Consider the following 68223-nt stretch of genomic DNA (forward strand, 5'->3'; position numbering starts at 1 on the left):
AAGAAGGAAACCAGGGCCAGCTGCTTTTTAGTGGCAGGATTGAAGTCATGACGACAGTTCCCCTATCGATTTCCTTGAGGTGGTGACGAGGGTGTGGAAGCAGAGGAGTGGGTGTGACCCCACAGTCACAAGGGCCAGGGCTCTCAGCCCCCATTAGAGATGCTGGAGGTCTATTTCCAGTACCCCCATTCTTCTCAGTTGATCAGGCCCCTCCACGACTCCCCCTGTGCACTGGAAAAGCCCCTGACTCTCACTTGGCACTTAAGGCCTTCATGACCAGGCACTGTCCACCACACCAGCCTGCGTGGAGTATCAAATACAGCACAGAGCCTTTGCTCAGACTGAGGCCTCCACCCAGAGTACCCGTCCCCACACCTCATTCCTCCTCAGGACTCAGCCAGGTTGTCACCTCCTCTGAGCAGCCCTCCCTGGACCACCCAAGTCGGCCCCAATGACCAAGTCTTCTCTTACCACGCCAGGGGGCCCCAGGTACTGGTCAGGCCAGAGGAACAGTTGTACTTATGGGTGGAATACTTAGGGAAGAGGAGTCAGTAGGTGGGGGTGATGGAGCAGTGTAAGCCCGCCTGGGCCCCACCTGCTCATCCATCCTGGGCACTGAGGCCTCAACAAGTCTGCTGGATCTAAGAATGGAAAGGGGACACAGCGTCCAAACAGGCCTGGAGAGAACAGACACACAAGCTCAAGCCCTGGCCTGGGGCCTCAGGCCGTCCCCAGCCCAGCTGGCCATCAGACAAATAGAGGCACTTGTTGAGTCACCCACTCTGGGCATAGGTCTCCTTTATTTGAATCTGATGCTGGGCGGCTAGACGCTGCAGGTGGCTCTCGATATGGGCCAGGAGGGCATCCAGCATGTGCAGGACCCCAAGGAGCAGGGTGCGGTCTGAGATTGGGGCCCGCTGTTTCCAGGGTCGACAGGGGTCAGTGGTCACCTTCAGATGCTGAGAATAGAACCAAGAGGCAGGAATGAGAGTAGAGGGTCAGGATGGAGGTGTGGCAAGGGGAGAAGGATGGGAGGTGTGGGGCAGTGCCCAGTGGAGATGGGAAGAGACTTAGGGTGATGGAGGGCTGCTGAGGGTCTGTTGTGGGCCAAGGTGGTCAAGGGGCCCATGGGAGCTGGATGAGGAATAGGAGTAGTAAGGGAGACACATGGGGGTAGGGACTGGCCATGGGGAATGGTCAGGGACTGATGGTTTGTAGACATGGGTTCCATGGAGATGTGTAAACAGATGCAGGGACAATGGGGTGTGAGCGGGTCGGGGGGAGGCCCACAGGGCCACAAGGTGGGCCGGTGGGCCGGTGGGGGAGGGTGGGGTAGAGGACATGGGCACACAGGATATCAGTAGAGGCAGGAGCTGTGGGGACAGAGGAGTGCTGTGCTCACCTCACCCTTGGTGGCTTGTGAACGCCACCGCTGCAGCACTGCATGGCTGATCATCAGCATCATGGTGGTGGTGATCGTGACCCCTGCCACGGGGTAGATGTGGTTCGTTCCCAGGCCCATCCAATGGCCAGCACAACTCAGGCCACCTCCACAACCCTCTAGGCCATTTGGCTGGCACCCCCAGGGCTGCAAGTCTAGCCCCACCTGGTACCAGAGGGGCCGTGACCAGGCATGGGCGGGGGTAGGCATTGTCAACAAGAGCAGTGGCGACAGGAAGGACAGTGTGTGCAGCATGGCTGCACAAGTGCCAGGGTCCGGAACCTGGGTGCCTGGCAACCGGCACAAGCCCCTCCCCCTAGAGCAGGACCAGCTCTGAGGCAGCAGGTTCCACCTGGGTCCACGGCCTTTCACAAGGCAGGCTGGCCAGAAAATGAGTGGGGTGGGGTGGGGGCTGGGATCCAGAGTGGGGAAAGAATGGCTGGCCGGGGCCTGTGCACCATTCTCCAGCTGGTCTGGCCAGCTCAGAACTGAAGAGGTGCCTCCTTTTCCCCCCATATTCCCCTCACCGACCATCCAATCCCAAAATCCAAAAGCTTGATGGCCCCTAAAGTCCACTGCCCTCCACCAAGGGTAGCACTACCACAGACCAATCAAGCAGAGGGCAAGGAGCTACGCACTGGCCCCCACATCCAGCCTCTGCCCTGCCGACCGCATTGCAGCAGAGCAAGTGCTCGAAATGTCCTGGCTGTCAGAACCAAGCCTGACTTGCGAGGGCCTCCTTGGACACACCTGCTGTTCCCTACACCACAGCACTGCTTCCAGTGCCTAGAAAGTCACCTTCTCAAGGCTGGAGTTTCAGTTAAGTGTCACATGCTCCATTAGCCTCCCTCCATGGCCACCTTGGGTGACACAGTTCCTTCTCTGTCGTGTGACCCTGCTTTATTTTCTTCACAGCATTTCTAACTACTTGCAATCTCTTGTTTGAGGTCTCCCACTTAAGCATATAAGCTTCATTCAACCAATATTTCGACTGTTTTGGTGGCTGGCCAGTACAGGGATCTAACTCTGGACCTTGGTGTTATGAACACCACGCTCTAGTCAACTGCATTCAACCAATATTTACCGAGTAGCTGCCAGGCACTGATCCTGGTGCCAGCACACGACGTGACAGAGCAGACAAAAAGCTCTGACCTCCCAGGCTGAGGTTCTGGGGGCTGGGGGAAGGACAGATGATTCGTAAATACAGTGCCAGGCACTGACACAGGCCACTATCATGAGACCTGGGCAAGGCGCCTCAAGGATGTGGAGCGCAGGGCCACCTCTGTCCACGAGCAGGACTGTGCACGGAGCTTGCCACCCGGTCAGCACCCAATGAACAGCAAAGCTCACGTGCTTTGAGAAGGTGATCAGAGCCCAGCACTGTTGCCAGCATTTTCTGGTGTTTACTCATTTAACATGCACTGAGTAACTCACGAGGCGAGTGCTGTTCCCATTCCTGCCCTGCTGGTGAGGAGCACGCTGAGGCCCAGAAAGATTCTAGCTCCCCCACCCCATCTCTCAGCGTGTCAGTTGAGGCCCCACCGCCCACCACCACATGCCCTGTGCTGGTGTTTTATGGCAGAAATAAGCACATGCTTCTTGGCTGATGGTGCTCTGCCAAGCCCAGGTGATCTGATTATACGAATAGGCATTCTTCCCCCATAAATTGATCATGCTTATTCTTATTTTTAAATACAGACCACCAGCACTGGTGAAAAACTGCTTTTCCCCAGCTGGTTGTTCAGGTGTGGACTCTGCACCCTCCAAGGACTGCATGGTGGCACCTGCCCCACCCTGCACCTTATCGGGTATCCCTGAGAACAGATTATTCCTAAGCAGCAGCTCTGATGCCAACAATTTTACAGGTGAGGACATGGGTGGAGGGCTATGCATGGCTGGGGAGAGACTTGAACTTGGGACACCCCTACAACTCTCCTGCTCTGTACCCTCCCTGCCTGAGCCTGCCGTCCCTGAATCTTCCACCCAACTTCTGACCCGGACTCTACTTTGGGGCATAAGAAGGGTCAGGAACCAGAACTGTGGGGCACCCACCACCCCCACCAAGCCACAGCAGAGCCTGGAGTTGGGCAGACAAATCTTTATTCCTGAGGCTGAAAATACACCTCGGTTCCCTCTCAACACCTGCCAGTGCCAGCCTGACTGCAGTACTCGAACCAGGCCTGCAGCTCTGAACTTGGAGTCCCAGGACCTCCATCCCTGAGTTGTGTGTGTGTGTGTGTGTGTGTACACGGAGGGGACTCCTGGGTGGCACCTGGAGGTGGTCCAGTGGTGGGAGGCTTCTCAAGGGTGCCCCATCACAACCTCCAGAGGTGGGAGGTCTCAGGCAGGGTGGCAGCACAGTCAGAGTTTGGTGACCTGAGCAGGCAGAAGAGGGGAGGCTCAAGTCAGTTTCCAAAGGACACATACCAACTTCCCTTCCTCAGGACACCAACCCCTATCCCTAGAAGCAGCTTTATCCAAAGGCAAGAAGGGAAGGTAGTGGGTCCTCTGGGGGCAGAACCGTAGTCACCAGGATGGACTTCCTGGAGTTGAGATCAGGGTGGAGACAAGCAATAGATTAACAAAAAAGAGCTCAGTGGGCCAGGGATCAACTCACCAAAACGGGGTTGATGGGGCTAGACCTCGGATGCTGGACAGCGAAGGTGACAGCATCATGGACAGAGGCAAAGAGATGCTGCTTAGTGATGGATGCATCAAAGAAGTGCCCAGCCTCCAGTTGGGTGACCACAGGGCCTATAGGCAAGGAGTAAGCCTCCTCTGACTCTCAGAACCACCAGAACCCCAAGCACCAGCAGAATGCGCTGACTTGTCACCCCTAACCTCCACCCGAGGCTACAGCTAAACCCCCAATCACTCCTGATCCTTGACTCCTGCCTCCCAGGACACCTCTGACCTCCAGGTTCTGAGAAAGACTTTTTCCTTCTGTTGCCTGGCAAAACTCTTGGCCAAAAGGATCCCACCCTTTTCCCAGATTCTTCCTACTGTCCCCGCTCCACGCACTGTGGCAGGCCGCCATGTACACCTCCACCTCGATCTCCCGGAAGTCATGGAAAATCTGCAGCAGAAAAGGGGGCTAGACTCAGGGAGGCTCAGGGACTCAGGGGGAACTGGGGCAGGCTTGGGGAGGGAGTTGACAGGGCAAGCTTGAAGGATTTGGGGAGTCCGAAGGCACAGAGGGCTCTCAGAGCAAGTTATGGAGGCAGTGTGAAGGCTGAGTGGCCTTGGCCTTGGCCTGCCCCTTACATTCTTCAGGCTCTTGAGGCACACAGTGTCCACGAAAGAAAGGGCGCTCAGGTCCAAGATGAGGCTGTGGAAATCTGGTTGGGGCAGACCCAGGGCCTTCAGTGTGAACACATCTGGGGCCTTGGCATCTTCCTGATCACTAACCACTGTGTCCTTCAGCCCATCCTCTGTGTTCACCTGCTGGGGAACCAAATATACTGCAAGGGTCGCCCATGAGGAGATGAAGGCAGGGAACACGCATGGACATGCAGGGACACACAGAGTCAGACATAGAAGCATGCATGTAAACACCCACACATGTGGGGACATGCAGGAGACACATGAGGACACAGACATGGGGGAGCGACATAAATATGCAAAGACAGGAGGCACAGGCACATGGGGACGTGCAGGAGAACACACCCAGACTTGGAGCACACACAGACATGCACACACTGCTCTGTTACCTCCTGGGCCCTGGCTTAATAGGAACACAAAAAGGGAGGGAGCTGGGAGACCATGTCCCATCCTCAGTCAGCCAGGGTGGAGTGGATAGGGGGACCAGGGAAAGGAATAGACACATGCATTCACATGCACACTCACACACAGACACCTCAGCACCCTGCCCTGTCTGAGTCTCTAATTAAACCTGGCACCCCCTTTGACCTCTAGGTTTTTTCCCATACACCCAATCCCTTCCCTCTACCCATGACCACAGACTGTGGGTTCTTATGGCATCTATAACTTCAAGGTTGTCTTCTAGGCCTGAGATTATAAAAGAGAGGGCCACAAGCAGAATTCTATGGCATATCACTAGAGATTTCCCCACAGAGTACCTGTTCCATCACCCCACACCTCCTGCCATCAGCACAGCACCTTCAAACCCACAGCTGGTAGGCCTGTGGCTTTCCTCATAGAACACATGTGGGCACCAATGTCTTTGCAGCTCATGGCTGGCCCTCCTCCCCCACCTCCAGCCTCACCTTGGCCTTGGGTTCCTCCACGTTGTTGCTCTTGATGTCTCCCTGGCTGGTGTTGACACTGATGGAAACTGAAGTGCGCTTGGAGGAAGCAGCCTAGGCCAGGGAGGAGGGGGGAAAGGAAAGAGCTATCCCAGCTGCCATATAACAGCCGTGCCCGACAGGTCTGGTGTCACCTCTGGCTTTGGGCGGGAAGGCAGGCCAGGACCCGAAGCTGTGGAACACGGGGTGGCCAGGCTGAAGGCTGCAGGGTTCTAGAAACAGCCATAAAATGGAAGAGGACTATGATGGTTTACACTGTCAATGGTTCAGGAGATGGGAGAAAAGCCCTGCCTTGCTGGGGGAGTCAAGTGGGGTCCCAGGGGGCATGAGGGAGAAAGGGGAGGGATGAAGAGTGAGGACAAGAAGTTGGGAGTCTGGGGGGCTGGGAGACAGGCAGGGTGGGGAGGAGGGCGGCAGGCGGAGACCAGGAGTCACCAGCTAAGGGCCTGCCTGTTCCTGGAGCTGCTTCTCTTTCCCCAGGCGCTTCAGCTTTAGCTGCTGCTTCCTGAGCAGCTTCTTCTTCTGGGAGATGAGGTGGTCGACATCCACACCGCACTAGAGGCAGACATCAGAGAAGGGATGTGGGCACTCCGGGAAGGTGAGGGGCCCTCTGACCCCCACCCTGGGACCCTGTACCTCACCCTCTGCTTCAGTGCGTCACTGTAGAGCTCAGCATTGGCAAAGTACACGGTGGCTGAGGAGCGGAAGACCTTCACGCCTGGGACCTCCCTGGCCTGGGGATGGGATGGCATGGGGGGTGGGGTGGCATGGGGGGTGGGGTGGCATGGGGGGTGGGGCGGCATTGGGGGTGGCCAAGCCCTCCTCTCCCTCCACTGCATCTTGTTCTCCTGCCTTTCCTCCCCAGGTACCCATCACACTCTACTCCTTTGCTCCCTGGCCTGTGGCCCATGCCCTCCCAGAGCTGGGGCCACCAGCCTGGTGGTGTCATCCTGACTCCCCATCCTGCACCCTCAGCCAGACCTGGTAGGGCTTCCTCCAGGGCACTTCCGGCACCTCTCCCTCTCCACCTCTCCTACCCTCCTGCCACTACCCTGGCCAGGTTTCAGTGGCTCTTAACCCTCCTCCTTTCTCCAACCCTTGTCCTGTGGTCTTTTTTTGCAGGCAGACAGGGAGACCCTCCTAAGCTGTTATCCCAACCAGAGCTTCCCCAGCTCCCATTCCATTCAGGAATGCTAGGCATTCGGGCCTCCATGATGTGGCACCACCCTCGCCCATCCAGCTAAGCTGCTCCCCTCAGGTCCTCCCACCCCTCGAATCCCTCGGTTCCTCCCTTCACTCTCCCTCATGACACTGTGCTCAGCCTTAAGCCTCCACATCAGGAGGAATAGGCGTGTTTTATTCCAGAGACCCCAGGTATGTTCCCAGCATCTGGCACAAGACTTCTTAGGAGGTAAATGAATGATGGGGGGGCTTAGTAGCCCCACTGATCAGATCAGGAAATAAAACATCCTGATACCCCTACATCCTGGTGCCCCACAACCCTTACCCTCCAGCACTGTGTCCTTGCCAAAGGTGGAAGGGACTAACAAAGGTCCATTCTGCCTGTGTCCCACCCCACCCATGCCGTCCTCCTGCTCAGCCCCTGCCACTCACCTCTGAGTACTCTGCCACATCTATGTAAATATCTGTGTCTGGCACCTGCCCCAGGACAGAGTAGTAGGGTCTGCAGAGGTGAGAGTGAGTACAAGAAGCGGGAGGCAGTTAGCTCAAGTGGGAGAGCATGCTGCTGGTAACACGAAGATCACAGGTTCAGATCCCTGTACCAGCCATCCATGAAAAAAAAAAAGGGGGGGGGCAAAAAAAGAGGGCAACGAGAGGGTAATAAGGAGCCTGGGGTCCCCACATCTTTTGGGGGAGCCAGTGTGGAACTTACTCCCTCACTACCTGGAATGAGGGGGACTGACATGGCTGACTCACAGCTGCGTTCGGACCACCACGAGCAGCAGGGAGAAGATGACCGCAACCGCCAGGCCAAGATCCAGGTCCAACAGGATGGTGGCCACAAAGGTCACCAGCCAGATAAGCTGAGAACAGAAGGGCAGTGATCGAAGGGTCTAGAGGAGCCACTAGGGCTGAAGGCCCCCCCAACCCAGCCCTGGGATCCCAGGCCTCTCACCAGATCCATTCGATTTGTCTTCCAGAGAGAGCATATGTCAGAGAACTGCTTCAGCATGCCCTTTAGGTTCACGATAATGACGGCTGCCAGGACTGCCTGGGGTGGAGGGGAGCATCACCAGGGGCTGCTGAGAGGTGCTCAGATGCTGGCAACCCTGACCACCTGGGCATGGCCCAGACAGATCTCAAGCATCTGGGCAGTACCACAACTAACTCTAACTACCACCCACCCTCTGATCCTAACAACTTGGATTTGACTCTGAAAGGTCCTAACGCCTGATGTTTGACTCCAAATCTCACCCCAAAGATCTCAGCATTAAAAAACAGTGTGACCTTATATCCCTGCCCCTCACCTGGGACTAGACTGACTGATCTGAGCCCCTGGCCTGGCTGAGGTTCTGAAGCCTGGTGTGGAGTGGGGTGGGGCTCACCCTGGGCAGGTCTTGAAAGAGTTCCCCAAGCTTCACAATGACGAGGAGGATGAAAAGGGAAGAGACAGCTCCAGCAACCTGTGTGGGGGTTATCAAGGGGTTGGGTCAAGCAGGGGTGGGACCACCAAGGCAAGGCAGTGTGTGTGCACAGATACACACACACACACACCCCCAAAGCCCACCTGCGTGTTGCCCCCGGTGCACTCCTGTACCAGGCTCCGAGACATAGAGCAACTCACGGGGAAGCACTGGAAGAAGCCCCCAGTGAGGTTACTGAGGCCAAGGGCCACCAGCTCCTAGGGAAGGGGAATGTGGGTGTGAGACTTCCTAGAAATGCCCAGTCACTGTCCCATCATGTCTAGGCCTATGCATCCCCAACTTCCATCCCCATTCAGTGGCCACCGAAGACTTGGCTCTGTCCCACATGTCCTGTTCTCCCACCCTCAGTCCCCCACATGGCACCAGCACATCTGCCATTTTCCTGTGTCCCACCAAATCCTCTCTCCCCCCAACCCCTGGGGCCTCTGTACACCTGGATGTCCCCTACATGTCCTGCATCACCCAGACCTGGTTGCTGTCCACACGGTAGCCATGCCTCAGGGCGAAGATCTTCCCCAGCGAGATGGCAATGGCAAACCCAACCACAGCAATGGCGAAGGCATTTCCCACAAGCTTCGCAAACAGCTGGGTGTTGGGGGCCACTGGGGGGACCAGCCTATGGGAGGCATCAGTGAGGCCAAAGGAAGGTCCTGGCCCTGGCTGCCCAACCCTACGATCTGACAGGGGCCAGAGCTCACCCAGCAGGGATGTTGCCCACAACATCCACCTTAAATCTGTCCTTCAGGCCCACGCCATAGGAGATGCCTGTGGCCCCAATGAGCTGTGGGGAGAGGACGAAGTCAGAGGAGGGAGGTGCTGGCATCATTGTCAGGGGGGATGGATAAATCACTTTGAGGGTGTGAAAAACTGGGGCAAAACCTTCAGAGGGGTGAGGAGAAGTGGTCAACAGGGGGAGAGACAGACATCATTTTGGGAAGGAGGAAATGCTGCCAGGGGTGGAAAGAAACCAACACGGGGGCTTTCCACTGTGGTCCCCCCAATGCCCAGGAACCCTCACCAGTGCCCAATTCAGCTGATCCCTTAATACCTGGAGGCTGCCCCCATGGGAGATCTATCCTCACTGGCCTGTCTCCCCTGACCCCACTCCCTGTCCCCCCGAACCGTAAGCAGTTCCCCGGGTATTGGCAGAGGCAGATGTCGCTGCAGCTTGTCATTCAAGAGCTTCAATAGCACGAGCACCACCCCTGCCACAACTGCAGTGACCACGGTGCCCACCACACTGTGGGGCAGCTCCCAGCAGACCTCCAGCACTGTCTGAGGAGAGATGGAGTCACAGCCAGTACTCAAGACTGTGGGGCATCAGTCTGTCCCTCCTCCTGCCCTCACTCACATAGATGAGGGACAGTGGCCCAGAGCGGCTGCTCAGATGGAGGCCAAACACATACTTGAGCTGCGAGACAAAGACCTGCACAGACGCAGCTGTGGTATAGCTGCGGACCAGAGGCTCTGACAGGTAGGTGACCACGAAGCCGAAGTGGACCAAGCCCAGCGCTACCTGTGGGGTGGCCAGGGGCAGTCAGAGGAGGTAGGGGTCCAAGGAGTGCCTGAAGAGGAGCCCAGGGCAAGTGGGATCAGAGGCGGGTGAGTAAACAGCAAGAGGAGGAGGACAGTGATGGTCAGACACCCAGGGGAGCTGCAGCCGGTGGGGGAGGGGGATAGCGGAAGGGGGTGCACATGCTCCTGACTGAGCCGCACCTGGCAGAGTCCAACCAGGACACTGAGCGTGGAGGCCAGCTGCACCCGGGTGGCGTCTCTGGCCTCCTCATTAACCGTGGAGTTCACGTCCTGCACGAAGTCTTCGTCTGGGGCCAGGGATTCTGTCACACTGCCCACCATTACAGACATGACAGCAAAAGTCCCTGCAGGGACAGGGCAGGGCAGGTCTGAAAGGGAGAGGACACTGCCCTCCCCTGGAGCCCTGGTCTTAAGAGAGAAGCCAGGAGACATCAGTTCTGGACAAATATCCTCAGACCACAGCTATACAAATAGAGGAAGTGCTGGCAGTGAGGTATGGCCAGGGTCAGGAGTGAACCCTGAGCCCACAGTCTCTTAAGAGTGGCTAGAAATGCTGGACCCGAATCATTTAACCTGCCTCACCTGTGTCCATTGGCCCAGGGACACAGAGATTCTCTGTGGAGTGGGGAAGGGGTCACGGCCTGCCTCAGGCTTCTGTCAAACTCCAGGTCCCCTAAGCTGTCTCACATGCTCACATTCTCCTGGAGCTAGGACTTAGAGGTGCCCTGAATCTATGATCCCACAGCTGGCCTCGTCCTGCCTGGGGATGACTCTTGAACTAGCCTCCCAGTGACCCAACAGTGACGCTGCCCTCTTCCCTAAGTTCCTCTGCCCTGCTCAGCCCTTCCTCATGTTGTCCTCCACAGGGGATATGGGCACCCTTCTGGAAGGCTAGGCCTGACTCCACTTACCCACAGAGATGTGCCGGGAAGTACCAAACAGGAAGTAGATGAAGACAGGGTAGAACGAGCTGTAGAGGCCAAACACAGGGGGCAAGCCAGCCAGGAGGGCGTAGGCCAAGCCTGGGGGTGGAATAGTAGCAATGCAGGCTTGGAGGCCAGGGTCTCAAAAGGCTGGGGGAATCCCAGCCCTGGGTCAGGTACCATAGTTCCAGGGTTAGAGGTCATGGCTCCAGGTTTAGAGGGGCACAGACTACAGGGCTTCCAGGCCAGGGCTTTGAAGGTGGCTCACCCTGTGGAAGCTGCATGATGGCAACACTCAGGCCAGATAACAAGTCACCCAGGAGCCAGTCACGCACAGGATACCTGGGTAACCAGGCCAAAACCGGGAGGTATTGGAGCAGAAGGGCACGGGCTCGAGCTCGGGAGCACCTGGGGACATGAGGGGTAGGTGTCAGGCACAGGGGCTACCTGGGCCCTGTCAGCACCCTCAGACTCCACTCTTGGCCTTACTGAAACCAGACTCGCCACTGTTGGGTCCCAGGCTTTGAGCTCCAGTGCCCCAGCTCCTCCAGCTGCTCCTGGTTCAGCAACGGCCGTTCCACGTGGTAGTCACACTTCCGCAGCTCCATTGCCTGAGTTGCAGACAGCAGTGCCTGTGTGTCCCTTGGCCTGCGGTGGCAAGAACACAGAGATAAAGTGAGGGCACCCCGGCCCAACCTCCCCCACACCTTCACCTGGGACCAGAGAGTCATCCATCTGATTTTTCCAGCCCTAAGATCAAGGTACAGTAGGTCCAGTCCCCAGCTGACCCCTGAGGGCCCTATGTTCACACCCAGGCAGGGGCAGTACCTGAACTTTGGCTGGTGAAAACCTCTTTCTGGGCCAAAGTCCCCCATGAAGCATGAAGGGACAGAAGCACAAAAGGACACCTTCAACCCAGGTGTGGTTGCCCAACACTGGGTGTTCTACCAGTCCAGGTCCCAGGCTGACTGCCCCTCCTAGCCCCCTCCTCCCAGCCCCTTGCCTTCCCTAGCCAATCCCTGTCCAGTCCCTGAGTCTGTATCTAGCTGCCCCATTAGCCCAGCGCTGGCCCTCTGACAGCACACTTAGGGGAGGGATCCAGTAAACCTGGTGTCCAGTTCCTCAAGCAACTCTCTCTCCAAGACTCTGGCTCCAGATGGAACCCTCTAAGGGAAGAAAAGTGTTGGGGCCAAGATTGCCCCTGGACTTCCAGCCCCAGGGTCCAGGTTGCAGACAAGCTCAGGCCTACTCTAGAAAAGCCAAGGGATGGCTCTCACCTGGGGGAATCTCTGCAGAGAAGGGAGGGGGAGGGTCTTTCTTGGAGAGAAAAGCTCTCACCTAGAGGGAGAAGCTCCCACCTGGAAATGGAAGCTCCCACCTGTAGTGGGGGAAAGATCTCATCTGGGAATAAGAAATCTAGGGGGAGAGGATTCTTATCTGGGGAGTCTTATCACCTAGGGGAAGCTCTGACCGGTGGGGGAGGCTCTCTCATGGGATAGGAAAAAGTTCTCATCTGGGAATGGAACTCAGAGGAGGGATCTTGGGGAGAGGGGGCGGGGAGAGCTCTAGCCCATTGGGAAAGCTTTAATCTGTCAGGAAAGTTGTGATCTGGGAGAAGCTCTCCGGAGAGGATCCCACCTGAGGGGCAGGAACTCACCTGGAAAGGGCCTCTAACCTGGGTGTCTCGGTTGGAGGAGGAAGTGGAGTGGAGTGGGTGCAAGGAATATCCTCAGAGATTCTTGGCACCGCTGTCTCACGGAGATCTTAGCGCACTCTCTCCCCTCCTCCGTGAGTCACTCAAGTCTTAAAGGGCTTCCCCCCTCCCCCCGCCCCCGGGATCCGCGCCTGGAGGGCGGAGGCTTGGTCGTTAGCCCCTCCCTCTGGGAGGGCGCAGGAGCCAGAAGGGCCAGAGCGCTCCCTCCCCGATCAGTTGTAGAGCTGGGTGGACGCGGGCCCCAACTAAAAGCAGTTAATCCACAGGCCCCTTGCCAGGGACTCTGTCGCAGCGACCTCCCGGCCCCAACGCACCCCAGCCGGCACACCTCCTGGGCCGGGCTCCTCCGCACGCAGCCGCCTCCATGCGGCCCCCGGTTAGCCCTCGGGCAGCATTCCAACGGCTTTCCGCACTGCCCCCAGGGGCTGGGGGCGCACCGGCTCCCGCCCCCATCCCTCGCTGCAGATGGGCAGCCGCCTGCAGAGAGTCGGCAAAGCGGTAAGCCGAGGCACTGCAGGCGGGAAATGCCTGCTCCGGACTTGGCGATCCCCTTTCAGAGCCGACCCAGGCGGGCGGACACGCAGAACCGGGGCCGCGCCCTGCACTCACCTCGATTCATCCGACAGCCCCATGGCCGCACGCTGCGAGGCGGCTGCTGCTCTCAGCCCCAGGGAGCGACAGCTACAGGCCGGAAAGCGGGCCGGGGCTAGGGCGGGGCCAGCGGCGCGCTCCCGGGTGTTAATCCCGGGGCAGGAAGAGGAAGGTTTGGACCAATCAGCGTGCTGGGGAGGGGCCTAAGTGTCGTTCTCTGGGCGGGGCAAGCCCCGAGAAGGAAAGTTTAACCCCTTCCTTCCCGGAAGCCTGGCGCATGCCCCCCCCTCCCTCGCGGCGGCTCGCCCAGCCCTCTGTCCCAAGCCCTGTGGGACTGCAGAACTGGAACCAAGGGTAACGCGCTGGGCTGGCCGTAGCCACGTCTTGGGGCCCCTGAGTGGGATGGACCTGATCCGAGGTCCTGGCTTTGCGGAGGCTCCCCATAGAGTAGGGAGGGGAAACCTCCAAGTGATCAGGAGGCCTGGGGATGTGGCCGGTGACCCCAGCCTTAACTCTCGGTGGGGGAATCCAGGTTTGTGGAGCCTCTCATGCTTCCATTTGAGGGTGCCACCCTCAGGCATGTCTCTGAGACCCGGTCCCCAAGGCTTCCCCTTCAATTCTGGCCACCCAGACCAGAAACGAGGCTGCGAGGATTCCCCACCCCCACTTCCACACCCTGGCACAAAGCACAGCCCAGGCATTGTGCCTGGAGGTTCCTGCCTGAACCGCGGAGGAACGCAACGTCCCGCCTGCTCCAAGTCAGAGAGACTGGTGGGGGTCATTGCTGTCAGTGGGCAGGACAGGAACTGCAGGAGCAGTTCCTAGGGTTGGTTTGACCCCTGGCCATGGCAAAAAAACGCCAGGCCAGGGGTGCAGGCCCTGAAGACTTAGGAAGTCCTCGTGCCTTGACCAGGGAGGAGGGTTTTTTTGGCAGCCTACTCCCAGCACCTGTGCTCCAACTTCAGGCCCCAATCACAAGGTGAAGAGCCAGATTTCAGGGTGAGAGAAATAGAAACCTGGTCCAAATCTACAAAGTGGGCTAAAAATAGCTGGATATTCTTGGGGGGAAAGGGGGCCACAGATTCCTCTCAAAGCTCAGTCTGGCCTGAATCATTCACAAACACCCTCTTGCATTCCTCCCCTCCTCTCCCCCAACAGAAAGAGGCAAAAAAGTATTTTCTATAGAAGTTTATTCCCAAAACAGAGTGCAGCTTCACGGAACAATTTACACAGACAGGAAAGGAGGCCGCTGGGTTGGGGGGGGACCCCCAGAGAGGGGCATCTACAGAACCTAGGACATAGCAAGGGCATTCTCCCACCCACAGCAGGCCACTCAGCCCTTCAAAGGGCTGGAGTCATCCTGGGAAAGGAGAGTTGGGGTCCTGGCTGGTGGGACTTGGCACCAGTCAGTGAAGTAGAATTTTTAATCTCCTTGAAAACTGCCTCCCAAGAGTATGCATGGAGTGGGGTGTGGGGAGGTGTCTGCACAGCCCTCCTGCCCCCCACACACCTCCACACCCCTACCACAACCACTGTTACCAGCAGTAAGAGGATATCTACACTTGAGGCCTTCTGGATCTGCTGTTAAACAGGGGACTCAGGGCTGACCTTTGGCCTGGGAGAGCTGGGGGCTAGGAACCCCCTCAGATGGTGGGATCCAGGGTCCTCACAGGTGGGTCCTCCAAGCCCCTCTCCCGCTTTCCCTACCTTTCACTTGTAAACAAAGGGGGAAAAAATTCTCAACTGTAAACAAAGTGTAAAAGCTCAAAGTTTTAAGTTGTAAACAAAGTGAAAAAATTCTTTAAACCTCAAACTGTAAACCAAGGGAAACCATGTCACCAGTTCTGGACAGCAGACAAAGTAACAAAAATGAGAGATTTGTGAACAGGGTCCTAACAGTCATTTTTCCCTTTTTAAGGGAATAAAGGAGGAGTGGAACTGAGTCACTTCCTGCAGCCTGGGTGCCCAGGGCCAGGGAGGATCCTGTAAACATGGGAGGCAGTGGCACCTACATTCTGGGTCTTGAATTCCCGTGTTACTGCTCCCTTTGCCCACCCTCCCACCACACTCCTCAGAATAAAGTCTAGCAGGGGGCAGTGTCAGGGAATCAAATGGCACCCAAACAACTTTTGCTCACAGCAGGAGCAGGGGCAGGCAAATGACCCCTCTACCCACCCTCTGCAGGAATGTCTGAATAGAGGCCTGAGCCCCTCCCCATGGGAGAAAGGGAAGCCTTGCTCTGTAAACATGACATCTGCTGCTCCACCAGCACCCACAGCATCAGTTCTAGGTCATAAGGCAGTAAATGGCAGGGACTCCATGTAATAAACACACACATCCACAGGGAGGTGTGGTGTGAGTGAGCCCCCATGAGGAGCTCAGAGGACCCCTGTTTCCAAGACCAATCCTCAGCCCCAGAAGTTTGGCCTTTGGGGAATTCAAGAAAAAGCAAAGATCATTGATTAGAGCTCGGTGTTGTAACACCAAGGTCAAGGGTTCAGATCCCCATACCGGACAGCTGGCAATAAAAGAAAGAAAAGCAAAGATCAATTCTGCACTTTGGGTCCTGACAATATTCAGATCAACCTGGGAGGTGGAATTGGGGGAGGAGGGCATCTGTCCCACCTCTCTGACTCTACCCAGTAAAGATGAGAGAAAAGAGCATATGGTTTGCTAGGGACCCAAATGGGGCCAAACTCCACATCTCTGTCTCCCTCCCACTCCCCCTCCCAGCCCAGCCTCAGACCCCTGGGAGACAGAAAGCTGAAAAATAACATATCTCTCTGGTTACAAAGGTATAAAAAGTATAAAAGTCCTCCCTTCAGATCCCCCTCCCCTGCACCTGTCACACATATGCTCACAGATGCGCATGGAACCCCAGCAACCGAGGCAACACGGAAAGCTGGGGGGCTGGGTGGGGGAGTGGGGAGGAAGCTGCCTTGGGATCAGCCCCCAACTCCTGGAGTCTCTTCTGTTAGCCCAAATCCTCCATTGCCCTCGGCTGTTCCTTGTCCTCGTCCATAATGTTGCCCTCAGGAGAGACCTTCACTTCTGGGAACTCTGTAGAGTTGAATGTGGGAATCAAAGGACATTGCTGAGAGGACTCTGGGTTTCCCCATGGACCTAGCCTGGTGCACCTCCTTTCACCTCCCCAAGTACCCTTGCCTCTGGGGTTCTCAGAGCCCTCAGCAAGGCTCCTTGGCCACCTAGGTCTTCTCTCTAAGTGCTTAGCAAGCACCTACTATGTACAGATGCTATGTTAAGCACTTGACAGATATTGTCTCATAAATCTCCACATCTCAAAGAGTTTATTACTACAGACCCCTTATACAGATGAGGAAACTGAGACTCAGAGAGGCTTGTAACCCGACCAAGGTCACATGTGAGAGACAGTGAGGTGAGAGACAGAATTCAAACTTAGACCTGTGTGACTCCAGAGCCTGAACCCCTGTCAGTCCCCCAGCCCAACTCCCACATAGCCAGGCCCCAAAGCTAGACCACAGGGGGACCCAGGTGGTGGGTGGGCTCCCTCTCATCCTCACCTCCCAGCATCTCTCCCAGCACTAGGCCCTGAAACTCCTTGCTCCCCCTCCTTCCTTTGTCCTCTCCCTACACGGTCCTGCTCAGTTCTGTTGGTCCTCTGTGCCACCCCCACAGGCCCCTTCCCCTCAAAGCCATCTCTCACAAACTCCCACAGAGCCTGACCCAGTTGCTCCAGGTTCCTCTGCGCTCCCGCACTCCTCTGAGTCCCATGTATCCAGCTACTTCCCGGGTATGTCTGCCATCCCCCACTCCACCGATGCCCACAGGCTCTTGAGATGTACCAGGTCCCAACTCAACTCCTGTGAACCCCACTCCACAGTGCCCACAGGCAGGAGGAGCTTAGTATTAACTGAATAAATCATTCTGATGAATGAACAATTTACCCTTAAAGTCATCTCTTCAGCCTGGCTTATCATGACACCACTTGCAGTCCCTCCTTATCCCATATGACCCCCTAAGCAAAGCCTCCCACGCAAAGCCTCCTCTCCTCCCTGTCCCTCCCTGTAACGTACCAGGTTACCTCCCACTTTTAGGCCTTGACTCCTGCTCTCCCCCCTCCTCTAGTTCAAGACCTTTGGAAGGCACCTACGTCTCCTCTTTAGCCAGGGAGATACAGGGAACTGGCCCCAATCATACAGCGGGCAAGTTCCTGCTAGTCACACCCTCATTCCCTGCCGCATTTCTGTCCCCAGCCTGTGGTGCCTGGCTGTGCTGAGCCAGACGTAGCCCACACCTGTTTGCCAACACCATTGTGTGGTGGAACACAAGGCAGGGGACACAGGAGGTTGCCCTAAGCTGATACGGCTAGAGCACATGACTGGACCGTGCTTACTCTGAGTCTGGCGACAGTTCCGAAATGCTGTGGGATGTGGCAGAGTGTGGCGTGGAAGGCCCAAGCGCAGAGGCTGTGGCGGAAGGTGTGGCAGTGGTATGAGGGCCCGAGGGTGTGCTTGAGGACTGCACAGAGGAGAGGGCTGCAGAGTTGAAGGAGGCGAGGATAGAGGAGAGAATGTCCAGCTGCTCTGTGGAGGGGCCATGGCTGAGGCCACTGGCTGGGTCCTCCCTAGCTCTGAGTAGCTGTGAGGGTGGCCCGAGGGCTTCTCGTGAGGGGTGTCGGCTTGGCACCTGGTCCAGCTGCTCCCGAGAGTTTGAGCTCCTAGACAGAGAGTCCAGGGGTCGGGCTGGCAAAAGGGGGTCCCTTGAGAGTTGCTGCTGGGAAGAGACGGGCGGAGGTGGGGGCTGTGGGTCAAGGTCCCGGGTGCGGTGGGGCGGGGGCAGTGTGCTCAGCCACTCTTGGGGTGCCCCTAAATCCAGCACATCCCGTGACCCAAAGCGGCCAGCCATGGTGCCAGGGTAGTCCCGGGGTGGTTGTCTCCTTGGCAGAGTGCTGCCCCGAACTCTGGGCTCCAGGCGGACTGGCACAGCATCCAGATGTTCCTGGGAACCTGGCCGGCTCAGGGGACGCAGAATAGAGGCAGGGGCCTCCTCTAGTCGCTCCCGGCTAAGTTGCCGCCGGAGGAGCAGGTCTAGCTGTTCTCGGGAAGAGTAGCGACTGGCTGGCTGTGAAAGGCTGCCTGTGCCCCTGCCAACATAGATGCGACCATAAGAGGCAGCTGGCACAGCACGGTGGCCCAAGGTGGCTGCACGGCACCAGGACAGCTCAGGGCCACCTCGGGTCTGTGGCACCAGTGGGTACTGCAACCGGTTCTTCAGGATGCCTGGGGGAGGAAAAAAGGGGGGAACAGTGTGGGGAGGCAGGCAGGAATTCCCTGGGTCTTCGGATGTGGCAGCCCCTGGGGGTACAAGAGAGGTGGCAGGACAGGGGTCAGAGAGATGAGGCAGTAATCCTCTGGATCAGGTCAGAGGCAGTTCCCATGGTGCAGAGGAAGGGACAAACCTCCCTCTGAGAGCAGAAGAGGGGCAGCCCCCAGGTCTTGGTAATGCAGGCCTGAGTCAAAGGGAAGGAATCCCCTGGGTTGGGGCAGGAGCAATCCCCAGAGTCCCTGTGATACAAGGGTGAGGGCAGAAACCTCTTGAGTTGGGGCATGGACAATCTCTGGCTGTCCCTGTAAAGCAAGGTAGGGGAGTAGACACCTTCCAGATCAGAGCAGGGGCTCTAGGATCTTGCGGGCAGCAGCTCCTAGGGTCTCTGCAAAGCAGACTGGGGTTGGGGGAGAGGGAGGAATCCCTTCGATTGGAGCAAAAGTGGCTCTGGGGTTCCCTGTGGTACAGGCCAGGGTATGGGGGGGGGTAGGGCGAGCAGGAACTCCCTGGGTCAGAATGGGGGCAGTTCCTAGGGACCATGAAGCAGGGTAGAGGAGCAAAAATCCCCCAGATCAGAGTAAGAGGAGTTCTCAGTTTGGTATCAGGTAGCTGAAATTCCCTGGGTCAGGGCAGGGGCAGCCCCCAGGGCTCCTGAAATATAGGCTAAGAGTCGGAGATCATACCTTTTCTCTGGTGCTGGGCCCGGCCCAGGGAAGTTTCGTCCCCACTGGTCAGGGCTAAGTCTGGCTGGTTGTTGTTGGCTGTGTCCTTGCTAGTGTCCAGCCCCAAACGCCTTTCAGAGCCCCATGTTTGCAGACCACAGGGGGCTGCCTCACACTCCCCTAGGGCTGGCCAGTAGGACAGGAGGTCATTGCCATCCACATCTGTGGAGCCAGGGCAGGTTACAGTAGCCTCTAGGTTGACCCCAGTAACTCATGACCCCTGTGATCCAGACTCAGGGACCCTGACCCTAATGACCCTGGGAACCCTGGATGTTCTCACTGAGCAGAGATCAATGGAGCCATCCAGAGAGGGAGTTACTGATAAGTCCCCCACTCTTCACTGGAGGTGGATAGAGACTGGAGGTGGGGGAGCCTGAGGGGTCAGGAAGACCAGGCTGAACCCTAACCCACAGGGAAGACTAGGAGCTGCAGGGATAATGTGTCACTCTGTAACATCCCTGACCTCATTACTCTGTTACCCAGGCTGTTCCCAGGTCTCCCAAGCACTGCTGGGAGGCTGGATGGGGAGAAGTGCAGAGGGGTCCCAACAGTGACCCCAGAGGTTCCCAATGGGTCAGTCCCAGACATCCTCAGGAGATAGCAGGATCCCTGCATCAGATGTAAGTGGAAAATGGGGTGTCCCTTGGTCATCCATGGGGTCAGAAGGCTCCCATCACCTTTGGGGTGGGTGAGGAGCCTCTCACTCTGGGCTGCCCGGCAGAGTGGATGCTGGAATCGCCCCCGCGTCCGGCCATTGTCCTCACTTTCTGACGAAGGGATGGACAGACTCCTCTCCTCCTCCAAAGACAGGTCACTGTCAGAGTCGGAGTCTGCACCTGGAGTTGGGAAGGTTAGAAGGAGGAGGGTATAACAGCAGTTTGGGAAGGCGAAGGTCTTGGGGGATAAGGAAAGAGCCTGCAGTTGGGGGTCTTGAGGGTGGATACAGCAAAAGGTTGGGGCAGGGGACCCGGGCAGAGATTGCAGTGACTTAGGAACAGAAGTGCTGGGATTTATCAGGGTAGTGGGCCAGGTCAGGGGTGGACTGGGAGAACCAGGGCTGGGTGAGTAGGTGCCTTCTGAGGCAGTGACCAGGGGGAGGTGGCCCACCCCAGTTTGGGGCAGAAGAAAGGGGGATTAGGGAGAGAACCTCTGCCTCCCTCCTCCCTGACCCAGGCCCCCAACCCCACCAGCATCTCGATGGAACATGGCCACGTCCAGGTCAGTGGGGCCAGCGTGAGCCTGGAGGCTGTGATCAGTATGGTCAGCAGCTGAGCCATGTCGAACCAGGACATTGTCCCTGGAAATGCAGGAGCCCCCATTAAAGAGGGATGGGATGGCATGCTTTGGATGCTTGAGTGTCTTTGAGTGCATAGCCAGCTGCATGTGGAATGGCTCTGAGGGCATCCCTGGGTGCGTCTAGAGCAGAGGCAGAGCAGGGCTCCATATGGCTGAGATGGGTGGAGCCACTTGCCCTAGGACCTGGTAATGCCAACCCCTGGTGAAGTGGGGCCGGACTAAGTGAGCGTGACCCTCACTCACCTGAGGTAGCCATGGCCCCGCTGGCTGTCCTTGTCCTGGGTCCGGCCAGAGCGGGCACTACTCACAGAGGAGACAGTGGAGGCACCAAGAGTGATGCGGATGAGGCCACTCTCCTCGAAGAGAGCCGTGTTGTTGTAGGCCCCGGGCCCCTGGGGAGGCGGATGGGGACAGGAATATGAGCCAGCGCTGAGGAAGCCCCAAACTTTGGCCTGCCGGGCCCCCACCCTACTCTCCAGCCTGGTAGCCCCTCACCATGGCAGGTGCTGGCCTTGCCTCCTCAGGCGCCGCCTTCCTGCTCAGACAGGCTGGTGTCCAGGCAGCCCGGGTATCTGCATTCAGGACACAGAAGAGCAGCAGCACCACCAGGCCCTGCGGTTCAGCAAGGGTCAGTGAGAGATCAGGAAGTCAGAGAAGGTCAGAGTAGGGTCACCAAGGGGTCAGTCAGGGGCCAGTACAAATCACTTTTGGTCAGCAAGGGGGGGTCAGTCATTGCAGGTTAGCATGAGTCAGTGAGGAGCCCAAGGCTGCTCAGTACAGGAGCCAGGAAAAGTCAGCATGGGCAGTGAGAGGTCAGAGTGGCATGAGGAACTGGAGTCAGTGAAGTCAGTGTGGATAAGCAAGGGGCCAGGAGCCTCAGTGCCAGTGAAGGTCAATCCAGGATCAGTACCCAGCCCGGGGTCAGGGTTTAGGGCCAGTGTCTGGTCTTGGGTCAGCACCCAGCCTGGCAATAGTCAGAGTTGGCTCCAGGCCTAGGGTCAATGCCCTGCCTAGGATTGGACGCAACCTGCTGAAGGCCCAGCTGGGTCTGGGGTGGGGAGGGGTACCAGAGTTACCTGGAGCCCACAGAGTCCCGCGTAGAGGTAGTGGAAGGCCAGGATGCTATGGTTGACTGCCAAGAGACCAAAGAGCCAGGAGGCACTGACCAGCAGAAGGAGCAGAAAGGAGCTGCGAAGGGTCCTGCTGCAGGGACATGGGAGGACACAGGAGGACATGCAAGGGTCACGCAGGACTCATGAGGCACACAGGACACACAGGAACACAGAGGTCTCAGGAGGACAGTGGGGGAGATGGAAGGTGACACAAAGGACCAGGAGAGCACTTACAGAACTATGAGGGGACATGGAGAAAACACAAAGGGTTGTGGGGGCCATGAGAGAAAACATGGAAGGTAGGTGGGAACACACAAGGCAGGGGGAAAAGTGAGCCACCCAAGCCATGGGAGACTCTGGGGAGACCCAGGGGACAAGGAAAGACAGCAGAGTAGAAGCATGTATGGGGCCGGAGTATGACAAGAGCACCACAGAGGGACAGGGCTGGGGTGACTTCATCCTTCCACCCAGAATTTGGAGCCAACCTGCACCAGGGATGCTCTGGGGGCCCCAGACCCCACCCAGGAGGGACCTGCCATCCTAAGAATCCCTCCTTCCCCAGCCAGCCAACTCACAGCACAGAGGTCTTCTTGGCCTCCCTCTGCCCTGTGGAGCAGGACGTGCGGGCAGCGAGGAGAAACATGGTCCCATTCATCTGGAACCATGGCCAGACATGTGGGGCCGGGCAGGGCAGAGAGAGAGACAATGAGAGACAGGCAGACAGAGACCAAGACTCACAGAGAGAGAGGCAGAACCAGTGAGAAATTGTCATACATGCACACAAAGATACAGAGATCAGAAGCAAAGAGACAGGAGCTTAGAATCACAGAAAAAGTCACAGATAGAGAACCAGGGAGAGCATGAGAGATGGAGATGGAGAGAGAAAGATGCAGAGACAGAGGCAGGGAAAGGCAGATGAGCCTCTGACCCCACATCCCCCTTCTCCATGCCAGTTGAGTGGGGAGTAGTCACTCTGTGACCAGAGAACAGAAATGGAGGTTGAGTCTAGGAAGCCTGCAGACTGCCACCTCGCATCCCTCGCCTGACCACACCTACTATAGCCACCCCTTGCCCGCGTGAGGGAAGCACACAAGTGTGGCACCAACTGCAGGGCACTCACCACTATGACAAGGACGACAGGACCAGCAAAGCTCCAGATGAGGGGTTCATGGACTGAGATCCAGCAGAAGTCAGGGTTCCCATAGCCCTCAGGGTCCAGGCCGACAGCAAGGCCTTGGGGAGAGAAGAGGTAGGACTGAAAGGGTGTGTTCTAGAGCTGCAGACCCTCCCACGTATGGGGAGAAGCAGGCTCCTCCCTGAGGAGATGGCATGGGGGGGTTGAGGTTAGGGTCATGATCAGGATTGGGACAAGGTCAGGGGTCAGGCCATGTGATGGACATAGGTCGGGGATCACAGCCCTGAATGGGTGAGTGGGCAGGGCCCTCACCCAGCAGCACAGCAGGGACGCCCCAGCCCAGGGCATGGTAGAAGCGCATGGCGCCGCGGTCCACATTGCGTGGCTCAACTTGCATGCGATAGAGGTGCAGCCCCTGCACGAGGAGCCACGCAAAGGTGCTGAGGAAGAAGTAGTGCAGGAGGATGGCGACGGCAGTGCACACCAGCTACAGGCAGGGGAGGGGGAAGTCAGGACCTCTCCTGCCTCGCCCGCCTCTGACCCCCACCCCAGGCATCTGCTTTCCACCTCCGACACCTAAACCACAGCATCTTACCTCAGCATCCTGCCCCAAATACTGGCCCCAACCTGAGCATCTCTAACCTCTGACCCTGAGCTTTGGCCCCTGGCCTTTCTGGGCCAGGTTGGGTCATCAGGACACAGGTGCCCTGGCCCTGACCCTGCACCTGGTTGTGGGTCCTGTGGATCCCCAGCAGGAAGAGGAGCTCTGCCACCCCCAGGGCAGCTGCCACATTGGCACGGATCCCACGCACGTTGGACTTGAGGCTGCGCAGGCTCATCAGGATGGCTGCAGTCAGTACCAGCGCAACCACAGACACTGCCACAACCACGTGGGTGAACACAGCCAGCAGCTCCAGGTCTCCCTCTAGCCGCTGTGAAGATAGAGATGGTCATGGTCACAGTCACTGGGATGTTGGGCAGAACCTCCCTGGCCCCCCACTTTTTTTAAAAGATAGGTAAGGGGATCTTAACCCTTGACTTGATGTTGTCAGCACCACGCTCACCCAGTGAGCTAACCGGCCATCCCTATATGGGATCCAAACCCGTGGCCTTGGTGTTATCAGCACCACACTCTCCCGAGTGAGCCACAGGCCGGCCCTTCCCTGCCCCTTTGATCCCCACTTCCTTGGAACACTAAACACAGCCCCACCTCACGGGGAGAAGCATCCATGAGGATCCCGAAGGTGCCTGTCCGGCTGCAGCGACACCGCACGTGGGACCCATTCCTGTGCACCAGCTCGCAGTCTCGTGCTGTCCACATACCATGCTGGTCTGCCCTGCAGCCACAGGGCCGTTAGACCTACCATCCACTCTGGGGAGTGGCCCATTGCCAGGAGGGTGTTTGTGAGCAATTGTGGAAGGGGCTGGGGGATTGGAGTTGGGAAGGGCATTCCTTGTGGGCCTAGTTGCACAGCAGCACTAGTAAGGGACCCCAGGGGCAGGCTGGGACTATCAGTTGGACTCTCAGGGGCAACAGGGGGACCAAGGGCTTCCAGAGTGGGGGTCCTCACGGGCCAGGCGGATCCCACTGCACGCAGATCGCCTTGCTCCGATTCGCTGTCTGTAGCAGGCGGAACTCCAAGCTGATTGGGGACTCCAGGACACCCCTTAGGAAGTTGCGTCCATGGAACACAGCCACACTGACCACCGGGGAATTCATAACAGGGTTCTGGGGAAGCCTGAAGAGACACCCCACCTGGCCTCAGACACTGCTGACCTCCCCAGGCTCTGAATGCCTACCCCACACTGTCTTCATGCTATTTGCCATGGCCGACCCTGGGTCTGGAGTGAATGCTGCTTCTGAGAACCCCTCCAGCCTCTGGGGAGTGTCAAGGGGCTTCAGACTCACTGCCCAGACTGAGGCCTAAGGCCTGAGCAGCTACAGACTATTTGTCTCTATCAACCAGTTGCCTGTCTGTACCTGCTCATATACCCCTCCTGTGTGACTGCTCCCATCTGTGGCTCCATGAATGTCAGCCTGCAGCTCTGCTACTCTACCCAACTCCAGAGAACGCAATTCCCACAGAACCCAGCATGGGTAGGACTCCCGGGAGCTGTGCACAGGAGCATCTCCATATGTCTGTGAACCTGCTCATCTGCCAGGGTGGGCAGAAGCTTGCAGGAAGCTCAGGCGTGAGGTGCCTGGGAATAACTCCACCCATGGTACCTGGCGCCCCGGCGCTCGGCCTGGAACTGGGCAGGGAGCAGCCCTCCCAAGGTGCGGTAAACAAGGAGAATGACAATAGAGATCGCAGGCTCAGGCTCCGGCTCTGGGGGGGCAGGTGGGGGAACCACACTTGAGGCAGTGTAGTTTTCCATGCTGCTGCTTGTGGGCAGAACTGCCAGGGGAGGGAGAGGAGCCACTGTCAGTGACCTCCAACCCTGAGTACCCACAAACCCAGCTCTGAACCAAACCCAGCATCAAGCACAGGGATCTCTTCCCTGCAGGTCCAGAACTGGGGGCGGGGGGATCAGGGGCCCATGCAGGGAATACTCAAGGCCAGGGAGGGGTCATCTGTGGCAAGGGAGAGGATCTGGCAAGGTAAGGGTGTGGCAGGGTGTGGCAAATGTGGGGTTGGGGTTGACATGGGAGGGTCTCACATAGGGTATCTGACATGGGGGAGGTCTGGCAAGGGAAGAATTGGCAGGAGGGCTACATAATGTCTGGCTTGGAAAGGGGAACAGGAAAACAGGACCTGGCACAGGGGTCACTCAAGGGCTTTCACCTTCAAATGGGGATGGCCGTGGGGACTGGGAAGGCAGCAGCACATGGGTGTGAGGATCCCAGGCATCCTGACCCCGAAAGAGGTTGCTGTGGTAGCGGGGGTAGCGACGGGCCCCCCGGGTTGAACTGGGGTGCTCCATGCGGTCAATGCTGAGCACTGCCCGGGAGAAAGAAAGGTGGGACCTATCAAGGACCTCCTCCCATGCTGAGGGTCTGTCCCACTCCCTCCTATCCCTATCCTGCACCGAAGTCCCACAATCCACATTTTCCTTGCTACCAGCACAGAGCCTGTCCCTGCAAAGCACTGAGGGTGGTGGTACAGCCTCCTGCCACTAATTTGACACCAACAGCCCCAACCCCACAGACCTCCAGGTCCCTGCCCTTTTACAGCCCCCTGCCCTGACCTGCCCCACCCACCACGCACTGATATTGGGTGTCACCAGCCCCACAGGATTCAGGTATGTGAGTTCCATGTTCCTTGCGAGCGTGGCCGCATACTCCTCCAGATGCCGCATCAGCCCCGCGCTGCCTGGGGAGCCCCGGGGGGCCCGCTGCCCCAGCGCTGCCCACACATCCCCAGTCTCTGGAGCAAGCAGTGCAGAGCCAGCCCACAGCAGATTCTGGGAGGTTAGAGATGGTGTTGGGCTCAGCCAGGTGGTAAGGATGTGTGTAGGGACAGGGCAGGTATGAGGGGTCTGGCCAGATGCTAAACTGGGTCCCAACAGGGAAAGGGGTGGGGCTGAAGAGGACAAGGAAGGAGGGAGAGTCCAGGACCTTCATTTCCCCAGAGGTCAGGAGGGGTCAAACCTGGGGATTCAAGGCTGGGGGGCTGGGGAGCCAGGGGGCAAGGAGCTGGAGGGCCAGGGGATCGGAAACATAGGGCACAGCCCCACCTCATTGAAGTGGGCATCCTGTGTGGCTGTCAGCCCAAAGCCCTGCTGATGGCTCTCAAAGGCCAGCAGGTGGGCCAGCAGGCGGGCAGTGACTCGGACATCTTGGCTAAAGTAGTGGTCAGTGTGGCTAGTCACCTCCCGCAGCCGCTGAGCCAGCTTCTTGGCCTCCACAGTATCCAGTGCTGTCTTGTTCAGCTCTAAGCCATCCAGCTGGCAGGACAAGGACGGGATTGGTTGCTCTGTGGTCCCTTAGGCCTTTCTCAAAAACCTCACAGGGAAAAAAGCTTGCCCAGATTAAAGGACAATCAGGAAAAACCCAGGAGGTCAAGGGCTGGGGCATAATATCTGGGGCCCACCAGCGGTCTGGGGGAGCTGAGGCCAGGGCCGATGCCAGGGAAGGTCTCTTGGACACAGGGCAGGGTGTGGGCAGAGTCTCACCAGCAGACTGAGCTCTCGAAAGGCAGGAGAGGTACAGTTGAAAAGGTCAGGCTCTAGCCAACCCTGGTCCTCGTCACATAGCCTCACAGCAGCACCTGGGGGCAGGCGATCCCTGGTCAGGTCTGGGGCCTGGATACCTGTGTTGAAGAGGTGGCCACAGCACCCTCCCCTATCCCAGAGGGAGCCCTGAGGCAGAGGCCAGAGTAGTAGGTGTCTATGGCTGGACCCCTGGATGTAGCAGCCCAAGCCCAGGCAGGCCCCAGTGGCTTATCAGTCAATTCCTGACTATTCTCAACCACCAACCACATAAAGGAGAGCAAAGGGCAGGGACACACACACACACACACACACACACACACACACACACACACACAATGCTCACAGCTGCACACACATAGATACACACACACAGATTCATGGACCAGGACAAGCACACGGACACACAGTGCTCTCATACACAGACACACCAACACTGCTGAGGTCTTCAGGAGAATTTTGTGACCAAAAAGAGGTGAGGGTAGTGTTCTCACACAAGTTTTAACTGCCCCAGTGGTGACTTTGCTGTCATCTCTCTCCCTTTTTTGTGGGCTTGGAATGGAGGTTGAATCAGAATTGACCTGGGCCTTAAGAGAGCTTGTAGCCACCAACAAGAGGGACCCTAACTTAAACACAGAACCCTCTCCCCACCAAGAAAGACTCGCAGACACGTGCACAGGCACAGAAAGACACACATAAGCATGCACACACAGACAACTGGTGTCCAGCCACTGCAGAGACCTCAAGAAGCAGGGAGGGTTCTGAGGAGACCCCAGGGAGTGGGGAGGGCCCCTCAAGCAGCAGGAAGAAGCTGTAGGGTCCTCAGACAGCTGGGAGGACTCTTTCATGACCTCAGGCAGTAGGGAGAGGCCTGCAGGGACCTCAGGAACTAAGGAAGCATCTGCAGGGATCTTAGGAAGTGGGGAGGGGTCTGCAGGGTCCTCAGGCAACAGGGAGGGGTCTCTGAGGACCTCAGGCATCAGGGAAAGGTCCTCAGACAGGAGGAGAGGCCTCCAGAGACATCAAGCAGTTGGGAGTAGATTTTAGAGACCTCAGACAGCGGGGAGGGGTCTGCAGGGACCTCAGGCAGCAGGAGGGATTGGCAAAAGCTCTGGCAGCGGGAGAGGGCAGCGCACCTGAGCAAACACGTACCCCTTACCTGCACCCCGCAATCCTGCCCAGAAGCCAAGAGAAACAGACGGAGGCTCAGTAAGAACGTAGGGAGGGACCCAGAACCCCGAGGAGGTAGTGAGGGGTCCACATGGACTCCCAACCCACTCCTGCCTCTTTGCAGGTACAAGACACCCAACTCAGGAAAAGAGATGGCTCCACCAGCCAGATAACAGGGCCACCCAAACCTTAGCAATGCCCCTACTCCCTGCATACTCACCCAGGGCCCCCCTGGGACAGGGCACTGTGGCCAAGACGCCAAACTTGGTCTGGGGCCACCACACACCAGACCTCAGGGACTTGGGGCAGGCATCATAGAGCACTAGGGAGAGAGGAGGCACTGAGCCAGGTGGCCAGGGTCCAGGGGAAGTGACAGCCACACCTACTGCCCCTACACCACCCACTCCAGGCCCACTGCCCACCATTCCCCTGATGGCTTCTCAGGAACTGGCCTGTTAGGCTCTGTGACAGGTTAACAAAGTACCTGGGGTAAATGTGGGGTTTCCTGGGAGTAAATGGTCTCCCTTGGAAGCTTCCCAGAGTCCCTAGCCAAGGAGCAAAAAGCATGCCACTGACACTTGATGGCAGCATGCTGGAACCAGCCCTCTACCGATGGACTTGGGTTGAGCTTGCTTACCCCGGCAGCCACTGGCTGTCACCTCTGCAAAGGGACTGTCACAGCTGTTACACTGGCGGCCAAGGGCTCCTGGGCGACAGGGGCACTGCCCACTGTGGGGTGCACATGAGCGCGAGGTGGAGCCCACAGGATAGCAGTCACATGGGAGGCAAGAGTCACTGCCCCGAGGTCGGTAGTGGAACTCCTGTTTGAGGATGGGTCAGGGGCCTGAAGTCAGAGGTCAGGGCTTAAGATAGGGTCTTAGGTCAGGGCTTGGGAAACAAGTGGAATCAAGGGCAAAGCATAAAGAGAACAGTACTTAGAGGCCAAAAGGAAGACTAGGCCTCAAATGAAGGCAAAGAAGGGGTTAGGGGTCAAGGATAAGAGATGGCAACTAGGTCACAAGACAGTAAGAGGTTAGGGCCGAAGTCAGGTGGCGGAGGTCAGCAAGCTGAACAACAAACAGATCATGTCCAAGGAAGGGTTAAAAGGTCAGGAGTTATGCTGGCCAGTTAGCTCAGTTGGTTAGAGAGCAGTGTTATAATGCCAAGGTCAAGGGTTTGGATCCCCACACTGGTCAGTCACCAAAAAAAAAAAAGTCAGGGATCAGGGACCAGGCGCACCTTGCAGTGACACTGCCCATTTGTCTTGTTGCAGTTGGGGTCAAAGCCCTTGTGAACGTCACAGTTGCAGGGGCCACAGGATGGGCTCCCCCACCAGCCCCGCGGGCATTGCTGGTCCATCCTAAGGGTGGACAGCCAGGTGAGATGCCTCGATGATATCTGTAACCCTCCCTGTCCCTGATAGGTCTCTCCATCATCTCAGCACCCAGCCTCTCACCTGTGCTCACAGTGGTGCCCGAAATAGCCACCTGCACAGTCACAGGTATAACCATGAGGGGCTCCTGGGAGGTGGCGGCAGGACCCCTGGTTCTGACAGGGGTTCAAGAGGCAGGCATCCACACAGCCTGGGCCATAGTAACCTGAAGATGGGGTCAGGAAGCTCAGGATACTGGTCACAGAGCACGGAAGGAAGCAAACACCTGCCCTTCTCAGTCCCTGCCCCCTCCAGGCCCTCTAGGTCCCCAGTCTTCACCATAGTCCCCTGGCTCCTGCCCAGATCATCCTTTCCGCCACCTTCTCAAAGCCCACCTGGCCAGCAGGTGCAGGAAAAGGTCTGCCAGAGGTCTCGGCAGTCAGCGTGCGGTGGGCAAGGCCCAGAGGCACAGGCGTTGGTCACAGCACAGCCAGGCTCCACGTTCACTCGGTGGCTTGGGGGTAGCAGGGCTGGGGACCCAGAGGGTGTGGAACCAAGCCACACCCCCTATGGACACCGTCAGCAAGGGGTGAGACCCATGTCAAGGCAATTCAGCCTCAAGTCCTGCAGAGCCAGCCACCCAGTCTGATGACCCCTAACATGCAGTCTCCCCAAGACCCCCCAAAAACCCAGGCCCCCCATAATATCCCCAACTCAGTCCCCCTGTGGCACCCCTAATTGTTCTGTTTCTGACAGATCCTTAATGACCCTTGATAATCTTAGATTCTCATCTCCAACAACACAGAAAGGCTTGACCTATCTGATAGCTCTGGGCCATCCATCCCCCCATGCCGACCCCCATTTGAATGCTATCTTTCAGGTCCCAAAGAGCCACTGACCTCTGATCACTGACCCTAATGCCCCCATATCACATTCCCATGCTGACCCCCACCTGGATACAGCCGACCAGACCCTGAGGAACCTTCTCCTTACTGCTGGGGGGCAGGCCTCCCACGTGGAGTTGCTTTACCTTCAGGCCCTGCAGCTCACTTCCCACCGCCATGGTGTCCTGGAGGAGGGGGACAGTTAGCATTGGGGGAGGTGGGCTGCCTGATGGACCCCTGCCATGCCCCAGAATCAGTCTTGTCCTTCTTCTAGCCCTGCATGACCTCACTTTGTCCCTCTGTATCAGGGAAGTGGTCTGGGAATGAGCTACTCCCAACGGTGGAGAACCTGCTGGGGCACAGGTGATGTGTAATGGGAAGGTCCAAGTGAAGAGCTGTGTTCAGACAGGCCCCTCCCTCCTGGACCCAGAGCAGACCTTGAAATTCTGTGATTTTGACCTGGGGTGGGTAGAGATCGGGGCAGAGATCAGAAGGGGCTTCCAGGAGTCAGGCAAAGTGCTGGCTACAGAGATTCCCCAAGATTAGGCCAGAAGTCTAGGGGGCCTCCCTGATGTGAGGAGGGCCAGACAGTGGACCGACATGGCTGGCAAGGAGGTGGGCTGGGAGAACATTCAGACTTAGTGCAGCAGAGGGAACTGAAAAGAGTTAGACTAGAGGTGGTGTCAGATAAAGTGGGTCTGGTTGGAAGGCTGAGAACAGGCTACCCTGGGGTCAGAGGTCACACCTGATAGAGGCTAAAGTCCAGTGAGACCATGAGGACATGGTGGCCCCGCCGGCCACCTGGCTCCTCCTGCAACTCCAGCTGCAGATCATGCCACCGGCCATCACTGACGGTCACCTGGTCCAGGAGGAGGTGGGCAGTACGGCCCGAGGCCCTGGTCACTGTCACAGACAGCAACCCCTGATCTACCTGTGGGTAGAGATGCACAGCCCCGGGGTTAGAGCTCCAAGTTGGGCTGGAGCTGGGAGGTGAGAACAGAGGGCTCAGAGGTCAGAAAAATTCAGTCAAGGCTCTACCTGGCACACAGGACACCATGCCAGGGGACACCATGTTGCTGATATGAGGTCAGGGGGCAGAGGACAAGGCCAGGTGTCATGATTGGTGCAGCTAGCACAACAGAGAGCTATGCTGATGCTCTGCATCTGCAGAAGGTATCATGGTGGGGACTACAGTCAAGAGGCCAGAGTCTAGAGCAGCATCAAGTGTGGTCAGGACACCTGGCAGAAAAGTATGTAGTGTGACAAGGCCTGAACCCACAGGAGTGTTGCTGGTGGCATTAGATTGAGAGCTGAGGTGTAGGGAGGGATTGGAAGGGTAGACACACCTGGCAGAGGAGTGTGCTGTGTGGCCCAGCCTGCACTTGCATCAGGATCCCCTGTGTCGCCCGTGTCCGAAATGCCAGCCCCAGGTACCATGGCACAGACACAGCCATGTCACTTCCAAAGTCCCAGCTCAGTGTTCCGTTGCCACGGAAATGGTGGGGATGGGCCATGGCTGAGGGGATAAGAGGAGCAGGGTCACAGGCCCCACCCCAGGAACAGATCTTACCCCGCAGGCCCCTCCTGCCCCATTGCTGCACACTCACTGAGCCGACAGTCTTTGCCACCAAAGCCCACAGGGCAGTCGCAGCTGAAACCGCTCCAGTGCTCTGAGCAGAAGCCACTGTTCTTGCAGGGGCCTGAGTCGCAAAAGTGCATCTTGGCCTGGCAGCCTAGGAGAGGAAGGCACATGGAGGATAGAAGAATATGGGGGGGGCACAAGTGCTGGACAGGATATTGGAGTCCAGAGGGGCCAAAAGAAGCCATGATCTCAGCCCCTTGTTCTCTCGGGAAGATGGGATTGGTAGGAGTCAGGCCCTATGTAGCATGGCACATGCCATCGAAGGAGACCAGGTTGAGGTCAGATATGGAGTCATCCCATGTAGCCCTCAACCTCCCTATGATGGGGACAGGGCCGTGGGCTGGGCTGGTAAGAGCTTTGGGCCTACCTGCTGTGGTGCCATTGTTTGCAACAAAGGCCTCCATGTCCACTTGGCGGCCATCGATGTGCAGGTCCCGCATACAGCCGATGAAGTCCTTGTGGGACACGGGGAAGTTCTCGGGAAGGTTGGGGACACCCCCCAGGAGCAGAGGGCCCGTCAGGTCGAGGGACCTGGGGGTCAGGGATCTAGGTCATTGGTGGGACTAGGGCCAGAGTAGGGTTGCTCCTGGGGGCCACAGAAACTAGGAAGTAGGACTCAGAGAATAGAGTGATTAAGGAGGAAGAAGTTAGGGCTTTACTTTGGCTGTGGGGGTGCAAAGGAGAGCTCATAATGGGCAGATAGTCTAGGGAAAGGTGGTGGGACTGGAGAACTGCAGTCTGGGGGATTGGGCATGAGATTAAGGGGATGAGTGGGGATGTGGGGCCTTAGAGAGACTTGGATGAGGGAGTGGAGACTTTGGAGGACTGGATACCTGGGGACTATGTGTGGGAGCAAGAGTCTAGGGTAGAATACAGGATTGGGGGCTACAGTGAGTAGGTTTTCAGGGCCTTTGAGGGGAGGGGGAAATCTGGAGGTTTGCGGAAAGGATGGGGAGTTTGGCAGGCTGGGGTGAGGAATGGATGTGGGGTTGGGGTGGGCTTTGGCAGGCAGAGGGCATGGGGACCAGGGAGTGGGGGCCTCACTTCTTGGAGCTTGTTTGCACACCAGCAGCTGCGCATGAGTAGTTGCCAATCTCAGCACCAAACTGCAGAGCCACTGCCACATCGCAGTCATCCACGCTCAGCTCAGCCACCTTGTCCTTGGAGGGACCCTGAGCACCCCCAAGGGCATCTGTCCGGGGCTAAAGACCCAGGCACACCAGTTAACATTGCCCCAAGGGTAACCCCTGAGGAGCAAAACTCAACATTCCAACTTCCCCCATACTCCATGTCAGGGGTGGTGCCCACCTTGTTGTAGTATCTCAGATGCACTGTATGCCACTGCCCATCACTCAGGCCTCCTGGAACTGTGGGGCTGACCACTGTGTTGGATTCACCTGTAGGAGAGATGCACGTGGAGCTGTTGAGTTCCCCCACCCCACCTAGTCATATGGGCACAGCTACTCCCAGGGTCACCCAGGATGCATCAATCAGTCTTCCCACTGGTGACCACACTGGCTGGACCAGAGTGCCTTTGAACAGATAGGAGAAACACACTTCTTTTAGAAATGGACGTTCCCACAGGGAATGGCCATGGAGCTGAGTCTTCACTGTGGTCTCTTTGGCATGGAGATGTGTTCAAGATGCACAGTAAGGCAAACCTCAGGGATCTCAGGGTTGCATCCTCCAGCTGTCCCACGCACATGTGCACCCACTGGCCATCACACACATCTGCAAGGGCACCCACCCGTGGAATATGTCAGCCGCACTTGGCCAGCCACGAGCTCCAGAGCCAGGAAGTCGTGCTTCTCGTTCAGGCGCCCATTGTAGAAGAGTAGCCCGCTTGGCTGCACCGTCGCGAACCTGGGTAGAGTGGGGAGAAGAGGTCCTTCAAGTGCCAGACACCACCTCACGTGTCCACCATCCCCACGAGAAGGTTCTCAGCCAGGCTGGGGTGAAAGGAAGCGATGAGGCTGGGCGGGACCACCTGGTGACGCCAGTGCGGTGACGTCAGGAACGGTGGCGATCTGAGACACCTGGCCAGGGCATCAGGGGAGGGGGCGGTGTCCTGTGGGGACGTCAGGATGGGGCAGTCAGGAATGTGAGTTAGGGACATGTAGGTAGGGACTGCGTGAGGCGCTCAGAGACACGGAGCGGGCACCTACGAGAGGGACAGTGTGAGGTGGAAGCGTTGCCGCAGCCCGCGGAACATGACGAACGAACTGGGCGGGAAGGAGCGTGCGGCCACCTCGCAGCGGGGGCCCTCGAAGGCGCCGCCTGCCGGGCACTGGCAGCGGAAGCCGCCGTCGGGCGCGTCGGTGCAGGTGCCCCCGTTGCGGCAGACGCCCGGCAAGCAGCGTCCGGCCTCCGTGTCCAGCTCGCAGTCTTCTCCTAGGGGACAAGCCGCGGTCAGAAGCTGCCCCGACCACGCCACTCCCCTGCTCCAGCGGGCCCTGCGCGTCCAAAGGCCCCGTGCTTCAAAGACGGGTTCCAAGACCTCTGAAAGGTCGAGCTCCCTGTGGACACGCCCCCATCGTTCTGGCCCCGCCCCGGTCACGGCCACGCCCCCTCCAATCCTCCCCCTTCCTCGGGCGGCTATGCCTTCGTGCCCTTAGGCGCGCTCTGGGCCAGGCTCTAGGGCTTGCAGTCTAACCGCGCCCACGCCAGCTCCTGTTGCCTCAGAAACGATGCCCGGTCCTCACTCGCATTGTAGCCCCGCCCCCAAGCTTTGCCGGAGGTTCACCCAGCTGTGGTCCGGGCCCCCAGCCCAGCGCCCACTCACCGGTGAAGCGCGGGCTGCAGACGCAGGTGTAGCCGCCCTCGCGCCGCGCGCAGGCGCCGCCATTGCGACATGGGTTCGAGTAGCAGAGGTCAAGCTCGGTCTCGCAGAAGTCACCCGTAAAGCCTGGCGGGCAGCGGCAGCGCAGGCCGGCGATGGGCTGGATGGGTCGGAAGAGCGTTGAGGCCGAGGCCAGGAAGGGAGCGGAAGAGTCAAAGCGGAGCACGGACACGCATTTCATGTAGTTCTCACAGGGCTCGCGCAGGCACACGTTGTCGTCGAAGGGCAGTACGTCGAGCAGCGAGCGAGCCGCAAGCGCTGCACGGCGCACGTACAGCTGCTCCTGCAGCTCCTCGGAGCTGAACCAGGGCCCCGCAGCACCCGCCCCGGCCCCACGCGGCGCCAGCGCCGAGAAGCTCACGTTGAGCACGGTGCCCCCAACGTCCGTGTCGTTCTGGATGTTGAAGATGAAGACGTCCTCGGCGGGCGTGGCAAGCACCGCGGCCACGCCTTCGAGGAAGTGGCCCAGCAGCGGCGACAGGAAGCGTTCCTGCCACATGTTCTCGAGGCGCACGGTCAGGCTGTTGGCCAGCAACTCCTCCGTGATGATGACCACGCGCAGCACACACTGCGCCGTCACACTGTGCAGGCCGTCTGCAGGCGGGGTCAGGAGCGGTGGTCAGCCTGGGAGTCAGAGGCTGCCCCTCCCTGGGACACAAGAGGGCTGGGGCCAGTGACTACCCAGTCCCCCAGCACCTTTGAATCAACAGGCTGACCCCATCAGGACACTAGGGGGTCTGGGACTAGTGACCACCATCTCCCCCAGCATCAGGGTGTCAACAAGCTGCTACTTCCTCCTCCCACCCACAACACAAGGAGGGGTCTGGGCCAGGGATCAACCCTGCCCCCCCACCCCCCCCACAATGCCCATGTGTCAGCAAGTCACTACCCCAACAGCACACAAGAAAGTCTTTAAGTGGTCAGTAACCCACACTCCCCCAAGTTATCATGGTCAGCAGGCCACCCCCACTCAGGACACACAGAGGAGCCAGGGCCACTGGCCACCAATTCCCATCCACCCTCCCTTTCTCCCCTCTCCCAGCATGGTGGAACCAGCAAAACATCCCCTCCAAGAAACAAGGAGGATTCCAGGTCAGGGATCACCCACCCCCTATCTCAGGTCAGCAAACTGACGGCGGCACTAGAAAGGGTCCTGGTCCAATGAATACTCAATACTATCCCCCAGAACCCTGGGTAAGCAAGCTCCAGGAGGGTCTTGGACACACACACACACACACACACACACACACACACACAACACACACACACACACCAGCATTTTTGAGTTAGCTGGGTCCTGTGGTTTTAGTGGCCAATGTGAGAGGTGAAAGTGAGGTGTTTATCTGCCTTGTTCACCTTGTCCCCAGACTCTAGCACTAATTGGGTAGTCAATAAGGATTGTTTCTTGAGTGAATTAAGGGATAAATGAAGGCTGTGCCTTCTCTGGAAGTGCTGAGTCCCTGCTTCAGAACTGAGGAATGAGCACCAGTAAAGCCTCCCAACCTCTGCAGCCTCCAGTAGATGGGACTTTGAGAGCCTCTCCTGACTGCACCCTCCTATTAAGGAGGGGTTTGTGAAAGCCTGAAGCACTGGAGGCAGGAAAGAGGTAGGTGAACCTCTGGACACTTTCCCAAACACCGGGGCCTCAGACAGCCTCTTGTACAGCAGCCAAACGAAGGTGGGTCCACCCTGCCTAAAGCTGCCATAGTGAGCTGCTGTTCCTGACCACTAAACTATTGGTCTCCTTTTCCCGCACAGATGGGGTGAGGGCCAGACTGAACTCAAAGTAACTCTTGATCTGAACCCTTCATCAAAGTAACCCTCACCATGAACATGGGCATGGTATGAACTGACTGGCCCATACAGGGACCTCCAGGGCATTACCCCTGAACTCCGGCCTTTGAGGGGTAGGGGAGCAGTTCTTTACAGTCTTCATGGGGTCTGCTAGATGCTTTGGGATCTCTGGGGTTCTGTGGAGACTGCCCAAGAACCTAAGCGGAGTTCCTTTGAGGTCTATGGCAGATCTTGTGGGGTACAGTAACCCAATACTTAAGGGATTCTTGGAAGGCTTGAAAAGCCCTCTTTGGCTTGAGATGCCCTTGGAGTCCCTGAGGCCCTGACAGGTTGGAGTCACTAGATCACTTGCTTGCCCCTGCCCCTCACCTGTGACAGTCACCAACATGGAGGCCACCAGTGGGCGGTTGTTGTCTAGCTTTCGGCTGAGTCGCAGCTCCCCACTGGTCTGGTTGACCACCAGCAGCTGCAGCTCATTGCCACGCTCAAAGGAGTAGAAGAGGTGATCAGAGACATCAGGGTCGTAAGCTGGGATGCGCCCAATGATGCCTGAGGGGAAGGTGTCCGAGTGGTTGGATACATAGTTGTTGAAGAGAATCTGGAAGTTGTTGAGCACAGGACTATTGTCATTCTGGTCAACCAGGCGAACATGTACAGTGGCCCGGCTGACCAGAGGAGCAGACGTGGCCTGTACCACAATCACATATTCCTGGTGAGCCTCATAGTCCAGGTCAATGAGTGCTGTCAGCTCTCCAGAGAAGATGTCCATTTGGAACAGCTCAGGGATATTGCCTTCCACAATCTGATACATTATATGGGCATTAGGACCTTCGTCGGGGTCCACTGCAGTAATCTGGGCCACCACTGAGCCTACAATGCTGTTCTCCTTCACCTGCACCTCAAACTCCTCGGCTGGAAAGACAGGTGCATTGTCATTCACATCCTGCACCGTCACCTGGATACTGACCGGAGTTCGCAGTGGGGGCACACCACGGTCCACCGCATAGGCAGTCAACTCATACACTGCCACTGCCTCCCGGTCCAGCCGCCTCACTGTACGGACAATGCCAGAGGTGGGTTCAATGGTAAAATCTCCATCCCCATCTTCTCCATTCTGGAAAGTGTACTGGACCCGGCCATTGGCATGAGCATCTCGGTCAGTAGCTGAGATCTGCAGGACACTGGTGAAAGGTGGGGCATCCTCAGAGACCAACCCCGTGTAGTGGGAGGCCACAAACTGTGGAGCATTGTCATTCACATCATTAACCATCACTTCCACATAAGTGGTGTCTGCCTTCTGTGGGATGCCATTGTCCCGAGCTGTAATAGCCAGTGTGTAGGTCACCTGGTCCTCATAGTCCAGTGGGGCCTGTAGCGTAATGGCCCCTGAGTCTGCATCAATGCGGAACTGGGGAAGATTGTCCTCCAGGAGATAGGTGATACGAGCATTCTCACCCACATCATCATCAGAGGCACTGATGACCACCACAGTGCTACCCACTGGCCTATCCTCATTCATGCTCACTGAGTAGTGGGCACTTTGAAAGACAGGCCGGTGAGTGTTGGCATCTGTGATGTTGATGTGCACATAGCAGTAATCATGAAGGGCACGGTCAGATGCAGTTAGCACCAGCTTGAAGTAGCGTTCCTGCTTGTAGTCCAATGGTAGAGCCAGTGTCACCAGACCCACACCCCCCTGGGTGCTGATGGCAAAGCGATTCCGGGTGTTGCCGCCTGTGATCTGATAGCTGATGGCACTGTTGGCATCACGGTCTACAGCAGTTACGCTGACCACACTGGTGCCCACAACTGCATCCTCATTCAGCCGTAGGTGGTACTCCTTCATTGTGAACTCAGGCCTATTGTCATTAACATCCAGCACAGTCACTGTGACACTGGCTGAGGCAGACAGTGGGGGTGAGCCATGGTCTCGGGCCTCCACGCCAAAGAAGTAATGCTCCACGGACTCACGGTCCAGGGACCCACTCACAGAGACCCAGCCAGTGGCGCTATTTATCACAAAAGGTGTATCAGGTGCCACACCAGTCAGGGAGTACTCCAACCTGGCATTCTCCCCGTGGTCTGCATCCACTGCCTGAATGTGGATGACTGAGTGGCCCAGGGGCGCATTTTCCAGGACAGAGACCTGGAAGGGCGTGCTGACAAAGATAGGAATATGGTCATTGATGTCCACCACCTGGATGCTGGCCAGGCCCGTGTTGTTGGACAGTGGTGGCCGTCCAGCATCCTGCGCCCGGATGCGCAAGGCATACTCTCTCTCTGCCTCGAAGTCCAGAGGCGCCACCACCTGGATCTCGCCTGTGAGGCTGTCGATGGCAAAGTGGCCACGGCTGTTGCCGCTAATGATGTTGTAGTGCACCAATCCGTTGGCGTCCTTGTCCCGGTCCGTGGCCGTGACGCGTAGCACCACCGTGTGGGGGCGTACATCCTCGCGCACCTGCACCACGTAGCGCTTCTCGCTGAACTGGGGCGCGTTGTCGTTCTCGTCCAGCACAGTTATGTGTACGCGCACAGTGGCCGAGCGCGGCCCGGGCTCCTGGCCCTGGTCGCTGGCCTCCACCACCAGTTCGTAGTTTTCCATGTGCTCGCGGTCCACGCGCCCATTGGTGCTGATGAGGCCAGAGCGTGGATCAATCTCGAAGGTTGCGGCGGCGGCGGCGCGCGCAGCTGGCGGCCCCACAAAGCGGTAGCGCAGGTTGGCGTTGGGGGGTGCGTCGCCGTCCGTGGCACGCAACTGCAGGATGGGGTAGCCCTCCTCCACATTTTCGCGTAGTGTCTCCCGGTAATGCGCCTGCTCAAACACCGGTGCGTGGTCGTTGCGGTCGGCTACTGTCACGGCCACCATGGTGGTGGCCGAGAGGCGGGGCGAGCCGTGGTCCTGGGCCGTCACTCGAAGGTAGTGACGCTCCATACTCTCGCGGTCCAGAGCGGCCGCCGTGCGAATGAGGCCGTTCTGTGGGTCGATGCTGAACAGCTCCAGCGAACGGCTGTTCATGAGCGCCGCCAGCGAGTAGACTAGGCGCCCGGCCTCGCCCGAGTCCGGGTCCTGTGCCACCACGCGTAGCACCGAGGTGCCCGCTGCCTCGTTCTCCGGCACCAGCGTCTGGTAGTTGTACTGCGGAAACTGAGGGTGGCGGTTTGCGGCGCGACGGGGGCGTGCCCGGTTCGCTGAGGGTATTCTCCAGGCTTCCAGAGGCGCCCGGATACCCGGGGGGTGAGGCCCGGGACGTTGCCGGAGGAAGCTGCGGCGGAAGAAACCCCGGGAGCGCATGCGCTCGGGCGCCGGCTCGGGAGCTGTCCTAGATTCACGGGGTGCTGAACCCTGCGCCGGAGCTGTCCTTGCCGTCAGAGGTGCTGATTCTAGCCCGGGGACAGATCCCGCAACCCCGGGAAGAAAGTCATGCCGAGGGGCTGTTCTCTCCGCTCGATATGTCGCGGCTCTATCGCCCTGACCCCTGTGTCCTGGCGCCCACAATTCCCCACAGCAGCGAGCAGTTCCCACTCTTTTGCCGGCACCTGTCTCAGCGTTACGCTGGGAGGACACCGGCTTGGGACCACGAGACCGAGCCAGAAGGTCCGAAGTTAGGGGCGAGCTGTTCCCCGGGCCCGAAAGCCCTAGGGACAGAGCCTCTGGCAACAGACTACCTCTTCGCAAAGGTCCTGTCCGCCCGCAAAAGGAGACTTCTGGGCGCCAGCATAACAGAGACCCTGGTCCCTGTCCTGTCTCTCGTCTGCGGCTGCCCAGTGCCTGGACCCCGTGTTTATTCCCCAGCTCCACGTTCGGCTGCTCGGAGTGCCCTCGACAGCTCCGGGCGCTTTTCCCTCTCCCTCGGAGCCCCACGAAGACATGCTCCCTGACTCCCAGGCCAGGCCCCCCATCTTCCCGGATCCCGAGAGTCTTGGGACAAAGAACTAAGGCTCCGCTGCTGATCTGCGCCCCTGGCCCCGTAGCGGTAGCTACCCCCGGGTCCCAGCCCTGGTCCCCGGCGCCCCCCAGCTCCTCCCGGCTGAGGGGGAACAAAGAGAGGAGGAGAAGGAGCAGGAGTACCGGGGTCAATGGTCCCCTGAGGCTCCGCCACGGCGGCCGCCTCGCCATCACCCCCCGCCTACCGGCACGGCCTCTACCGCCCCCCGTCCCGGTCCGGGCCTTGGGCCCGCCCTGCCGCTCGGGCCCCTTCCCTGGCCTCTGCCGTCGCCCCGGCACCCCACCCCTCGGCTTGTCGCTCCGCGCCGCCGCCGCCCTCTGGGCACCATCTACTCCGCGGCCAGAGCCCTTTTGGCGTGCGGTCCAGGCTTTTGCCGGCCCCACCACAGCATCCCCGACGCTGCTGCCGCCTCCCGCCGCTCCAACATGGCTCCCGGCCGCTCCGATGGTTCGCTCCATTCTTTGCCCCGACGCCCCAAACCCGGTGGTACAACCCGTCGCGCATGGCAGTTCTGACGAACGAAGCTGTTGCCGCCATCTTTAATGAGGACATAAGTGCTGCCCACGGTGCTGAACAGAACGAGCTGGTTCGCAGCCCTTGGGTCCGCCCTTTCTGCTCTGCGCCGCCGCCTTTACCCGTCTCCCTTTTTCTAGGGCGTTGTCCCAGTTCCGTCTTCCAGACTTTCTTCTGCTTGTCGATCTCTTGTTCCCCTTCGTGAGCACTAATTCTGAACCCTGTCCTCGATTTTGGTCTGGGTTTTTTTTGTTTGTTTATTTGTTTGTTTTGGCGGCAGGCCGGTACGGAGACCCGAACCCGTGACCTTCGTGTTACAAGGCTGCGCTCTAATCAAATGAGCTAATCGGCCAGCTTGGTCTGAAAATTTGGTGCCCATTACGTGCCGAGAGAGCGTTCTAACAGCTCTGGGGCGGGTACCATGTGGAATTGAGGGGTGGAGGAGACCATGGCCGGACAGGAGCCTGGGGTGACAGTAGTCTGAACAATGCTTTAACTATTCGATCAGTGAATTTTAATTTATGAGACTTCTAGCAACCATCTGCTTGTTTGGAGCGTCCCTGCCAAGCAGGGAGGGGAGATGACCCTCCTGAGGTAGAAGCAGAGGCCAAACTCTTCCCTGCCTCTCCGGCCCCCAGCAATCTCCTGGGCGCGGGGCTCCTCCACTGGAGGCTACACCCCGTCCCAGGGCGCGAGTCCCGAGTGCTCTGGAATGCCACGTGGAGCCCAACGTTATTTCCACGACTGCGGGTCCAGCTTCCTCGGATCCCCGCCCCTCTCCTTCCACAACCGCATCTCTTAACCCCTTGAAGGAACTGGCAGAAGCTCAATCCTCCCCTCCAATCCCCGGTTCAATCCAACTCTCCCCGAGCTACGCAACTCCTGGCACGCGCTGGTCTCGACTGGCCAATAGGTGGACGCGGAGCAACAGACGGCGCAGAAGACGAAAAGGGGCGGGGGTGAACGCCGAGCTTTCCAATCAGAGAGTCATTGTTTCTATTGGCACAGTGGAAGGCCCCGCCCTTCAAGGCGGACTCATTGTGTGGGAGGAGGGGGATCCGCAAGTTCCAGGCTAGAGACAACCCAGGAGGCCCCCAAAGACCGCATGGGTAACGGGCGGCAGTGCTAGGTGCAGAAGACGCGGGCATGCCGGCACCGAGGAGGGGGTCAGCGTCAGGACCCCGGGACACTCCACTGGGTGCGGCTCCGCGATGGGGTGGATCTTGCTTCCAGCCGGCTAGGAACTCCTAGCCAAGGCCTCTGGTCCGCCCCGAAAGGTGCCTATGACATCACCACCAACCAATAGGACGATTCATTCTGTCGCTCTGACTTCTCAGTTTCTGGGAGGCGGGGCTCCCGGGGGTTCCACCTCCCGAGTGCCCCACGTGGCTACCGAGATGTAACCGGTGGGATCCTTTTGTGCTCTCCCGCGTCTCTGAATCTGAGGACCTCCCAAGTTGCAGAGCTCCGCGCCGAATACGCGTTCTGGGTTCCTCTGGGTTTATGCATGGGGGTGGAGCATCTACAAATGCCCTTAAGGCAAAACTCCGTTGGATGTGGGCCGGATGGTGTAGGGGCTGAAGGAGAGAGGGCTGGGACGTGGTTTTGACAGTACTCCCGCTCTCCGAGTCCACAATCTAGCGAATAAAGGGCACAAAACCCGATGCTGACAAAGGAGGGAGACAGGCGGGCCGCTGGTGGAGAAGGGTGCTGGGGTCCCAGAGGAGGCGCCTGAGCCATCTTAGCGATCTGGCAGGACTTACCGCAGAAGATGCCTGAGCAGCGCCTGAGTGACCAGGAAGAGGTCAGCATCTGCAAGGGAAGGCGGAGCCATCCTAGGTCTTTGGAGGCTATGTGGGCAAGTGCGCAGAGACATAAAGGGACCGTGGCTGGGGGAAATCAAGACCAGCTCTCTTACCAATAGGGCTGGCACTGGCCTCAGCTGATATTCTTTGTGGAAAGCAGAGCTCCTCGACACCCGAGCCACCGTGTCGACTACAGACGGCTCTCTGCTGCTCCTTCCCCCACCCTTATGTGCCTCCACTGATGTCCTCCTTTTGTGGCTGCTGTTACAATGGAGGCCACCCTCTCCCCATCTGCATTCACCTTCCACCCACCGCACCCCCCCAAGTGGCAACATCTATTGCATTCCTTGTAAAGACAAAAAAACAAATATTGGTGATGGTTCCTCCCTCCACCTCCAAGTCCAGCCTTGTCCCTACCTCCTAGAACATAGTAAGACCCCTACATGATTCATCCTTGATCGCTTCTCATCACCTCCAAGCTAGAGGGTCCATCCTGGGTCCAGAGACCTGGATTTGAGGCTGCTGTGGGGCAGATGGAGAGAAGACCAGAGGGCAAAGGCATGGCCGATACTGCCTCTACTACTCTCTTTCTCCTGCTTTTTCCTTCTCATCCTGTGTTTGCCCCTCTTTCCTCCCAGCCAGGAGTACCTTTCTGGGAGAGAAGGCCAGAAGACCTGGCCAACCTGACCAGCTCAATTATCCAGTTCCTTGACTTCACTGAGATTTCCAGTCCATTGTTCATCAGCCCCTCAGCTCCTCATCAGCCTTTACCATCAGCCTTATAGAATCCAGTGCTATAACAACTCCCCTGCCCTGCTCTTAGACAAACTCACTGGGCTAAAATCTAACCCTACTTAAAATAGACTATTTGTGTATTCTTTGCCTCTAGAGCAGCAGAGCATTGCTGGAGAAAAACACAACCATGCTAACTGGTCTCATTTTACATAAATTCATAACTACAAACTTTAGTACTATATTGGAGGGTGTAGCCAGTGCAGTAAGGCAAGAAAAATAATAAAAACATGAAGATTGAAAAGGAAAAAATAAAATTCACTCACAAGCAACAGGATTGTGTATGTAAAAAATACAAAAGAACCTACAGATATATAAAAATCAGTTGTAATTTCCATATATATCAGCAACTGTTAAAATTTTTTTAAAGTGAAGGCCAGCCTACGGCTCACTCGGGAGAGTGTGGTGCTGATAACACCAAGGCCACGGGTTCGGATCCCATATAGGAATGGCCAGTTAGCTCACTGGGTGAGCGTGGTGCTGACAACACCAAGTCAAGGGTTAAGATCCCCTTACCAGTCATCTTCTTAAAAAAAAAAAAAAAAAAATTAAAGTGATACCATTTGCAATAGCAAAAAATAATATCAAATGCTGAGGAATAAGTCTAATGAAACATGTGCAAGGATTCTACATACAGATACAAAAAACTAAAACATTGAAGGAAATAAAGACATAAAAGGAATGAAAAACTATGTTCAAAGACTGGAAGATTCAATATTGTAAAGGTGCCAATTCTCTTCAAATTGATAATATGGATTCAGTGCAACTCCAATCAAAATCCCAGTAGATGTGTGTGTGTGTGTGTGTGTAAACTGATAAACTAGATTCTAAAATATGAGAACCAACAATACTCAAGACAGTCTTGAAGAAAACCAAAGTAAGAGGACAACTTCCTCTACTGGATAAGAAGACTTAAAAAGCTACAGAAACCAAGACTGTATGGTGCTGGTGCATAGATGGACAGACTAATGGAACAAAACTCAGATAGGCCTACAGACGTGTGGAAATTTGAACTTTGATAAGGGTGGTTCTTCAAAGCCAACATGAGGAAAGGATAGTCTTTTCAACAAATGGTGCTGGGTCATTTGGATATCCATGTAGAAAATAATTAAATGACATTTGTACTTCATAATACCTGCATAAGTCCAGATAGATCTGACATCTGTATATGAATGGAAAGACAATACAGCTTCTAGAAGAGAGCACAGGAAAAAACTTAGAGATGATTTTAAGCAAAGATTTTTCTTTAACAGGTCACAAAATGCGCTAGCTATAAAGGAATATAAAGGAAAATATTGATAAACTGGATTACATTACAATTAAGAACTTCCTATCATCAAGAGACAACATTAAGAGTGGGAGAAGAGGCTGGTCTGAGTGCAGAGGCATTTAAAACTAATTGATTACAACCAGTTACAGATTTCTCTGTTTCTTCTCCACTCCCACTGCTTCACTCAACTAGCCTTAAAAAAAAAAAAAGTGGGAGATTTTTTAAGATAAAACCTATGACTCATATCCCAAATACAAACTACAAATCAATGAAAGATAGAAAAAACAGATAAATGGTCAAGAGATTTGAACAGGCACTTCACAAAAGAGAATATCCAAATAAACAGTAAACTAATGAAAAGGTGCTCAACCTCTTTAGTCATCAGGGAAATGTAAATTAAAAAATAAACACCACTGTATTCTACAGTGGCTAAAATAAAATGAGTGACAGTACCAAGTTTTGAGAATGATATGAGGAGTGGAACTCTCAGACACTACTGGGGAACCACATATTGGTATAAAAACTTTGGAAAACTATTTGGCAGCAACTGCCTATGACCCTCCAATTCTACTCTGGGGAATATACACTCCCAAATAATGCACATAAGCAACAAGAAGACATTTACAACAATGCTCCTTGCAGCACTGTTTGTAGTAGACAAAATTGGAAATAACTGAAAGGTCATCAACAGTGGGAATGAACATACAGCACTGGAAACGAACAAACCACAACGTGTATATCACATCTCAAAACTTAATCGTGACTGAAAACAGCCAGATACAAGAATTTATAGTGTATAATTTCATTTATATAAAGCTCAAAAATGCAAAATTTATCTGTGATTACCTCTGGGGAGGAGGGAGGAGTCAGTGACCAACAGTGATTATGTGAGCTTTGGGACTGGTGACATTCTATTTCTTCACCTAGGTGGTGGTTATATTAGCATTTTCACTGTTATAATTCATTAAGTTGTACTCCTTGAATACTGTAGGTTTCATAGTATGTTATTCTTCCAGGAAAACAAAAAAGATTGTTCTTTTACTTGGAGCCTCAGTCTATCTCCTGGTGACTGAGCAGGGGGGTGATCTTCACTCGACCCCTCACCCTGGTGTTGCCTTATGCAAGTGCAGCGCATGTGCCACAGACATGGTGCCAGCACCTTTAAGCACCCATTTCTAGGTGCCATTTCTTTATTTTTTATTTTTTTGTGTGTCATTTTTGTGACCGGCCGCACCGCACTCAGCCAGTGAGTGCACCGGCCATCCTTATACAGGATCTGAACCCACGGTGGGAGCACTGTTGCGCTCCCAGCGCCGCACTCTCCCGAGTGCGCCACAGGGTCGGCCCTAGGTGCCATTTCTGACCCAGAGGTCAGCCCAAAGCCCCCTCATGACCCCCCAAATTTCTTGAGTTTTTCTTCTCAACCCCATCCAAACATTCCCCTTCCTTTGAGTGGCTTAGTGCTCGCTCACTCTCGTTGCCCTTTCTCCTCCCTAGCCACACCCCACGTCTACCGTCCTTCCAAGCAGCCACAGAGGTGTTCTCTCAGACAGTTCCCTCCCTGAGAGGGATTCTCTGGCTAATCTTAATCTTCCTTTGTGGTTGTAATCTTGTGTTATGAGACCACCATCAGAGTTTTCTAAGTGGGTCCTGGAGTCCTAGACCTCCTCAGAGCACTTTGCTACCAGGACCCAGCATGTATGTAATGTAGTCAGCTGGGGCTTCTGCATCCCTTACAAACACATGCAAGGTCTGCTTGAATGATTCTGCATAAGTGGGCAGGGGTTTTCACCACAGGGCCACACTTCATTTATGTGCCAGCCCTGGGACAAATGGTACAACACAGCCCTGCTTTTCCCACAAGGTCGGTGAGTGCATGACAGGGAACAGAGCTAGTTACAGAGGCTGTCAAATGTTCCTGCTTCAGCTTCCTGAGGACCTGTGCTCTTCACTGAATTACACTATCTCAGGAGAATAATGTTTCCTTGCCTTCAGCACCCCAGTGAAAAAAGAGTCACGACTGGAAGTCAGTGTCATTGATTCTAGATGTGAAAGGAGAGGCAGAATGTCTCCAGCATGAAGAGGAGTAACTAGGTTGTGCCCCAAAGAGATTTACAAGGTCCAATCACGGTCAGCACCTCCTCAGGTCCAGGTGAGCCTGTGAGCTTAGCTTCTGACAGTTAGTGGCTAAGGAGGAATGTCCCCCCATCCCCTCCTGTGCTTTGCCCCCATGGGTTTCCTGTCAAACATTCCTGCCTCAGCTTCCTGAGAACCTGTTTCCTGGGGCTCCACCCCTATCCCTGGCCTCCCTGTGCTGCTTGCTGCATTATGTCCTTGTTGGGAGAATAACAGCCCCCTCCCTTCAGCACTCCAATGAGAAAGAAAAAGTCATGACAAGAAGTCATAGCATCAATGATTCCAGATACGCGGAAGCATCTGATGAATGAGGAGTCTTGGGTAAAAAATGAAGGGAATTGATAAAAACCACTTCTGACTGGTGTCTGCCTATGGATTCCTGACTTTCGTGGCGAAAGCCTCTTTGCTAACTTGGGAGCCCACAAGGAGATTGAAGCTTTTGCCAAACGGTGGCCCCTAATTCCTCTAAAACAGTAGTGCAAACCTAACTCCACACTTGTTAAGATACTCTTTTCGCCCTACCCACCATGATTACCAAATCTCTGCTGAGGTTGCAAAATAAAGGGATCTTGCTGGACCCAGCAACAAATGAGGACAGGAAATAGGCCAGGGCCCAGGTGTTCACGGAGGCCAGGGCTAGGGGTAGGGCCTGCTTCATTTGAGAACAGCTATGAAAGATGACAGGAGAGGGATGGCATTCAAAACAAAGAGAAGGCTGTAAGTGAAACCTGGAGGTGTGGACACCTACAAGCAGACCATGGGGGGCACTTGGCTATGGCTGAGGCCCAGAAGTAGGAGCTCAGGGAAGAGAGGCTGGAACAGGGCTCAAGGGACCTTGAAGGCCAGCCTGTCAGGGCCCATCACCTCCTCAGTATGGAGAAGTCAGCCCAAGCTACAGTGATTAGGTCCTGAGGCTCTAGCTCCCCCATACATCCTCTGCCACTCCATCCTCCTCCCCACCCCAGGATCATATAGGGAAGCCCATTTCCAGATGCCTGTGATTTATTTCCAAAGGTGAGCTGTAGCACATAGGAAAATACACATGGCTTTTCAGTCTGCATTTTTACAAAGAAAATAGATTCTGTCATTGGCTTTCTCAGTGCCACCATCCCATTCCGTGAGGCTCCAGGATGAATGGCCTGTCTCCAAGATCCTGCTTTCAAAGCAGCAGCTCGACCAAGGCCTCTGGGGGTGGGAGTGAGGGGCAGCAATCCCTATGGGGGTAGGCAGAGCACATGAGCAGCACTCATTACGAAGCTAAGGCAAAGAACAGAGCTAGTGGGAGGTGCCTCCCCTCACCCCAAGGACATGACTCGCTGAGGCCCGGGACACAGATCAGGTGGGGTGCAGAATGGGGGCTCTGGCCCAGCCTGGAGCAGCAGCAGGACTCTGAGTGTGCATGTGGGCATGGGATGGAGGGTGGGCAGCATGCTGAAGAGGCGGCCTACTGGGGGATAGAGGGAACTCAGCTTGCACATTCCCCCTGCCCCAGTACAGCTCCCAGACTGTGGTCCCCAACACTTGACCCCTTGCACTAGCTCTGCTTCAGATGGGGGCCCTGCTCAGTCCCTTTCGCCACAACACACTCTCAGTGTAAAACATTCTTAGGACCAAGCCCTGAGTCCCCTGCACCCTAACCAGGGCTGCAGGGAAGGAAAAAGGAAGGTGTTAGCTGGGGGCCTCCCCCAGCACTGGGAATTCCTTGCACATCTCTCGAACAATCATACGGTCCATCTGGCACTGGGGCGAGGCCTCCTCCTCAGTCAGGATGCGTCGCAGTGTGGCCTGCAGGTCAGGCAGCCGGTGGCAATGCTGCAGGTAGGATGTGGAGCGAACCACAGCATGCATCAGGGAGAGGTACTCCATGCGCAGCTGTGGAAAGAGCAGGCTAGCTCAGGGACTCCAGGGAGGTACTGTGACCACCACCAGACAGGGACAGGCCACTACTGTCCCACAGACCCCAGGGTTGTGAACCAGCTCATACCAGTTAACAGCAGGGCTGCTTCCCCAACACCCAGAATGTACCTGGCACAGAACTAACCTTCAACAGTTGTTGAATAAATAAGTGAATGAATGAATCATCCCAGCCACAGGCAGTCCCAGAATGTGGCCTGCCTTGGGAAGTCCTGCTCCTCCTTTAATGCTGGGCCCTCGAGTGCCTCTGTCAGTCAGTCACAGAGGCCCTCTGCTTCTCACCCTATCCTCCTTTGCCCTGGAAGATCTCACCCACACCCACAGCTTCAAATAGTAACCCACCCTAATACCTCTCACTCAGACCTCTCCTGTGAGCTCGACGAGAATACAACTGCCCACTTGTCATTTCCAGCATATCTCAAAGACCCTAAACCTACATATCCACCATCAAACTCATGACCTTCCCCATCCTCCTGAAGATGAAGGTTTTCTCATGTTCTTCATCTTTTTTTTTTTAAAAGACGACCGGTAAGGGGATCTTAACCCTTGACTTGGTGTTGTCAGCACCATGCTCTCGCAAGAGCTAACCGGCCATCCCTATATAGAGATCCGAACCCGTAGCCTTGGTGTTATCAGCACCACACTCTCCGGAGTGAGCCATGGGCCAGCCCCTCATGTTCTTCATCTTAATAAGGAGTACTGCTATTGATCCAAAAGCACAAGCCTGAAACACAGGTGTTAATAAGGAGTACTGCTATTGATCCAAAAGCACAAGCCTTGGGCCGGCCCGTGGCTCACTCGGGAGAGTGCGGTGCTAATAACACCAAGGCCACGGGTTCGGATCCTATACAGGGATGGCCGGTTCGCTCACTGGCTGAGCGTGGTGCTGACAAAAGCACAAGCCTGAAACACAGGTGTCCTCTTTTGAGTCCTCTTTCCCACACACCCCCTATCCAACCCACCTCTAAGACCTGGCCATCTAACCTTCTACATATGCCCTGAATCCATCTTCAACACCCCCTCCCCCAACCCATTTTCCCAGCACTTCTGGCATAAGTAATTCCAACAGCCCTTATGACTTGACACCCAAGCTCCTCTGTGTCTTCACTGAGACTCCCAATCCATTGACCTGACCCCAAAACTTTATCTTTGTCTGCCCCCCTCAACACCCCTCATTTCTCTCTTTACCTTTGATTAGAAGAATCAATACCAAAACCTCCTTTAGGCAGCTTCACCCTGCTAATTCTCAACCCTGGGAGTCAGACCGGGATGCCTGCACATGAAATGCCAGTGTCTAAGCAGGAGACAGGTACACAGCCATGTGCAGGCCTGAACTTCATTCACCACCACAAACCAAAAATGGACACGCGGCCCTGCCTGGGACTCCCACTGCTTCTCTCTGCCGTTTTCGCTCTCCCTTAAAGTACCATTGCCCACCTTCTCTCTGCCTTCCAAACCTAAGCTGCCTGGTCAGCCAGACTTGTGCTTCCTGGAGAAAACAAACAGTTTTTCAGAAGCCCCTTGTCTTCCCCTCTCAGTACCCACTTCTCACCTATCCCCACTGGAATGAACTGCCCTGGCTCCTGTTCACGTGGCCTAGACCCTCCCCGCTGCCTCTTCTACTTACTTCCTGCAGTGGCCCACACTCACAACACACTGCCCATTTCTCTATGCTTACTGGATCATTTCCTCTGGCTCAGGACATGCACCAGCATCTTCCACCTTTAAAACACTCTACCTGACTCTATGTTGTCACCCTCCAGCGACTCCCCACCCCCCCCACCACCATTTTTCTACTCCCCTTCACAGAAAATTCACAAAAGTTGTCTTCATTTACCGCTTCCAAATCCGCCTCATTCCCACTCTCCAATAACTTCAAATTCTCTGACTTTCGATTTTGACTCTCTTCCCTCCACTCTACTGACATTGCTTGTCAGCCACCACTGACCTCCATGGGGCAAGTTCTCAGCCCTAGTCTCACTCAGGCTCCTAACAGTGTGGAGATGGCCAATCTCCTTCCTCCTCTAAGCACGTGGCTTTGGGGATCCTGCTCTCCTGGTTCTCCTGGGTTCTCCCCACTTCTCTACCAGCTGTGCCCTGGGTTGAAGCATGAGCTTCCTGCTGACCCTGTCCATCGTCTCATTTCCTAGGCGATCACACCATCACAGGCTTCCCATCCTATCTCTGCACAGATAACTCCAAAATGTCTCTCTAGTCCCAACGTGCTCCCCACTGCCTCCCTGATGCCCTTGGCACCTGAATGTCTAGCAGGTAGCTCCTCAACCCTGACACATTCAAAACACAACTCCATTTTTCTCTCATGAAGTTCTTCCCCCAGCCTTCCCCACCTCAATAATCAGCACTCCATCTACTTACTTGCTCAAGACAAATCCAGCAGCAAGCCCTGCCGGATGCACTTCCACCACACCCCAAGCCTGACCTGTTCTCCCCACTCCATCCATGTCACCTCGACCTGCGGCTGCTTCCTCACCACCTCCCGGCTTATGCTCTGCTCTCAGTCTACACTCCACATGGGATATTCATCCACCACTTCTGCATTCTCTGAGCAGCAATCACAACTCCTGCTGCAGCCTCCAAGGCTTTGTGTGAACTCCGCTTCCTCTCTCCTCACCTGCCACCCCTCCCTCCACTCTACCTTTCTCCAACACCCACCTCCAGATCACCTCATGGCTGGCTCCTTTGGGTCTTGGCACACCTGTCATGGTTTCTGAGTGGCCTCCCACACTTACCTGGCTCCAGGAACAGCCCTGTCCCCTCATCTCCACTCAATGTCACATCTCATCTTGTTTTAGTTTCCACACTACTCCACAACTCCCATCCCTGATGCAGCACCTCCAGGCACCTTGTCTCCGGGTGACAGGTCTGCAACGTGTCGCACAGTGATGTCAATGAGTGCCATCATGTCTGTGTGGTAGAAGATGGTAGCCGTGGCAGGGCTGGCGAACACGTCCTGCAGGAACTTGAGGACGGAGTGTGGCGGCTGTGGCTCATGTTTGAAGATGCGCACAGGGTCATCTAGGAGGCAGGGGTCAGGAGTCAGGGCGGTCCTGTGGGGGTCCCAGAGTCACCCCAGAGGGTTACAAGAGTCCTTGCCAGGTGTCATGGAGTCACAGGGTATCGAAGTGGTACCCATACAGATTCCTGGGCCCTCACCTCCTCTGTTCAGGAGCAACAGCAGCTTCTCAGAGAAGATCTTGATATTGGCATGTTTACTCAGGGCAGCCATGATGACATTTTGGTCAGGGGCTGAGGAAGGACATGGGTGTAGATGAGAGCAACAGGTGCTGAGCATGGAGAGCCCCCATTTGGTCAGCCACCTCCCGCCGGGCACCACCCCCACCTGGCAGGTGCAGGTTGAGAGCCAGAAGCAGGTTCACACAGAGGTCCGGCAGCTGCTCTGTGGTATCCAAGGGCAGCCCATCCTCAACGATGCTCAGCAGGAACTGGGCAAAAGGTGTGCCCAGGTGTTCTGGGAGAGGGGCACAGAGAAGTTTGCAGTCCTATTCCCCCACCCCCTAGCCACCTTGGTTTTCTGTGAGCATTGGAGACACCTTATCCCTTCCAGGCCGTGTGGTCAGCAAGTCCCCAGGACCTCAGGCCAGTGGTCCCAGCTCCAGGACCTGTGGCCAACCGGTCAGCAATCTGCAGTCTTACCATAGTGTGCGTAGGGCACTGCCTCCCCCATGGAGAAGACCATGGCCAGGATGAGGGCGGAATAACAGAGTTTCTGGTGGTCTAAGGGGGGAAGGCAGGCACTCAGAGCCCCGAAGATGCAGAAAACCCCAGCAAATGGTAAGAACCCCCTCCAGATGGCAGGAAGCGCATCCCACCCCCCAGCCTCACCCTGTGTGTCCGTCTGCATGTCCCGCGCTAGCTCCACAGGCAGCACAGATGACACAAGCGTGGAGATAATGGCCGCGTCCAGACTGCACATGGCGCCAAAGCACTTGAGGAGCAGCAGCCGCAGTGAGGCTCGGTGTTCCTGGCAAGGGACCCTGCGTGCTCAGTGCCCGGAACCCCAACCCCTACCCAGGCCCCTCCATGCCCTCTCCCCTCTGTCTTGCACACACCATTTGATAATAGGCCACTAAGGCCAGGACAGACTCGAACTCATTTCTCTTGCACATTTTCTTGCAAACTTCAGGGTCTGCATCTGTCTGTAGGGAGGAGGAAGTGTGAGAGTCACCCAGTGAGCCAAGCTGTGTAGCCACATGGGAGTGAGCATATATGTGTAGGGGCAACTCCTAAGCAATGAAGAAGGATGGCACAGGGTAGGGGTCACTGCTCCACATGCTGGGCAACAGTGTGGGCCCCCATACCGCACCAGAATATGCAGCAGCTCCTCCAGGTAGCAGCAGATGACACCCTCGTCCTCATACAGGGCCCAGCTACGCTGCTGGGCGTCGTCCTTCCTCCGAGCCAGGTCTGCAAAGATCACCTCCAGCCTCTGCTGGTCATGGCAGACCTGCCCTGAGGGCAGGGCCGTGCTCAGGTCCTGGAGGAGAGGGCAAGACATGGCTCAGAACACTCCCTGTCCCGCACCATCTCCAGGAAGCCCCTACAGCCTGGGGAGTCCACCAATGGACCTATACTCTGTGAGTTCATGTCCCATGTGGCCCACACTGGGTAGGGGGCTCAACTCATTTGATGACCTCCTTGGATAGGATCTGCATGAGACAGGTCTGTGGAAAGTTTCCAACTTGCCTTTCATCCCAGACCTGGATAAACACCCCTCATAAGGAGGGCCATGGACTCAATCACTGCCTAAATTTGACTCTGAGACCTCACTCTCTGACTCTACACAACATGGCACCAGGCCTGTCATCTACCCGCCTCCCACATTTTCCTTGAATGCTGCAGACCAGGCACTGCTGCCGTGCCCAGCACAGGCAAGCCCAGCAGCTCAGTGCCCCCACCCACACCAAACCAGAACTGCAGATGGAACCGTGCAGCCCTAAGGAGGAATCTTTGGCCCATCCAGCCCTCACTGTGTAGACTAGGCTACTCCTGAGTCCTGCTCTTGACCAAGGCCCCAAACCTGGCAAAGTACCCCACCTATCCCACGATGCCCACACACCTCACTCCCTCTCGCCTAAGTCACCACTTAGGTCTCCACCACCGCTCTCCAAGCACCTATTTCTCTCCACTGCCAAGGCCAGCAAGGCACTGCCCTCACCCACACCGTGTGTCCATTCCTTCCCTGCAGCCAGGGTGAACTCTTGGCCACTCTCATCTGGTCTCGTCTGTCACCTGCTCCAGGTCTCACCTCCCCCCACACCACATGCCTCCTCACTCCCTGTGTTACAGCCACGCTGGCCTTGGCCCACTCCCTCCCACAGCCAAGCTCAGGCCTGCCTCATGGCCCTCGCCCAGGCTGAGTCTCTGCCTAGAATGCTTTTCCTCCCTTTCTCTTTTAGGGATGGCCTCAAATGTCCCCAACACCCAGCACAATGAAAGCCCAGGGCTAGAGCTCAACAAATACCTGTAGCATACAGGCTGGACAGATGTGTGAGGGTGGGAATGGGGCAGGGGCAGCAGCGTGGCCCAAGGGTGGGGAGGCTCCTGGCCGTGCTGCCACCCTCACCTTGCCCTCTACCAGTGACAGGAGGACTTGCTCCATGATAGCTGAGCTGGCCGGCACAGAGGCCTGGATGTGACCCACTACGACACCGATGGCCACACGGCATAGTTCGTGGCTCAGGCCGGTGTTTCTCCGCACCAGCTCCATCAGTTCTGCCCCAATGGTCCTCGGCACAGCCGTCTCAGCCACTGCCTTCTCCTCTGTGGTCCCCAGGCTCAGTGCACCCAGGTCCTCCAGGTCATCAGGGGCTGAGGTTTTACCAACTGCCACATCAGCTGCAGGTGGTTCAGGGGCTGGTGCTTTGGAGGGAGGGGGCTGGGCTTGGGACACGGTGGTCTGGCTGCCTCGACGGGGCACAGGTGGGGGCATGGGTGAGCAGCTGGGGCCCAGCTCAGATGGGCTGGAGCCAGTATAGAGTGTGTCCAGGGAGGTGCTGCTGACTGATGAGCTGCTGGACACAGAACTACACCCAGAGGGCGTGGTGTTGTGGCCACCTGTAAGCAAAGAGTGGACGTTGCGCCCCAGCATCCCCACCCCTCCTAACTCAGAGCCTCTGTCACTCAATACAGGGCCCAGTTCCTCTGCTACACCATTTCCCCACCATGCCCAGAGCCCCAACTGCCCCAACGTGGGGGCCCTGTCTTCTTCCCAAGCCTAAGGCCTCCATCTCCCTGACTCAGGCAGAGCAGCCATTCCAAGCACAGGACACCCCCACCCTGATCCCCCCAACCCGCCTTCTCACCACTCCCCAAGGTCACCAGGCCCTCGCGGTCTCGGCGCTTCACAGGTGGAGGTGGTGTGGCGGGTGCTACTCGGTGAGGCTGTGGTGGGATCTGGGAGGACAGAAGTGGGATCTGGAAGGACAGGCTGCCATCTGGGATGGCAGCCTGGCCGGAGCCCTGAGTTCTGGGCATGGGCAGGGCTATGGCTCTGGGCCGCATCACTGACTTGAGTGGATCCCTTGCGCCTCTGGATGAAGCCTTAAGCCCCAACTACTTCCTTCCTCCAGGATGCCTTCACCATGTACCTGGTAGAAGCCTCCATTTGCCCCAAGATGCTCAGAACTGGGCAGGCTATGCTGCCGCTCAAACCCGGCTCGACACATCCCATTGGGCTGTCTGGCAGCAGCAGCATCCAGATGGTGGTCACTGGTGGACGGAGTCATAGCTGCAGCACTGGAGACGGAGGGACCTCTCCGAGAAAGGGTCTCTTTCCGGTGGTGGATCAGCTTTCTGATGGAGAGACAGGGAGACTATTGGAGGGAGTACCTCACAACTCTCAAAGTCTTCACATGCTCCCACAGCCCAAGCCACTCACACCCCCACAACTCTCCCATGCTCCACCCACTCCTGTAGTACCCCATACTACCCCCAGTCCTGCCCTCGACCCCACCCCACCATGCTCACTGGGGGTGCCACCTCTACCTCCCCCCATACTCACTGGAGGACTCCACGCTGTTCCAGGCTGTACTTGCCACCTTCCCGCATGGCTGTGTTGTGCACAGCCTCGATGGCCCGGTCAATGGCCTGGAGGACATCCTGCTCCAGGCCCTGGGGGGTGGGGCAGGGGTAGGCAGTTAGACCTGGGGCCAAGTAGAGGTACTCAGCCCAGACAGAGCCCAGGATGGAATCCAGGGCAGTGGACCGCTACAGCTGAAGCCTGGAATGCCAAACACAAGCACAGAAGGTTGAACCAGAATATGGTATGAGTTTCTCAAACTCTGTCACTCAGGGAGCTGGGGCACAGGGTGGCCCCCATACCATCACTTTACATATTGGGGTCCCACTCACGAATTTACTCTACAGTGAGGCTCTTGGTTAAGAAGCCTATGAAAACCAGGAATCGAAAGCAAAAACACAGCCCAGGGACCTGCAGCTTGGGGCCAGGAAAGTACACCTAGTCTATCCCTGGGTTTGGCTCAGAGCCCAGGTTCAAATACCAAGAAGGAAGCCTCCAGTGTCTGGAATCCTTAATAAATCACTGGATCTGGCTGATCCTTCAGAAAACCAAGGTCACACATCAGAACAGCCCTGTCCTTGTAGAGCCCACTGCAGGCCCTGGGAGCCAAGAATGGGCCAAAAGGACCTCCCTCCCCATCCCTGCTGCCAGCCTTCATCCCCCCAAACTGTCCCAGTAATCTTCCAGACCTACCCTGGGAAACAGTTCTGTGTTTGTGGCAAAGGATGGACATGAGAGTGAGCCCTGGTCCCTACTCCAGGCTCTGTGTTGCCATCCCCAGCAACCCAGGTGCCCAGTCTACTCCGCCTGCCTGGCATGGGGTGGGGGTGTGGGGTAGCAGCTGTGGGATCAGCCACCCCACCCCTCCCCTGTTCTTGGCACACTTGGTCCGTCAGGCTCAGAGCTGAGGTGAACTCACTCCAGAGTGAGTTTGAGAAGCTTCCCTGATGGGGACAGACAAATGGATGCAGAGGTCAGCAAAGTCCTCCAGGTGGTAAGGGGTATACCAGAGTGCAGGAAGCTGGGAGACAGAGGGGGGACAGAAAGAGAAAGACACGCATACCCATAGAGAGCAAGAAAGGCATGGAGAGAGAGAAGGACTCAGAAACAGAGAGGCAGGCAGACGGAGACAAAGCAGGAGGAAACTGAGAGCCAGAGACAGACAGGGGGAGAGAGTCGGAAGAGAGGAGAAAAACACACAGAAGTGGAGACTCAGAATGACACAGATAGAGGTGCACAGAGGAAATCAGGGAAACCAAGATAGAGGGAGAAACGCAAAAAGAAACAGAGAGAGGACAGTAGCCTCTCTGCCCTCCCCAAACACCCTGCCCCACTGGTCGTGGTGAGGACAGGGGCCTCATGGGCCTTTGACCTATACCCAGTAAGAGAAGAGATAGGACTTTCCTCTGATAAGACCTTAGCTCCAAAGAGGCTGTATATGACATACCTCTCAAGACCCAGCAGCCCTGGTATCCAGGGACCCCACTCTCACCCCAGGCACTCCTCAATGCGATCCGGCCAAGGGTCTGTAAGAAAGCCCCTAGGGCACAGGGCCCATCCCCTCTGGTAAGACCAGATGACATTTCCAAATTTATCCCGTTATTTCTGTCTCGAACTAGGCTGGGACAGGATGTTTCCTAAGGCTAGAGACTAGGACGGGGCGGGAGTGTCTGGCACAGGCCAGGAGGTCTGGGCCCTCCTTTCCCTCATGGTCAGAATAGATCAGCTGTAGACACTCCACCTACCCCACCCCAGCCTCTACAGCAGGGCTACTCTTAGGGAAACAGGAACTGGGGCTTCAGTCTTCAGTGGAAGGAAATGGGGCCATGGTCAGACCAGAGGAAGCCATGGGAAGGACACACTTCCTCACAATGGGAGGAGCCACCACTCCAGCCAGGCTGGGGATAAGGAGGATGGAGCTCCTCCACTTTCAAAGGAAGGATGTCTGAGAAGTCAGGGCCCAAAGCTTGGGGGGCAATGGGGCAGTGCCAGGGAGTGAGTGTCAGCCCGGGATGGGGTCCACGGTTCAAAGAGGGTTGGGAGGGTGTTGGGAAGAGCTTACGGGGTAGCTGAGTACGGGATAATGAAAAACACTGAGGTCCCAGGGCTTGGAGGTCACCTAGGGCATGAGGGTGTCTATGGCTCTAGGGTCCAATTGTGTGCGGGTGGGGGGTAAGCATCTGGAGGATGGTTGAGGAAACAGGTGGTGTCCACGGTGGCCTAGGTCTCAGTGGTAGAGGTGGTGACTCCAATTGGGTGTCTCCGGGAGAGGCAAGAGGGTAGGATCCTAGGAACCCAGGGAAGAAACATATTAAGGGTCTGGGTTCTCAGGGATTTGGGTATCTGGCCAGAATTCGGTGGGGCTGGTGTCTCAGAGTCTGGTTCGTAAATTCTATTCAGATGGAGGTTCCGATACTGGGGGGGTCTAGGGTCCCAAGGAGTCTCAGTCCCAGAGTTAGGCTTTTGGTAGGTCTGGAGTTGGCTTTCAAGGGCCTGGTCTTTTGTGGAGGATGCTGGCTCTTGCTGTCTCAGCCCCGTGGGTCTGGGGTCTCAGGGTCAGGTTCTCAAACTCCCTGTATGTTAGAGGTCCTGGCCTCAGGTCCGGGAGGGTTTTTAGGGTTTCTGGGTTGGAACTCTGGGCCTGTCAAAGGGTCCAGTTCCAAGGGCCGCAAGAGGCCGGGCTGGGAAGTGGCACACTCACCTGCAGGCGGCGCAGGTAAGCGGGCGGCACGTATCCCGTCTCGCCACTGCGCGCTCGCGCCGCCAGCCACCAGTGCGCGCTGCTGCGTTCCAGCACCAGGAAGGTCTCGCCCGCGGCGAACGCCAGCGCGTTGGGCTCCGCCGAGCGGAAAGCGTACAGAGCGCGATACATGGGGCCAGGCCGGGCCGCGCCGGTGCAAGGTTCGCGGCGGGCGCTGCGGGGCCAGAACTCCAGGCCGTGAGCACCGCGCCGCGCTCGCCCCGCCCCCTGATACACCGCGCGTGCGCGCGCGCGCCTACCGCAGCCCCGCCCCGGGAGTTTGTCTGCCCACGCACAGGAGCGCGGCGCCCCCTGAAGGCCCCAAGAGGCGCCGCCGGGCGGGGCTCGAGAGTCATGGTTCCCGGTCCAGTCCCCTCACCCAGAGCACTGGCCTCGCCTTCCCCTGCCTCGCCCTCCACTTCCTTTCCCTGCTCAAGTATGAGCGTTGCGGCCAGTCCTACGTCCCGGTAAAGGCGCGCTCCTCTCGTAGCCGGTGCGCCCACACCGCCCTGGGAGAGTGGGTCCTGACCTACTAACAGTAAGGACGGCGTCCTCGAGAGGACGGTCTCATTGTTGGATCCCGCTGATGCGACTCTTGGAAGCCCCCGCGGGGGCCGGGTCTCCTTGATGTATCTATCTTTTTTTTTTTTTTTTTTTTTTTAAAAGATGACCGGTAAGGGGATCTTAACCCTTGACTTGGTGTTGTCAGCACCACGCTCAACCAGTGAGCGAACCGGCCATCCGTATATGAGATCCGAACCCGGGGCCTTGGTGTTATCAGCACCGCACTCTCCCGAGTGAGCCACGGGCCGGCCCCTGATGTATCTATCTAGGTCTCACAAGCCCTCTTCACCAAGTCCCTGCTCCAACACTGGGCCGGTGGGGAGCAATGGGGAGCAAGTGTGGGGAGTGGGGGGGGGGCTGTAAAAGCAGAAACCAGGTGGGGCTATTCCCTGTCCAAAGTTCTCCCGTCTTTGCCCCTCACCCCCATCCCTCCTTCCTTTTCAGCCACTGGCTTCTTCTCTTTTCCTATCTTGGGCCTTTGCATATTCTGTTCCCTCTATCTGGGACACTCTTCCCCTCCCTCTCTCACAGCGGAAGACAAATTCCACCCCCATCAATCGCTATCATCTTGCTCTGTTTTGTTGTCTTTTTAGAACCTAGAACTCTAGATTGTCATTTTTCTTTTTTTTTTTAAAAGATGACTGATAAGGGGATCTTAACCCTTGACTTGGTGTTGTCAGCACTACACTCTCCCAAGTGAGCCAACCGGCCATCCCTATACAGGGATCCGAACCCGTGGCCTTGGTGTTATCAGCCCCACACTCTCTCGAGTGATCCACAGGCCGGCCCTAGATTATCATATTTCTGATGCCCCCTTTTGAGAGGAGACAGGAGGGCTGGCAAGAGGGTAAGGATTGGGGTTCCATGTGGTGGTAAGAGCATGTTTGATCCACTTAACTTTCTGGTCAGCCCAAACCTCCAGGTTTTTGAAATCCCTGGGGGATCCAGGGAGGAGGCCCTAAGGGTCCAGGAGAGAGTCCCTGGGGGCCTTCCATTCCTGTCCCTGGTCTGGCCACACACTTCATAGGAAACCTGAGCCCAGGGAGCAGGGGTGTGGGCACAATCAGGCCAGTATATTCAGTTGGCCTATTTTTAGGCATAGTAGACACAGGCCCAGTGGGCTTTGGGGAGGAGGTGCTGGGAGGTTCAGGTGAGAGGTGGAGCTGCTAGAACCTGACATCCAGACCCTGCCTTCTCCACACCAGGTCTTGCTCTGCCATTAAAGACTTTCCTCAGCCCCTCCTGTTCCCAGAAATCCTCCTGGCTCTCAGGGGCCGCACTGGCTGGTATTGTGTGAAGGATGAGATTAGTGTAATTGAAGGGGGCCCAGGGCTGTGTAGGAGTGGTGACAGGTGATGCAGCCAAGACCACCCTGCCCAGAACATCCTCTCTCACTGAGCCCTCCACTGTCTGGGCCCCTTTTATCACAGAGCCCATGGCTGCCAATGGACCAGAGCCTAGTGGCTACTTGAGGCCCCAGTATTGGCTCCAGGACATCTGACATCACAATATCCAGCCAATTAGCTGCTACCAGTGGCGCAAGAGGGATCAAAAGCTGGATCCAAGGTTTGGAGCACCTGCTGCCCAACTTCAGCTTAATCTGCAAAGGGCCATGGTAAGACCTGTGTCAGGTGTCACATGTAGTTTTTGGGTACAGGTGCTGGGACACTAGGTCCGCACAAACCCGAGGGACCTGGATAAGGTATGTATATGAGGGTTCTTTTTTGGGTGACCTCAGGGTGCTAGTTTGGGGAACTGAGGACTGAACCAAAGAGCTATGGTGACGTTATGATCCATGGGGTGGGGCAGCAGCAAGAATACTGCTGGGTCAGGGAGGATGTCACAGGATGTGGTGAGACTTCTCAGGGCTGGGAGGGGTGCTGCCTGTCCCTGGAAAAAATGACAGCAGCACTGCGTACAATAAACAAAAAGGTTTGTATTAGAACTTTTACACTCAGGGAAAAAAGAGGTATTTGCATCATCAAATGTGGAATGTTGAAGAAATAGTTAAAATAAATAAAGACTCCAAGTACAGCTGGGGCTGGCTCAGGCTGGGGCTCACAGAGGCCAGTGCACATCAGCTCCAGGCTGCAGGGGCCATCACCTGGCCATACTGGCCTCCTCCCTGACGCAGCACAGCTGTGCCTGGGACACACAGAAAGTCTCTCGGGTACTGGAGCAGCCGGCAAGCTCATTCTCCACTCTCCTCACTTATCTCTGTGACAATGTCTATCAGGCTCTGCAGCCCAAAGATATAGCCAGCATCCTGGCCCTCATGCACCACACTGTCCTCACCATACAGCTTGCAGGTGGTGTGTGCAAAGTCGATCATGCGCACATCCACTGAGCTGGTGCCGATGGGCTTGTAGGCATAGGCACCGGCAGACTCATCAGCGGACTCCTCTGACAGGTCCTCCAAGTCCTCAGCGTCTGAGTCCAGGGCCATTTCGGGCCACTCCTTGCCATCATAGATGACCAGCAGGGAGCTTGAGTAGAAGCGGTAGGACTCCTGTTGCTCCAACACCGCCTTGAGCTCAGTCAGCTTCTTGAGGACGGGGCCCAGGAGCTCACGGCGCAGGTACCGCCCATTGTGGAAGAACTGGAAAAGTGCCTCCTTAAAGCCCTGCACTGACAGCTTCCGCCCGTGGTACTTGTTCATGAACATGAGCTGCCCACTGCCTGCCTGGTACACCTGTGGGAGAAAGACCAGCAGGTCAGAAGCTGAGGGCCATCTTAAAGCTTGGACCCTGGGGGCTAGGGGGAGTAGCGATGTGACAGCCCTGATCAGATCCTTTCACTTGTCAAGTACGCCAGTCACACACGACCCACTATCTCTGATCAGATCCACCCAGGATGCAGCCATCTGACCCAGGTTTGGTTATAGTGCCCAAGCCCCCTACTCAGCATCTGGGTAAATGGAGAGGGCCTAACCCTCTTGCCTTCCTCCCTTCTCCTGCCCACAGACTCTGGACTCAGCCAGCCAGGCCAGCTTCAGAGGGGATTACATAGGGATGTAATGCTTTCTTTTTTAACCAAAAAGCAACAGACTCAAGTAGGGTCGAATCTGTAATCTTTTGAGCAAACAGGACTGTGCCAGGTAGAAGTGGCAGCCACTGGATATCCTAGCCAGCCCTTGCCGTGCACTAATACACCCCTCACCTGCATGCCACACACACGCACACCAATGACCGCAGATGTGCTCTGCTGACATTTTCGGATCTGGTTGGCTGCCTTCTCCTCTGAAGCATCATCACCATGCTGGCGTGTGCCCATCTTGAGGTCCAGGACACAAGGCACCTCATAGCGGGAAGTCAGGTTCTCCAATAAGATAAATTCTGAGTGGTTAAAGACAATCCCTCCAAGAGGAAGTGCTACTGCATAGGGCCTTGGCACTCGCAGAGCACCATGCCTGGACCCAGCAACCCAGAGGATCCCAAGCCCAAAGGGGACTCTGATAGTTCTGCTATCTCCCACGCAGGAGTCCAGGGCTGACTAGAGAGCTAAGAGGCACCTCTACTTCTTGTCACAGAACTAGCATAAGACTGGACTCAACACAAGCCTAGGCTCCCCCAGCCTGGGAGACACACATACCATTTCCTGAACTCAGCTCGGCGTGGGACCAGGGTCCAACAGCACACTGTCTTCAGTTACAAAGAGAACACAATAAGTTCAGTAAATCCTATAGCCTTAGATGTGAACTGGAAATATCAGTATGAACTCATAAACATATTTTTCCCTTTAAAATAAATGTCTATTTCTCAGCTGTGTGTGCACTGAAAATGTCTAGAAACAATGACCAGAAGTAATGAGCACCCCTAATGCAGATTGTTGTTTCACCATTTCCCATTAAAAGGAGCCAATGCTCCCTAGAGTGGGAATTGGTAAACTATGGCCCACTGCTGCTCACGGTTGTACAGCCTACAAGCTAGAAATGGTTCTTACGTTTTTTAGAGATCAAAAAACATATAATGCTTTATGACACATGAAAATTAAATGAAATTCAATTTCAGGGATCATAAATATTTACTGAAACATAGCCATGCTCACTCATTTACGTAATTGTCTATGGCTGCTTTCATGCTATAACACCAGAGTTGTGACAGACTGTATGGCCTGCAAAATCTAAAATATTTACTCTTTGGCCCATTACTGAAAAGGTTTGCTGACTCTGGCCTTAGAGGAATGGTTGAGTTCACCTCCAGAGCAGGAAATGTACCTCGCCCTGGACTATCTTTTCATATCAGAAAGCAAGGCAACCATAAAACTACCATGATTATTTCAAAGTTATGCAAGAGCCCATTTGAAAAGGTTCTTATTGTCCAAACTTGGGACAATTTGAGCATTAGTAAAGATAACTGCAATGAACTAAAACACATCAAATATATTTAAATTTATGAATTCATAATGATGCTAAAAAACTCACTGGTCACCTCTGGAGGGTGCTGGAGAACCCACTCTTTATTCCAAATATCTAGTAAATAAAGGAAAATAAACACTTAACCTGCCTTTCCTATATAAACTATACGTCAGGATAAGCACACAGGTGATAAGGAAAAGTTGCTCTTTACAAAATGATTCAAACGAATGAAGAAGGAATGACAAAATTAGAAAAATCACACAATGTTGAGACCAGCCTGTGGCTCACTTGGGAGAATGTGGTGCTGATAACAGCAAGGCCATGGGTTCGGATCCCATATAGGGATGGCCGATTAGCTCATTGGGTGAGCGTGGTACTAACACCACCAAGCCAAGGGTTAAGATCCCCTTACCGGTCATCTTTTAAAAAAAAAAAAAGAAAAATCACACAATGAAACAGTAGACCTAAGGAAATGACGATCCAAAAGAGAAAGACAACTAAACACTATGCTTCCCAACGGACTTGTACAATATCACCTCTGAAGGACTCGTCCCCATCCCCCCAAACACTGAACTGGAATCTGATCAAGCCTTTAGATCCAATTAGTAACTTAATGGAAACAAAGGGAACAAAGTAACACGTAAAAGGAACCACAGAGTTGTAATCAGTAAAATCCAGATCGTGGGAAACTCTAGAAGACCCAGTTTCTTTGACTAGAAATTTCCAAGAAAAAAAAGGGGAGGGTATTTAAAGACTTAAACATTTCAGTCAAATGCAACATGTGAACCTTATATAACTCCCCATTCAAACAAACCAGCAAAGGGTCTGCTCAGTTAGCTCAGTTGGTTGCTGCACAGCCTTGTAACACCAAGGTCAAGGGTTTGGTTCCCCATACCAGCCAGCCACCAAAAAAAAAAAAAAAAATCAAGCAAACAAATGAACAAGGAAAACATTTGAGACAATTAGAAAAATGTGGACATGAACTAGATGTTTGATAGTAAGGAATTAATGTCAACTTTTTAAAGACTGATAATGGTATTAAAGTTTTAAAATATCCTCATCTTTTAGAGATACATGCTGAGATGTACACAGATGAAATGATATATCTCAAACCTGCTTCAAAGAGTCCAGTTGTGGGGTGCTGGGTGCACAAAGATGGTCATGTCACAAGACTGACACAAGTGGGTTAACTGCTGAACCTGGGTGACAGGTATTTAGGGGTTCAACATATTCTATTTTTAACATGTTTTCCCTAATGAAAGTTAAAAATAAATCTCTTCAATTTTGAGGAATTTCCACCAAGTGAAAAAAAAAAATTTCAGACCACTGAAGCACAGCTTAATGGATAAAGAGGAGGAAAATGAAAAAAAAAAACCAAACAAAAAAACCCTGCTGCTTTCCTCATACACAACTCATGTGCTAGTCTGGTGAACCAGGACTGAAAGGCCAGTGCCCCCATCCCTCATTCTGTGGCAGATGAGCACTGTTTGGATACTTCTGTTGGGGTCGGAAAACAGGGACCAGCCCCTTGCACTATTCCTCTAGGCTAGAGCTAAAGCCCATCTGATGCGAGCTGGCCCCTTCATGTGGCACCCCTCACTGCCAGAGACCCATTACCCCCAACTCCCCACCACCCACACTCCTAGGCCAGCCCCTAGTCCTGATGGAGGTGATTATCTGCCCATAGTTATCACATGAAGTGTCCTGGCACAACCCTAGTAGAGGAAACTCAAACATGACAAAAAAAATTCCAACCTCTCTCTCCTAGTTCCAAGAGCCTTCCTCACCTCACCCCCCACCCCCCACCACCACCCCACCCCACCCCCATCCCCACCCCTTCCTCCAGCAGAGATACCACATAAACAAAGGATACTGTACTGGTTCCGATGCTTTGCATTTTCCTTCATTCTCTGTAACTGTTGCTGGTGACATTTCATGCTCCAAGGGTTATAATGTTTAAGCTGGGAACTTACATTCCCCTTTTTCTCTACACTGTAGTACAAGACTTCAGATTTCTTTAGCCACTCAAATTCTTCTTCTAATTTATGGCTATAAAGAGACAAGGATCCAAGAAATCACAATGTCTTATCAAAATTCAGGGTCAAACAGTCATGAAGGAACTTTCTGGAGTGATGAAAAATTTAATATCTTGATACAGTAATGGTTACAGTGTACACATTTGCCAAAATTCATTGAACACCTTCAAACGTGTGCATTTTATCATATGTATATTATACCTCAAAGAAGACAATTAAAAAAAAAAAACAACTTAAAGAGCCAGCCCATGACTGTTTTCTACAGTAAGGAGAACCTAAGATGCAAGATCAGACTCTGCTCCCCAGCCCCTGAAGGCAGGCAGCTTCCACTGCCCTCTTCTGGGCAGTACCATCCCCTGGCCTCCACTGCTACATCCAGGTTCCCGTGACTCCAAGTGCTTGAGACTGGGAAAAACAGAATTGATATCCCATGGGAGTAAATCTACCTACTTAGCTACATTATATATATTTTAATTTATTTACAGCCATGCACTGCATAACAATGTTTCAGTCAATGACAGATCACATATACAACAGTGGTCCTATAAGATTACAAGAGCTGAAAAATTTCTATCACCTAGTGATGTTGTAGCCATTGTAACGTTGTAGTGCAATTACTTTATTGCTTTATAAAGTTAGTATAGCCTGAGTGTACAATGTTTATAAAATCTACAGCAGTATACAGTAATGTCCTAGGCCTTCACATTCACTTGCCACTCACTCACTGACTCACCCAGAGCAACTTCGAGTCCTGCAAGCTCCATTCATTGTAAGTGGAATGTGTACCATTTTTATCTTTTATCCTGTATTTCTACTGTATCTTTTCTATGTTTAGATACACAAATATCATCATGTTAAAACTGCCTACAGTATTCACTACAGTAATATGCTATACAGGTTTGTAGCTTAGGAGCAATAGGCTATGCCATATAGCCGAGGTGAGTAGTAGGCTATACCATTTAGGTTTGTGTAGGTACATTATATGATCGCCTAACACACTTTTCAGAACATATCCGCATTTTCACAAGTTCTGCCAAGGTGCAGGACTTGAAATGCTCTCCCTAGGTGGATCCCCAAGTTTTCAGGATGCCTAACTGACCATTTTGTCCTCCACTATCAGTGAGCAACCTGAGGTGAAGGAATGGCTCCTGTCTTGGTCACTGCTACATCCCCAAGACAGAGGACAGGGCCCGGCACAGAGTAGTCGTGAAAAGAATGAGTGACCGAATCTCTTTTCCAGCTGCCACTGCAGCTGTTTACCCAAAACAGCATGATTTAACCCAGAGCCAAAGAGAAGCTGGGCATGGCATGCAGGAACTGGCCCATTGAGTGACAAGGCACCTGCAAAGTCCATCATGAGTCCTCCAGACTATAACCAAGACCCCCCCCAGACCTCCCCTTCCACAGAGCCCAGAGTTTCCCTCTTGGTCTCCACCTACCTCTTCATCTTCTCTTCTTTCCAGTGCTGGCGCAACCAGTCCTTGGGAGTCTTTTCCGTTTCTAGGACATGATGTTTTTTGTTTGTCCACCTTAGGAGCTTACTTTTTGGTTCACAGTCTGAATTGTCTACAATGTCCACAGTACCATGGTCCCCTTTTAATGGATATGCTATTAAACATAAGTTCCTGTCTTCATCTTCTTCAAAGCGCACGGATACCACACCTGGAAGGGGGGTGAGGAGTAGAGAGGACTTTTAATTTTACAGGAAGATGCACTCTAAATAACATGATTGTAACATTTGTTTTTTTCTTACCCTGTTCCTTAGTCTCTATGTTGCCAGAGGCCCCAAACTCATCTGCAAACCTAACAAATATCAAACATCTAGAAAAGATGACACCATACAAAACAAGCGATTAGGGAGCAAACATGGCTGAGAGTCTTCCTCTCTGATGCACTCAACAAGGCAAGAACCAAAGAATTACAAGACACATTTTTCCATCATTGAAAATGTTTATTAATTTTCATGTAACTCTTCTAATCCTAAGGGAAACGTAAAAACATTGCTCTTTATATCTCGTGGCAATTTTTAATGCCCTAAATAGAAACCCTGACAGCCTCAAGGCTTGCTTTAAAGCAGAGCCTGAACGCAGGGGAACACAGGTTTTGTCTGAAGGTAAGAAGCATCAAGGGTAAGGGAAGACCAGTTAATAAGCAAAGCAAAATAAAGGGGCAAACAAAACAAACCACACAGCAGAACAAACACCCTAGGCAAAGGCTCTCTGCAGCCCCTTTACATGAGTGGGTGCTCCAAGCCTTTTGTCCTTCTCCAACATGTTTTTATTGTTCTTTGCAGTCTCATGTCACAAAAGAACAAAGTTAACACAAGGCAGATAGGGTTGGGCAGGGAGCACAGACACGTGGTGGCCTTGAAAGCAGCTCTCCCCTCCAAGTCTCTAGAACCTGCCACGTGTAATTAGACAGTCTTTGAGGAGGAGGCTGTCAGGTGAGAGCGTTTCAGCAGGTGCCGACGAGTGCCTTACAACCGACTGGCTGAACACCTTTCCTCCCAGGCCTCTCTGCCCCAGGAT

The 68223-nt window shown here is 55.4% G+C and overlaps 5 protein-coding genes across 13 annotated transcripts in view; all 5 read right to left on the reverse strand.

The window, feature by feature from the left end:
* Positions 1-773: 773 nt before the first annotated feature.
* Positions 774-1696, reverse strand: TMEM89 (transmembrane protein 89). The gene is made up of 2 exons (XM_063113584.1): positions 1403-1696; positions 774-959 (listed from the first exon to the last, which is right to left on the reverse strand). Exons 1-2 carry the CDS (start codon positions 1694-1696, stop codon positions 774-776), a joined length of 480 nt encoding a protein of 159 aa, XP_062969654.1.
* Positions 1697-3533: 1837 nt separating this feature from the next.
* Positions 3534-13225, reverse strand: SLC26A6 (solute carrier family 26 member 6). 6 transcript variants are annotated; one of them, XM_063115315.1, is made up of 22 exons: positions 13155-13224; positions 12860-13022; positions 11321-11479; positions 11100-11239; positions 10820-10930; positions 10089-10252; positions 9724-9888; positions 9495-9647; positions 9071-9153; positions 8841-8988; positions 8456-8569; positions 8274-8351; positions 7844-7939; positions 7645-7751; positions 7321-7390; positions 6348-6440; positions 6157-6261; positions 5668-5760; positions 4706-4882; positions 4463-4517; positions 4059-4195; positions 3534-3817 (listed from the first exon to the last, which is right to left on the reverse strand). In XM_063115315.1, the coding sequence occupies exons 1-22, from the start codon at positions 13162-13164 to the stop codon at positions 3803-3805; spliced, it is 2436 nt and encodes an 811-aa protein (XP_062971385.1). In that variant the 5' UTR covers positions 13165-13224; the 3' UTR covers positions 3534-3802. The 6 variants fall into 6 exon arrangements, with proteins under 6 accessions (XP_062971385.1, XP_062971384.1, XP_062971387.1 ...); XM_063115314.1 differs by having other exon boundaries at positions 4706-4885; XM_063115317.1 differs by lacking the exon at positions 12860-13022 and having other exon boundaries at positions 13155-13225.
* A 2943-nt stretch (positions 13226-16168) lies between these two features.
* CELSR3 (cadherin EGF LAG seven-pass G-type receptor 3) lies at positions 16169-40678 on the reverse strand. Its single transcript, XM_063115313.1, has 35 exons — positions 36931-40678; positions 34711-35361; positions 34094-34319; positions 33676-33791; positions 33237-33325; positions 32973-33130; positions 32296-32459; positions 31894-32019; positions 31633-31802; positions 31032-31217; positions 30355-30471; positions 29798-29969; positions 29487-29628; positions 29270-29390; positions 28668-28851; positions 28251-28352; positions 26825-26919; positions 26387-26596; positions 25918-26113; positions 25495-25650; positions 24936-25107; positions 24280-24447; positions 23919-24045; positions 23434-23640; positions 23021-23195; positions 22694-22806; positions 22149-22228; positions 21538-21661; positions 20957-21073; positions 20705-20853; positions 20353-20462; positions 19843-20001; positions 19127-19327; positions 17512-18397; positions 16169-16196 (listed from the first exon to the last, which is right to left on the reverse strand). Exons 1-35 carry the CDS (start codon positions 40676-40678, stop codon positions 16169-16171), a joined length of 9945 nt encoding a protein of 3314 aa, XP_062971383.1.
* A 7330-nt stretch (positions 40679-48008) lies between these two features.
* Positions 48009-58954, reverse strand: NCKIPSD (NCK interacting protein with SH3 domain). Its single transcript, XM_063114645.1, has 13 exons — positions 58700-58954; positions 55981-56090; positions 55568-55772; positions 55283-55373; positions 54544-55034; positions 53284-53454; positions 53030-53116; positions 52803-52941; positions 52614-52694; positions 52300-52428; positions 52113-52205; positions 51802-51974; positions 48009-48896 (listed from the first exon to the last, which is right to left on the reverse strand). Exons 1-13 carry the CDS (start codon positions 58868-58870, stop codon positions 48693-48695), a joined length of 2145 nt encoding a protein of 714 aa, XP_062970715.1. The 5' UTR covers positions 58871-58954; the 3' UTR covers positions 48009-48692.
* A 2264-nt stretch (positions 58955-61218) lies between these two features.
* IP6K2 (inositol hexakisphosphate kinase 2) overlaps positions 61219-68223 on the reverse strand; it is a 25609-nt gene continuing 18604 nt past the window's right edge. For 3 of the 4 annotated variants that reach the window (XM_063114045.1, XM_063114046.1, XM_063114044.1), the window contains 4 exons: positions 67135-67357; positions 65533-65708; positions 62462-62637; positions 61219-61994 (listed from right to left, as the gene is read on the reverse strand). In XM_063114045.1, the coding sequence (XP_062970115.1) occupies positions 61494-61994; positions 62462-62637; positions 65533-65708; positions 67135-67357 (1076 nt within the window). In that variant the 3' untranslated portion in view covers positions 61219-61493. Of the gene's footprint in view, positions 61995-62461; positions 62638-65532; positions 65709-67134; positions 67358-67540 lie in introns of those variants that run through there. The other variant, XM_063114047.1, reaches the window with a different exon arrangement.

This window comes from Cynocephalus volans, chromosome 11, assembly GCF_027409185.1.
Source record: "Cynocephalus volans isolate mCynVol1 chromosome 11, mCynVol1.pri, whole genome shotgun sequence".
Taxonomy (NCBI): Eukaryota; Metazoa; Chordata; class Mammalia; order Dermoptera; family Cynocephalidae; genus Cynocephalus; species Cynocephalus volans.

Excerpts from the sequence above, each read along its gene's own strand:
- TMEM89 (XM_063113584.1), bottom strand. The coding sequence starts at position 1,696 with ATGCTGCACACACTGTCCTTCCTGTCGCCACTGCTCTTGTTGACAATG. Across the intron at positions 960-1,402 it reads CACAAGCCACCAAGGGTGAG|CATCTGAAGGTGACCACTGA; the intron begins GTGAGCACAGCA and ends TTCTATTCTCAG.
- SLC26A6 (XM_063115314.1), bottom strand. Across the intron at positions 9,648-9,723 it reads GGCCACTGTCCCTCATCTAT|ACAGTGCTGGAGGTCTGCTG; the intron begins GTGAGTGAGGGC and ends ATCTCTCCTCAG. Across the intron at positions 7,391-7,644 it reads GTGGTGGTCCGAACGCAGCT|ACCCTACTACTCTGTCCTGG; the intron begins GTGAGTCAGCCA and ends TCACCTCTGCAG.
- CELSR3 (XM_063115313.1), bottom strand. The coding sequence starts at position 40,678 with ATGGCGAGGCGGCCGCCGTGGCGGAGCCTCAGGGGACCATTGACCCCG. Across the intron at positions 33,792-34,093 it reads CACCTCACACTGTCCCTCTC|GTTCGCGACGGTGCAGCCAA; the intron begins GTAGGTGCCCGC and ends CACTCTACCCAG. Across the intron at positions 29,970-30,354 it reads GTCTGGTCGGCTGTATCCAG|GGGGTGTGGCTTGGTTCCAC; the intron begins GTGGGGGTCAGC and ends CGGTGTCCATAG.
- NCKIPSD (XM_063114645.1), bottom strand. The coding sequence starts at position 58,870 with ATGTATCGCGCTCTGTACGCTTTCCGCTCGGCGGAGCCCAACGCGCTG. Across the intron at positions 55,035-55,282 it reads CCTGGTGACCTTGGGGAGTG|GTGGCCACAACACCACGCCC; the intron begins GTGAGAAGGCGG and ends CTTTGCTTACAG. Across the intron at positions 48,897-51,801 it reads ACCTGTCACCCGGAGACAAG|CTGCGCATGGAGTACCTCTC; the intron begins GTGCCTGGAGGT and ends CTCTTTCCACAG.